Raw genomic sequence first — 72,089 nt, 5'->3', positions numbered from 1 at the left:
GGACCTTTGAACCAGGATTACTCTCTCACAGAGACTGAACACTGAGGTCCTGACAGGCCGTGAAGACGGATCTGTTAATAATCACACGTGCACATTTATGAAGCTTTTCCACAGTGCTGAACCATATGCTCTTCTTATGACATTCTTGTGTTGTCCCATAGGAAGGAAAAATGAAAAAATGAGTATATCACAGTTGTTCCTCATGATCATGTTTTTACCAAAAACCATTTCTGACCATATTCTTGGATTTCAATGCAAATCAAGGAACAGGAGAATGGTTCTGAAAATGGATGATCACCTTTAACTTGTCAATATGCCGTGGCCTGAACAGCACACCACTGTGTTTCTCATTAATATGTTCAGTGGAATATTATGGTCTGGTGTTGACAGGGCCTGTCCTGGGGGCATTAATATGGCCAGCACATCCATCTTGCCCTGTTACTAATCAGTAACAGATCACTAGAGCAGGATCTATTGATTACTGCTGACACATTTTTCTAATCAACTCATTAATCAGATCTAAAGTGTAGAAGCCTGCATACTCTGATCAGTTTGAGGCCTTCAAGTATTTTCAATTGGCCATGACTACAAAATTATAATTGATACATTTGAATAAAAAATCTGATTATTTTATTGTGCAAAGTAATATATGTATTTTTATGAATTTGTGTTTCCATATAATTTCTCAAAACATCCTTTAAAAAGACACATTTAGACATTGAAGAAATAGTATGAAAGTTTTTATTTGTATTATTTTATTTCATTGAACATTGAAAATCAGTTAAAAAAGCAGCTTAACAAAGAATTTTGCTAGGCGTTTCTGAAGGAACAGGTCTCAGTGTGTTTTATTGGTAGTTGTGTTTGCCCATTAGAGTGAATGTGTGTGTCAAAAGTGCATGTGAGTGTGTTGTGAGTGTGTGTGAGTGTGTGTGCTTCAGTTAAGCTCTGAGAAAAGCCTTCTGGATGAGGATGTTTCAGGTGTTGGTACTCTAGGAAGAAGGGAGGGTGAGATGGTGTAAAAAAGGGTTGGTTTACGGCTTGCTCATAGCCTTTTGGATGGCTGCGATGATACCATCGAAGTGAGGCTTCACCTCCTTGCCCAACTCTTCCATCTTCTTCCTCAGTTCTCCAGATTTGACGCTCTGGCGGAACTCCTGGGCTCCCTTCTCCATCTGCTCCCTGTAATCCTGGATGTAGGGCTCCAGCAGTGTCTTCAAGGCCTGGATGTGCTCTGCCACCTTCTCACGCACAGCCTCCAAGATGGGCATCAGCTTGGACTTGGTCTCCTCCCAGTTGACTTCGATCTTCGCCCTCAAGCTCTTGACCAGAGGCTCCAGCTTGGTCTTCATCTCCTCCATGAACTTTTGCTGCTTGGACAGGTAGTCCTCCATGAAAGGCTTCAGCTCGTCTCTGTACTCCTCGAAGTGCTTCTGCAGCACCTGCCTCAGCTCCTCACGCATGGGCTCGATCTTCTTGCGGAGCTCCTCCACGTCCTTGGCCAGCTTCTCGCGTGTGTCTTTAGTGGCCTCCAGCACCTGGCCACCAACAGGGCCAATGGCTTGGAAGCCACCCTGAAGGTAGCCATGGAGGTTGTCCACAGACTGGCCCAGGAACTCCCTAAACACGACGAGGATTCAGGTTAGCTGTCACTGGAATAGTTGACATTATTCTGCACCTTCTTAAGATGCAATGTGGCGAATTACTTCAACTTAAAGCATGAAATCAAAATGTGACTCTAAAGCCATTTCTAGTCCAATAAAAGAACTGTGTTTGAGCTGATCCCTGATACAGACACTCTATAAAGACCTGTATGTGTTGTCTTTGTGCTTTCTTACTTGTAGTCTGCGAACTCGGTGCCGTCGAGGTGAGTGAGGGTCTTGTGTGCGGACTGCTTCATCTGATCAGCGTACAACTGGAGCGCAGACTTCACATGGTCCAGCTGCGATGGTGCTTCGTCCTGAAGGAAGCGGGCCTGGCATCCTGAGCAAACCACACAGATTCAGAGTCAGTCTGCAGCGAGGTATTCAGTCAGAGTTTGACTGTTAACTACAGTTTAACCTGAATACAGCAGCAAAACAATTATAAAAAAAACCATTTTCACTTCTTAGTCACTATTGTTCTCTGGTTTCGCAGTCAAAAAATATCTAAACATCCTTTTTATCGTTTAAATTTAAAGCTAAATTGTGAGATATCAGAAAATGTCATTTAAGTTTATTTCTTACCCCAGGCATAAACTAGCAAGAGCCTCTTAAAACCAGAATAAATACTAGAAGGTTTAGGAACTAGATATGTACATGTATTCTTTGAAAACAAGACTTAATATCTCATAAACAAAAAAGACTCAACAAAATGTATCTTGGTTTACATTTTAAACTGGAAAACAAGGCAGAAATGCTGATTAAGCAATGGATGTTTGGAGTGAAGGTCTTTATGTACCTGCCAGCAAAACAGCGAGGGCAAGGACTACGAACCTCATCATGGATCTGGGTCAGAGAGAACAAACAATCATTCAGATGTTGTTAATCACAATCAACACAAAGGGCATTTGTACTCAGAGGGAAAGCTGACACTGGGATAGTTGACCCTCCAGCACATGTTAGCCTATTAGACTAGACTCTAACTCATCCCAGATTAGACAGAGTTACAGAGGCTTCAGAAGCAGATTAGCTCTCAGCCACGGCACAATCTCTAATCGCTGGATTAACCTGGTCAGATTGGTGTGGACCTGGAGAACGCAGCAGACGTCAGTCAGGAAGCTGAGGAGCTCATCAGTAAGGGCTCATCATTAGTCTACAAATCAAAATGATTACTTTTGGTACTTTGAACAATAAGGATAAACTACCAAAATTTAGAACGCAGATCGCTGTTCCATGTATGATTTGATTAAGAATGTTTTTTCTGCTAGCGGTGCGCAGTTGTGTCCAGATGAAGCTCTATCCCGAGTGACGCTGTGAGGTCCGAGGCCGGGCTGCTTACCTGTTACTGTAGCTGGTCTGGGAAGAGACTGAAGGACAGGGCCAGAGACGGCTCTTTTATAGGGCGAGCGAGAGGGAGGGGGCTCGAACCTCAACCCCGCACCTCCTCACCGCAGAGCTCAAAGGTTCCCCGTCGAGGAAGGACACATCAGCGCAGGCATAGTTCACATTTAAACCTGATCAACACCTCATAAACACATCTAAGTCACATCCGCATTTAACATTTCCGTCAGTTACACAAGTCAACAATGTACAGCTGCAGGCTTAAGGAGTTATTGCCATCAAATCTCAACCTTAAATATGACTTTTGTCAATATTGGTTAATTCAGGCTTATTAAATAATGTTTTTGACATGGATAAATCCAGTTTGTTTAAATTTTGTCTCCTGGGGCACATTTTTAGGTGCCCTGACAAAACAGTGTAGTCTTTTCTGTGCGTGTATTTGTTCTTTTACACGCACACACATATATATATATATATATATTTACATATTTATTTATATATATCTTTACAAATGTTCAACTTCAATAGTGAGCATTTGGAAAACCATTCCATCATTATCAAGTCTTTCAATAACAGATTTGACAAATAAGTCTGTGACTTATTCTGGAAACAGCTGCATCTGTGCACCTCATGATTGCTGTGGAATTGGGAGGATGCTGAACTTTGCTACATGATTTAATCGCATTGTTCTTGGAAAATATTACACAAATGTAAATAATGACATTTAGCGAAGCTTAATTATCTGTTTTTGCCCTGACCTTTAACCCCATTACATTCAACCACACAGAACATGCTGAATGTAGCAGGATTGGAGCAAACATGTTTTTAGTTTTTTTTTTTGTACAACACTACCACAGGTAATGCATTATTAATCAGATTATATTTGTTGTTTGGAATAGGTACTGATTGATTCAAATAATTTTTTTATTACAAAAACTAAATGTTAGGGGCACGTGTTGTTACAGCTTTGCTTCGTTTAGTCTGAGGTGTGAAGAGCTGATTACTTGAACATTTATCAGTGAAGTTGTGCATGCATAAAACAGGTTCCTACAAATTACAATTATGTAAAACAGATTAAAAAAATAAAAAAATTAAAACATTGCTGCTTAGGGTTGGAATGCATTTTTGCTGGATTTACTACTGTAAATCAATACATATTCAGAGCTTCAGTGTGTAACACACACACACACACACACACACACACACTTGTTCAGAGCTGAGTCTGTGTCTGGTGAGTGCTCTCACCTCCTGTGGAGATTCTTCTGAGGCCAATAGCTCAGACACACACATGGGACTCACGAGGAGAGAGGAGAACAGGTCATTAACATTTCTTCAGGCACATGCCATCTGTTTGCCTTTGTCTTGTTTTCAGAGAGACAAGATTAAACCCTATAAAATGAAAATCAGAAGAAAAAATCCCAACGGGTTGATGATTTGTGCACATCAGCTGAACTGAGTAGGAGTTTAAGTAAACGAATCAAGCAAACACAGAGTGTAATCTGTTCAGTGGAAAATCAATGTTAGTAGAGTTTTAGCCCTCGTGTGTCTGTGGCTTCTCCTTGTAGGGGTCAGGACTTATTTAACTGTCCTCACTGATAAGGCTCTGTGTGTCGCAATCGTTCCCAGTACACACTGTCTATATGACAAGAGCCTGCCAGCCGCTGGACGGGTCAAGGGTCAGCCAGGGCCCTGCTGCTGGTCGACCAGAGAGAGTGATTCAACTGCATCAGAATAATGGCAGCAAAACAGACGATGGACAGTTTCGTCCCGATGTTACACTAAAATTATGTATATATATACATAATGAAAATTGTAGAGTCACACTAAACAACACATACTAAACAGTATTAGTATGGTGTTCCTAATAATCCTTTAGGTGAGTGTATATATATATATATATATATATATATATATATATATATATATATATATATATATATATATATATATTGTGACACGTAGTCTGAGCTCTCATCAGCGTCACCCTGGAAACAGAGCAGACACACCTGCACCTGGTCATTACGGGCTGAGCGGTCACACCTGCAACCCATCAGAACCGGGCTTTATAAGCAGCGTCGTCGAACACAGAGGTGAGAGATGTCTCCAGAAGACTCAGCTAACAATTCTCTGTGTTTCCCCTCCAGACAGCAGCGTGTGACCGCCAGCCCGCCTCACAGACCTCACAGACCCACACAGCACTGTGCACCACAGGAGGAAGAGAAGGCTGAGCACTGAGCACCGGAAACCCCTCACGTTGGCTATTTTCCCTACATCACCACAATAAAATCCACCTTTCATGGAACTTACCTTGACCCTTGTGTCTTGTGCCCTGTCACACTTGTGGAGAATGCGGGCATTAAGACATTAAGGACATTCAAGAAGTCACCGACCAGGGTCCCACTACTTCACTATCACCGTGTACTTGGTTTATTGACGGACGTTTTTTCCCCAGGTTGTTTTCACGTCGCCTTCCTGTTTCCACAGGTGGCGCTCCTCCCCCAAAGATGGAGGATCTGTTAAAGCACCTCTCTGAGGTGAGCATCCGCCAGCAACATATTATGGAGCACATGGCCTCCTGACAAGGGGAAACGGAACGAGAGCTCGCCGCCCTCCCACCGAAGCTCCTCACCTCCCTGGACGCGCTTGGCTGGCAGGCTGCACCGTCCACGAGGAAACTCCGAAGCGGTCCCCACGGGCGGAAGTGAAGATAAATGGCTGGCCGTTCCTCACCCTCCTCGATTCAGGCAACATGGTCACCCTTGTCCGGCCAACTGTCCTCCCTCCACAGCCAGAACCCAAAGCCAGAATGCCCATCACCTGTGTCCACGGCGATACTAGAGAGGTACCGGCACGGCCTATCATCATTAGTGGCCGGTGGAAGTCGGGATCGTCAAGGATCTGCCTGTACCGGTCCTCCTCGGCAGGGATTGGCCGGGGCTCGACCGCCTCTTCGCCTCCGCGAGCCAGCCTGTCAGCCCCACCGGGAACCGCCCCCCACACCGGACGACCACGAAGCCCCGACGGCATCCCGTGCTGCTGGCCTCGGACAGCCCCAGAGAGGGTGAGTCTGCACCTCATAACACTAACCAGAGTTGTAGTCGAGTCACCAACTGTCGAGTCCGAGTCGAGTCTCGAGTCCCAGTGTTCGAGTCCGAGTCCAAGTTCGAGTCACCAAAGAAGAGTTTGAGTCGAGTCCAAGTCGAGTCCCCATTACCAGAGTTCGAGTCCGAGTCGAGTCTCGAGTCCCGTATTGGAATTTTATTTTAGTTTTTTTAGGAAACAATAGCAACCAACTGAGTTGGTAGGCATTAAAGTCCATTATATGAAGAAAACATCCTGAATTGTTTTCCTTAAAAAACATAATTTAAGAAAAAACACTGTGGATATCCTGGATGGATTTCATTTTTGTGTGAACTAATCCTTTAACACTGTATTACAGAAATACACTAGGCGAAAAAAAAGGAACGTGCATTTTACAGGACACTGTATTTTAAAGATACTTAAAACATAAAAATCAATATGATATGCCGAGTTAAAAACCTTTCAGAGTGCCACAAGTGCACCGCGGGTCATGTGACAAGAAAGAAATCAATCAACCAATCAGCATCATCTTTTCCCGCAAGTACCCGAGCACTTTGGAAAAAAAGTAAAGTGAAAGTAAAGTGAGTGACGTCAGTGATGTTGTCAAGCGAAGAGAGCGAGCGGTAGCAGTGTCTGTGAAGGAAAAAAATAGATCCAGGCCGGTCTTGGGCACGAACCAGGAAAAGTGTAACACCATATATAATAACACCTTACATTTTTAGTCAAAAACAACGTGATGAATGATCAAGTACAATTTAATATATCCTCTAGTCCGAGTCCAAGTACGAGTCATCTGTCCGTGAGTCCAAGTCGAGTCACGAGTCCAGAGAATGGAGTGTCGAGTCGGACTCGAGTCCAAAGAATAGTGACTCGAGTCAGACTCGAGTGTGAGTCCAGAATTCAAGTACTCCATCACTGACACTAACCTCTACTATGACCTCTTCCAGCAGGTAAGGGGGGCTGGGGCTTTTACCCCAGAGCAGCACAAGGACGACCGCCTCAAACACTGCTGGGCCCAAGTGAGGGTCGCCGATGGGAAGGACCTCCAACCGGCACCCCACCCAACACCTCACTTTGTGGTCAAAAATGGCCTGCTGTACTGTGTTGCCCAGCGGAGGGGGAGGAGAAAACTTTATTAGTGGTACCACGGACCAAAACAGTAATGGTGCTGCTACTGGCCCATACCCATCCCATGGCCGGCCACCTGGGTGCCCAAAACACCATCCAACGCATACACTACCGGTTTCATTGGCCGGGCCTGGAGGCCAAGGTGAAGCGTTTTTTTTTGTCAGGCCTGTCCCACCTGCCAACAGACATCTCCACAGACCCCTCCCCCCAGCCCGCTAATTCCGCTGCCCATCATTGAAGTGTCCTTCGAGCAGATCGGAATGGACCTAGTGGGGCCGCTGCCAAAGTCTCCTCGGGGACATGAACACATCCTGGTTATCCTGGACTATGCCACTCGCTACCCTGAGGCCATCCCACTCCGCAAAGCCACAGTGAAAGCCATCGCCCAGGAGCTTTTCCTATTAAGTAGTTGGGTCAGCCTACCATCCCAGATACTGACTGACCAGGGCACCCCCTTCATGTCCCGGGTGATGGCTGACCTCTGCAATCTCCTCCAAATCAAACAGCTCCGCACCACTGTATACAAACCGCAAACGGACGGCTTGGTCAAACGCTTCAACCAGACCCTGAAGCAAATGCTGCGGCAGGTGGCTGCTGAGGACAAGCGCGACTCGGACAAGATGCTGCCCTATGTCCTCTTGGGCATCCGGGAGGTAACCCAGGCATCCACCGGGTTCACCCCTTTTGAGGTCCTTTTTGGCCGACTGCCCCGTGGCCTGCTTGATGTCACCCGAGAAGCCTGGGAACAGCAACCGGCCATCCACCGCTCCACCATTGAGCACGTCCGGGAGATGCAGGAGAGGATTGACAGGGTCATGCCCATCGTCCGAGAGCACCTTGCCAAAGCCCAACAGGCCCAGCAGCAACATTACAACGGTGGACCAGCCACGGGAGTTTCAACCTGGAGACCACATTATGGTCCTAGTCCTCACTGCCGCCTGTAAATTTTTGGCCAACTGGCAGGGACCCTATACCATGATGGAAAGGATCGGCCCGGTCACCTACCGGGTCCAGCAGCCCGGGTGACTCAGAGAGGACCAACTGTACCACGTGAACATTCTGAAGCGCTGGGTCGGGACTGGGCTCCAGCTTGCAGCCCTTGCTCAGCAACCTCCCGTGGCTGTGGACACCTTTCGGCTGCCCAAAAGTCGGAGCTGCAACACCTGGTCAGTCAGTTCACCGATGTGTTCTCTCCCCAGCCAGGGCGGACCCACTTAAACATGATATCCGCACAGCACCCGGCGTGATCGTCTGGCAGCAGCCCTATCTTGCTCCGGAGGCTTGGCACCATGCCATTGAGGAGGAGGTTCAGGAGATGTTGAGGTCAGGAACCATTGAACCATCACACAGCCCTTGGTCCAGCCTCATCGTGATGGTCCCAAAGCCCGACGGCACCTTCCGGTTTTGCAACGACTTTCGCCGCCTGAATGAAGTCTCGGAGTTTGACAGCTACCCAATGCTGCAGGTGGATGAACTCCTGGATCGCCTAGGTTAGATTGACCTCATCAAGGGCTACTGGCAGGTCCTCCTAACGGAGCAGGCCAAGCCAAAGATGGCGTTTTGGACCCCTAGTGGCCACTGGCAATACCGGGTCCTACCCTTCGGCCTGGATGGGGCACCCGCCACCTTCCAGCGGCTTATGGACATCCTCCTGCGGCCCCACCAGGCCTACGCTGCCGCCTACCTAGATGATGTGGTCATACACTCCGAGACTTGGGAGGACCACCTGGAGTGGCTATGGAAGGTGCTGTAAGAACTCCCCAAGGCTGGGCTGACCGCCAACCCCCGTAAGTGTCACCTGGCCCTCACCAAAGCCAAGTACCTCGGCTACCAAGTGGGCCGCGGCCTCATTCGACCCCAGGAGAAGAAGGTGGCGGCGATCCTCTCCGTGCTGCGGCCCACCACCAAAACGCAGGTACGGGCCTTCTTGGGGTTGGCGGGTTACTACCGCTGTTTTATTCCTAACTTCTCCTCCTTAGCCTTTCCCCTGACAGATCTGACCAGGATAGGGCAGCCAGAGAAGGTTTCATGGAACCCGGAAATGGAGAGCGCGTTCCAGCGTGTGAAGGCCGCCCTCACCTCCGAGCCCGTGCTCAGGGCACCCGACTTCAATCGCCCCTTACTGTTGCAAACGGATGCATCCGATACCGGGTTGCGTCCTCTCCCAGGTCCGCGACGGTGAGGAACGCCCGGTCATCTATATAAGCCGGAAGCTGACCTCGGCGGAGCGACTGTATGCGACCGTCGAGAAGGAGGCACTAGCTGTCAAGTTGGCAGTCCTGGAGCTCCGCTACTACCTTCTCGGCCACCAGTTCACCCTGATTATGGACCACGCCCCTCTACAGTGGATGGACAGAGCGAAGGACACCAACGCCAGGGTGACTCAGTGGTTCCTCGCGGTCCAGGACTTACAATTCAATGTACAACACCGAGCGGGGACGGCCAACGCGAAAGCCGATGGTCTCTCATGGATATGGTCAGCTTTCGCAGGTCTGTCAGGTTCCACTCCCCACCCTCCCCCAGTTTCCCCGGTTCTCCACAGGGACAGGACTTTTGACGCGTAGCCTGAGCTCTCATCAGCGTCACCCTGGAAACAGAGCAGACACACCTGCACCTGGTCATTACGGGCTGAGCGGTCACACCTGCAACCCATCAGAACCGGGCTTTATAAGCAGCGTCGTCGAACACAGAGGTGAGAGATGTCTCCAGAAGACTCAGCTAACAATTCTCTGTGTTTCCCCTCCAGACAGCAGCGTGTGACCGCCAGCCCGCCAAAGACATGGACCTCACGGACCCACACAGCACTGCGCACCACAGGAGGAAGAGAAGGCTGAGCACTGAGCACCGGAAACCCCTCACGCTGGCTATTTTCCCTACATCACTACAATAAAATCCACCATTCGGGGAACTTACCTTGACCCTTGTGTCGTGTGCTTCTTCACCCCTTCACAATAAATAAATTAATATATATATATATATATATATATATATATATATATATATATATATATATATATATATATATATGTGTGTGTGTGTATATATATATATATATATATATGTGTGTATATATATACACAATTTATACATGGGGTTGGTTATGTATATAAAACCAACACCAGTCATGCTAGAATACACCGTTTGAGAAGGCACAAGACTAGAGCAGCAGTCCTGTTCTTTATCTGTTCTGAAGTTAATCAGAGGACATCTGGCCTTGCTTTAGAAAACTCAAAATAGTGTAGTGATCGACACATTAAACCAGAACAGATTTAATCGGTCATTGATCAACTACCACAAAAAATCTGCCAACACTGTATTTACATACTACCAAAAAAGAGAAAAAGGAAGATCTTACGCTTGCTTCAACCCACATGATTTCAAGTCATCAATAAATTCTTCCAAAAAGAGTAAAAATTCTCAATAATTGAAATTCATTTGCAAGTGAGCAATGTATTTACAGCCAGTTTTAATATCTAACGTGTTTTGGCGATAGTTTCTCTTTGACAGTACTGCCCTCATCATCATCATCCTCTGAATCTGAAAACAAGTGAATCTCTTGTTTTCAGTGTTTTCATTTGATAAATGTTATATTGATGTAGTTTTAGGACTTTTGTCACTGAAAGTAAAGCACAAATGTTTGTGTTGTTTGTCAATGTGATGGTGATCCTGAGCTGTGTGGAGAGCGATGAAGATGAAATGTGTGTTTCTGTGATCTTTACGAGTGCTCGAACGCTCCTTCTCTCATTTTTCTGTACACTCTTAAACATAAAGCTGCTTCAAGATGCCATAGAAGAACATTTTTGTCTAAATGGTTCCATAAAGAGCCTTTAACACCTGATTATAAAAAGGTAAGAAAGAGATGGTTCTTCTATGGCATCGCTGTGAAGAACATTATGAAGCACCTTTATTTTTCAGAGTGTAAGTAACACTGCACAAATATTAGATATAAAATGGCTACATTTGAGCCAATCGGTCAGTGACATGGCTGGGAACAGCATATTTGCTGTGATATTTCAGACTTTGGGTTGCTGTTTTATCCCTCACAGAAGTTGCAGTTTTTCTGTTATGTGGGTTAAGGTTCACATTTTGATGTCAGTCAGTTTATGGTGTCATCATCACTGTGGAATAGCGTCAAACACACAGGAAAGATGTTATTAAAGGAGTGACACAGCTTGTCTGGAGCAGATGTGTGTCAGGAGCTGCAGTCTGTGTTCACCACAAGAACACACACTTTCAAGCATTGAAGATCCAGATAATCGTGGGTTGAGTGAAGGATGCTCTCTCAGATCTGGGCCGAAACTATGTTGCTGTCTGGGCTCTGTAATGATTGTTCGCTCTCATCTGAAACGTTCAGTATTGCAGGCCTCTATTAGAGGCACATCTGAGCGCTCGCTAAATGCTGTAGAAATGGGGGAATAGTGCTGTTTTTTTTGCTAATAAAAGGTCAAATTACGATCATTACAAAACACTGCTCTTTTACCTCATCCACCCCCAGAAACAGCAGCCGGCGCACGCGGTGAAGCAGGTCAAAGGCCAGAATAAAGAGTTCCTGACAGTTCTGTGCAGCGATAACATGTTCAGTCGTCACAATACATGTGCGGTCAACTCACTAGCCATCATTTACATGATTTGCTGCCTGGTTGCAAATGCATTTGCAAGTTTGAATGAATTTGTTAAAATAAGTGAAATGAAATTAAAGCAAAAACACAATTTCAAGTGTTCCTATCTGTCCAAAGGGATGCATTGATTGTGAGGATCATGTGTTCAAGGCTCTCTGGGGTTACATTTGCTTTCACAAACAGACGCCCACCTGCGCTGATAAAGCTTCGCTGTTTGTCCCGCTGAGATCTCAAAGCTCTGCTGAGTTCATATCAATAAAATAAAAGTAATAATTCTGCTCTTTACTGACGACAGCAGAGAGGATGTGGAGGCTGAAGCCACAAGATCTCAAACCCTGTTTGGACACAAGTCTTCTTGTGTCGTCGCTGTTGAAAACAAACATCCATACACCTTCTAGAGTAACACTTATAAATACAAACATATGCATGAACAAATACACACAGAAATAAGGTAATATATAACTTCTAATACCTCTAGTTATTCCATCTTTATCAATCTTTGAAAAAAGTAATGTCTTTGTTTTAAAAGTGAAGTGACATTCAGCCAAGTATGGTGACCCATACTCAGAATTTGTGCTCTGCATTTAACCCATCCGAAATGCACACACACAGAGCAGTGAACACACACACACACACACTGTGAGCACACACCCGGAGCAGTGTTCATCATTTATGCTGCGGCACCCGGGGAGCAGTTGGGGGTTCGATGCCTTGCTCAAGGGCACCTAAGTCGTGGTATTGAAAGTGGAGAGAGAGCTGTTCATGCACTCCCCCCACACACAATTCCGTCCTGCCCGAGACTAGAACCCACAACCCTTCGATTGGGAGTCCAACCCTCTAACCATTAGGCCACGACTTCCCCCTCTAAAGCTCTAATACAGTTTCATTATTTGAAACAAATATAAATGTCATACTTATAGCTACAATCATTATAACAGTTTTAATATCCTTTTAAATATTAAAATATCCTTTTATAAAAGTTGAAATGAGTACAATAACAACAACGGAACAATATAGTCCATAGTGAATGTGTTTATTCACCCCACAGTCTTCTCCGTTTCACCAATATTACCCAAGAAAATATAAACCATGTGGGAGAAATAGCCTTGTAATAGTGTGGACACGTCACGATCCCAGACACTGAACATCAGAAACGGCTCAGGACACAATCACACACGAGCGTCTCCAGGAGAAATCAGACATCAGTTAGCTGTGTTAACAAAAATATCTCTCTACTGTACTTCATTTCTCCATTAAGAAAATAAGAGGTTTTTTTTACTTTCTAAAATAAGCTTTTGCAGTTTTGTATAGAAACACAAACAAAACCAAAGACATACATTACAGCCAATGCAATTAATAAACGTACAAAATAAAGTTACACATAGTTAAAAAAACTTAAATAAATCCATTGAATCTATCCTATGATATCAAGCAATTCTAAAACAGTCCTGGGGTAGAAACATGCTGGACAACGAGCAGAGCGGTCCAAGGGCCTTCACACAACGAGAGTCAGCTTCAGATTTACACAAGGACATCCAAACATTTCATTAACAGAACAACAGACAGAACAGAGTCAAGCTTCCAAACCGTGCACTGAATAACCTTTCTGAGCTCCTCAAGGAACCTCTCAGTCATCAGTTTCCACTAGAACGAATGTTTAGTGCATTGACAATGTTCCTTTGATTCTGATCAACATGCCTGGGTTATATTTCAACCCAAAACTCTCTCTCTCTCTAGATATAAAGAGTAATATATATTGTTAAACACAATACATATATTTGAAACATTGTAACACACCGTAACCCCATGTTACAGTAAGAGAATCATGATTAACAATAATAACAATTACAATGATCAAAAATAAATAAATAAATACAAAATTAAATCATGTATATGTAATGTCTGTATGCACTGCAGTGAGTTTCAGTATTTATTTATTTGATATTTCCTTCTAATTTGGGATTTGGTTATTCATTATAAAGTAATGTCACAATGCAGAAACAGTTCATGTTTTGTCTTGGGACGGGGTTATGATGATATTTCGGGGTGAAATGTGACCCAGACATGTCTGAGTGGATGTCTTCTGACGGCCGGCTCACTCACTCAGGTGATACCGCGGTGTTTCTCAGATGTTCGAGTGAAGTAAGCAGGTTAATACGCCTCTCTCTGTGTGTGCATCTGCTCCTGGATCTTCTGCAGCATCTCCTGCATCCGCCTCAGCTGCAACGAGAACAGAGCACAGTCAGACACACACCACAGAGCTGATCGATCAATACTGAGCAGCCGCCAGTCTGTGAGCTCCAGAGAAACACAGTCATGTGAGCTAATCATCACCAGTGCATGCTGGGAATCAGTGGTGCTGTTGTGTAATGGACCACACTGATGCTGTCTGTCAATCACCAAACACCAATGCAAACGTGCACGGATTCATGTCAGTGATGCACTAAATATCTATTATTCTTTGTGTTAGACTGAACCTGAATGTCAACACTTCCTGACTAGTATTAATGTAAAAACTAGAGTAGTGCTGCACACAGGGGACTGAATCATGTTTCATATTTCCACTCATGCCACATTATCACATGTCTTCATCTCAAGACATTTATCAGGTTTTCATCTCGATCATGTTCTGTTTCGTGTGATACGCTATTATGGTAGCTCCACAAACCTGGAGCGATTCAAAGCTAAATCTTCAGACTGAGCCGTCCCCAGTGCTTGTGTGTGAGTCAGATCATCAATCACTGGGGTTTAGAAGACTTTAATCACAGACTGATTCCACTGCAAGAAATCCATGACACGTAACCACCTCAAAGAAAAGCCTTCATGCATTTCTTTATTTTTTTATTTTATTCTACAGTATCTGTATCATCATTTTAAAACAACTTGAATCTACTAATCTTACCAAAATATATACACAGTACCATGAGTAAGTGAACGCTCCATTCTTGAAACAAGTACAAAGTCTTCCAGGTTGTAAGATGTTCAAGACTTTTATTCAGTTTTTCTCCAGTGTTTGATAAGTATGTTATATTGTTGTAAATCCTGTCTTATTCTGCTTCATTTCTTTATTTTGATTGTACAGTACTATAGTTCAACATCTGTTGATCTTAAACTTGCCTAAACTTGAATGGGAACGTAAAGAGAACACTTTATTGTATTTTTATTATGTGCTTAATTCTCATTAAAAGTTAATATATATATATATATAATGTGTATTCTGGAGACATCTTCGTCAGACTGAGCCAGTCTGGGATGCAGGGTTAAAGTGCATCATGCCAGAGATGTGCAGGCGTTGGCGACTCTAATAAACACAGGACACACACTCACACACACACACACACACAGCATGTGCTCTACTCTACTGCCTGAGCACCGTGTGCTCCTACAGGGGGCGCCAGAGACCTGAGGATTGACCTGGGGTCACGTGTTTAAACACAGTGAGGGGCGCTATGAGCCGTGCTAGGAGTGTTTGGTGTGGGGCTCGGCGCTGGGGGGGGCTCTGACGGAGGATCCACACACGGCTCTGGCTCCGGATGCTGCTCGTGAGGGTGCGTTTGCTCATGTGGCTCTGGGCAGGGACAGTGCCGTACCTCCTCGTCTTTCTCACGGATCAGCTTCTCCGTCTCGGTGTCGGTGGCGCCGGGCACCATGGGAATGGGGAAGTCTGTGCCGCTCTCCCTGGTCAGTTTGCTGCTCGGAGCAAAACAGCACATGCATGCACGAACGGTCAGTTTCACCAGCATGAGAACTGCTCGCGCAAACTGCAGCGCCAAAAGCATTGTACAGACATGAGCTGCATAATGATGCTTCATAAGCCATACAGCAGAAAAGACCATGTTCGTTACAGCTGACTATTAGCAATACATAAAATAAACATAATATGACAAGTAATAGTTGTGTGTGAGTATATATTCAGTTCCTAATGTGTTTTAGTGGCATGATATTAAGTTGTGCTGTGCAGTCTGCAGGTAAGTGAGTACAGTGGAGAGGAAGTGAGGTGGCGTGTTTCATCAAAACGAACACTGCGTGTGACTGAAGCGTGATGAAGCGAACACTGAAGTGAATGTGATGTGTGACTGAAGTGTGTTTCATCAAACCGAACACTGCTGTGTGTCTGAAGCGTGATGAAGCGAACACTGAAGTGAATGTGATGTGTGACTGAAGTGTGTTTCATCAAACCGAACACTGCGTGTGACTGAAGCGTGATGAAGCGGCGGGACGGGGGTACGTACTTGCGGTTGCGCTCCTTCACCACCATGCGGGTCATGCTCTGGATGCAGTGTGCTCTGTAGTTCTCGTAGTGTGTTTCCCGGGTCACGTCCTTCAGATCCTGCATGTGTGTCCGGACCAACATGTTCCTCAGCTTCACGAAGTCACAGTGCGCTGGGTTCTCCACTGTCCAACACACACACAGTTCACATCCAGTCTGCTAATGACCATCAAACATGATGATATCTTCATGTGGTCTTGTATATGTGAAGGGTTCAGTGTAAAGGCAGCCCCTGTGTGTGTGTGTTTGACTGGTTTTGCAGATGGTGAGACATGTTTTTGAGGTGTGTTTGTTGTCAGGATCATACCTTCCACTATTCCCCAGGGGTACAGACGTCCTCGAACCCTCTTGCCCTTGGCTTCCACGACTGTGTTACTGCCGATCACAGCGAAGGGAATGCTGTCCTGAGGGACGACAAGCATCTCAACACTAACCACACTTACCAAACTACAAATCTTTTCAATATACTGCAATATATAGTATTCATGGACCATGTACAGCTATAAACTGAAAAAAGAAAAAAGCAATGAAGAGAAAACAAGAAATAGTTAATGCTGGGTTTACACATATCATCTCATTTTATTATTTGCTTAGTTACACATTTGATCAATGTGTGTGTGATATCTGTGTTGGAACATGTGACGGTGACCTGGAGCACAAAACCAGTCATAAGTGATGATGTTGTGTCTATAGATCATCTGAAGCTGAATAAATCATCTCTTCAGTGATGTGTGGTTTGTGAGGAGGACAATATCTGATTTGAACTATTTGAAAATCTGGAATCTGAGGGAGCAAATATAATATTTTTTTATATATATTTACGGTACAAAATATCTTCATGAAACAAAGTCTTTACTTAATATCCCAAGGATTTTTGTCATAAAATTAGAAATGTATAATCATGACAACTGTATTGTTGTGTATTTCCACAGATCCACCTGTGCTGCTGAAGACTGCTTCTGTGCTGCAGGACACATGTAAGAAGAGAAATCTGAAACTGACCTTGAGCTCTTGGTCTTGCTGTTTGAAGTCCTCATCCTCGTCTGAATCACAGTCTGGAAACTGGTAGATCTTTATCCCGTACTGTTCGATCTCCTCCCGGATCTGAAGGGTTTGAGACGGACGTCAGTTCAGCGATAGACACACGGGACAGATCTGGACAGCTTGAGCACTTGCCTTGATTTTCTTTCTCTTGACCTCTGTTGGGGTCAGTGTGTCAGCTTTAGCTAGTACAGGAACAATGTTGACCTTCTCATGAAGAGCCTTCATGAACTCCACATCCAGAGGCCTTAACCTGACACCAACACACAGGAATCATCTCAAACAGAGCACACTAGACACGTGTCAAGACAAACTGAAAGACGGCTTGAAAAATACACTCCTAAAGTTAAAACATTTGTGTATTGAATTTTCAACAGAGATTTGGAGTTGACATAAAAACAACAACAACTCGGCTTGGCTTCCTGTCACTCTTCAGACAGCAGTGACGTCACATGACCACCAGAGGGCACAGGTGCACCATGGGAGCTGGCGTCCCAGCACTGACACATGTGACTGGAATAAGACAGGGACGCTTTTTTATTCTTTGTCCAGTCAAAACTCAAAGCTGTGACTCTGTATGAGCTGTAGGGTATGGAAGTAATATTTCAGACACACATCAAGCTCTCGAGTTTGCTCTCCAAGTACACAGAACATGTAAAAGATACTGCAGGAACAAACACATGGAGCAAATATAAGGGGTATGAAAGTGATGTGACGTGTGGCTAAGAATGGTAACCCATCAAAGTGCACACACACTACTGATATGACGAATGCACACATGTCCTCTGGAGTGAGGCCCACAGCAGGATCAGATCTGATCTCGTACCCGTGACCGAAGGGAGAGATGAAGTACAGGCAGCAGTGCACGCGGTTATCCTGGATGTTCTTGCGGTTCAGGCCGCTCTCGTCTCTGAAGTACTGCTCAAACTGCTGGTCGATGTAGTCTGCCACCGACTTCCAGCTGAACACACAAACACACAGATCAGAAACAGTAAGACATTGCATCAGCTGTGAAGCATCTCATGATTCAAGCTAGTATTTGTGCTGTACTGCCTAATTACCATTCAGTGTTATTGACAGCGTCCCCGAATCCTGGTGTGTCCACGATAGTGAGCTTCAGCTTGACGCCCTTCTCCTCGATGTCCACCGTGTGTTTGGTGATCTCCACCGTCTGCGTGATCCTCTCTGCCAGCACAACACAGCCGTCAGGAACAGAAAGATGAATATTCACAGCACACACAGTGTTTGAGCAGACAGCGGTCACCTTCTGCGTTCAGCAGCTTCCTGTCTTTATAGAGATCTGTCAGGAACAGACTGTTGACCAGGGTGGACTTCCCCAAACCTGACTCTCCTGTGAGGAACAGAAACTCATCATCATCAACACCAGGAACAGTTCACATAATTCAGTTTCAGCAATTGTGGAAAGTCTGGGAAATGCTGGTTCACTAAATGATTTTTGGCCGGACTATATCTTTATTATAAAACTATAAAATATATATAACTATAAAAGCTTTCACGTTGTTTGTTTTGAAGTTCTGTTGGTGTTTAAATTACCTGCCACCATTAAAGTGAAGTCAAAGCCCTTCTTCACAGATTTGCGGTGAACCTGGTTTGGCAAAGTCGCAAATCCCACATACTCCTTGTCCTGATCCTATCAAGAGAGCACAAGAGAGAGAATACAAAAGTTAAAGACTATTAAATGATCACCAATCACATATTTCAAAAGAAATGTAAAAAAATGATTTGAAATAGTGAAACGTCCATCTTCATTTTGTAGGCATATCTCTTATTATCCCGGGCCAGTAGCATAAACTTAGCCTCTAGGTTACGACAGTGACTTAAGAACTAGTCTGACCAACTAGCAGTTTACCAAATCAATCCAATCAAAGATTGGCCAGTCTTGAAGAAAGATATCAGATTAAACAAGACTTTAAAAACTAGTCTAAACCTTCATGCTGACACACACATTCTGAGAGTTTCTGTCCCGGAGACAAACCAGAGATGAAGAAGGGAAGCTGAGGCTGGAGGGTCATAAACCCCCAAAATAGCTTTATGCCTTTAATTATCATCTTTTACAAACTATAGACCACCAACAGGATCCAATAAAATAAAAAAACACCTTCATTAAAATGGAAGTGACACATGAAAAACGTTTTTTTCAGATTGAGAACATAACTACAAAAAGTAACCGTTCTTAGACAAAATGATTTTTTTACTGCATGCTCCTTCAAGCGCTGTTTATTTCTTACCAACGTTTCAGCCACACAAGAAGCCTTTGTCAAGGTCTGATTCCTTACAAAACACACAACATAAGGGTAATCACACACAGGTGAGAGTAATCAGCGATTCTGAAACTCTTACGTATTTAGATATTTTGTTTTGTTAATGTAGTGAATTATTTGTATTTACTTGTAGTGATGTAAATGTTTTATTAATATATAATATACAGTAATATTACTGTTTTAGACTTAAGAGTTTAGGATGAAGAATTTACAATACTTCATTAGTTAATTATTGGAGGGTGACCCAGATGTCATATCTCTCACAGTGATGGGACGGGGGCTGATATCGCAGTACTCTGCTAATGAAGGATTATCATTAATGGTGCTGCTAGAAACCGACCAAAGTATGACCCTGGTATTCCAAGTGCTTCATTCCCACATGGTACTATAGTACTTTTTGGTTAGTCTTTCTCATGGTTGTTTGGAGTGATATTTTGGGTGTTTGCGCACCGACTCTCTGATGGAAACCAAACCCTTGCTTTCCCAGCATGCTTTACCTCAGTTGATTCATATGGGTCGAAGCGACCCCAGGGGCTTTTAGGCCTGGACGGGCTGATGGGAGACGGCAGGCTAAAGTCCACATGACCCCGCGGAGCCCCGTATCTGGACTCGTGCTCTAACTCTCCTGGGCCCCTGGGGGCCGCCGCGGGCCTCAGGAAGGTGGGTGTTCCCGGGGTGTGGGGTCTGCTGTGACCCTCACCCTCACTATCGGCCTTATGATACCCGTGATGGGTGACCGGGTGATGTCCCATGATGTGCTCCAGCTCCGAGTCCTCCGAGTCTTCCTTAGGGAAGTGCTGAGGTCAGGAGGGGTTAGGACAAGTTTGGGGTCGGGCCAGAACACACGGGCAGGTGTGAGAGTGGTTTAATATGGAAAGATTAAGGTCATGGAGAAGAGAAGCAGAAAGAGAATAGACCATTTAGTGGTTAGATACAAAAACACTGTGCATGCCCTTACAAAAGATTACCATGGTCAATACCTATTTACTACAGTAGCATCCCAGTGAAACAGTTTGCCAGTCATTAAGGTTACCCTGGTAAAGGTCTGACAAGGCTTTATGAGTCCAAGAAAAGCACATTAGTAGTAAAAGGAGTGTTCCTGAGGAAGCACACATCTACATCACTGCTGTTAGTGACCACACGGGGCGAGTGACATCACACACAGGTGACACTGATTACTGTATTCATAATAACGACGTGATCCATGCTCTGGATGAGGTGGGGATTCCAGTCTCACACTCAGACGACAGTCTATCCACAGCACACTGGACTGGACGTCTACAGAAACACTCATTTGTAACTGCACTGCTGTCATTAAACTCTTCCAATGGCTTCTGTTCAGAGAAGGCCATGACAGGACACATGTATTAAACAGCATGAGCAGCCCCTGTGTCCCAGAGAACAGATCTAAAGGGTGCATGTGATAGTCGGGCAATGTGACACTCTCTTCTACAGCACTCGGGTTTCCACTGCTCTGAACCTGTGAATTCATGTTTGAGGTGCAGACATGGACCTGACCCTGGAAAAGACATTTTATAATGATGGTCATGTGGTCAATCTGTTGCCACAAGCTGGAGGAGGCCATCCATCCCTTCTCCAAACCGCCTGTCCTCTGTTGGGTCGCAGGGATGCTGGAGCTCCCAGTGTCTCGAGCCAAACACTGGTCAGTGTTTTCCGTTCTGTCAAACTGATTAGTGCCATTGAACAGTTGGTTCAAGGCCACATCTTAAATGAAATTAGCTGATCAAGAACTTTTTAAAGTCAACATGAAATGCATTTGCAACCCATTTGACTTATGTAATGAAACATATTTCTGAAAGCAACAAGATATTTAACAAGAAAACAATGCGAGCCAGAGTTTGAAAAGTCAATGTGATACTTTCAGAGTATGAGTTTTCCATGGATTGTGGGGGATTATTGCTCTCCTGAAACACCACCATCACAAACACAAATATAGCATTATTTGCTATCATATTAATGTCAATAGCTTAATTTGACTTAATGTGCACTGAGAAACATCTAAGGGTGATCAGTGGGGCAGCATCATGAGAGGTCAGAGGTCAAGCGGACTGAGGGGGGCATCAGTACCTTTTCCACTTCATGCACCCTGGGCTCAGGCGACGCTGGCATCGAGTCCTGCTCATCTGACGCCGAGTCGTCTTCACGGTCACTGTCCTCCATGACCACTGGGGCTACTGTACACTCTGCCATCTCCAACCACACAAGAGGAGGAGCACGGTGGGACGGAGCGTTTCAAGGGGCAGTGTGTTTAAGAGTGGGGATAACGTTTGTTGGAAAGGATGACGAGAGGATGAGAGAAAATGAAAAAGATGAAATGATTAAATTAAACGCAATGAATTAAAGCAAGAGGTCCTGATGCAGCTGATGGACTTAAAAGCAGAAGATGCTGGTGTGCAACAGAGCTGCTCACTGGAAGTCCTCTCCAACATCAGCTATAGAAGAACGCTCGAGGTATTTCAATAGGCTGTACGGACTAAACATGCTAATATATCTAAAGTAGACATAGACAGAGTAAAAAACAAGTCAAAATCCACCACAAGATGCCAGAGCTTCTTAGTGTTGGAACAGTCTTTGCCAACACACATCTGGCTAAATGTTTTTTGTCAGTATAAAGTAAAAATCTACAGCCTGTCAAATGTTTAAAATTTATACTCAACTCAAAGGAAACCTGCTAACCTCAAGCTACATGCTAGCATGAACCGCTCACCCCTTACGAAAATTAACCATGGTTTTACTACAAATAAAACCAAAAAAACCATAGTTACTGTAGTTAAACCATGGTAACCACAAATTAACCATGGTTTTGCTATATTAACCATAGTTTAACCATGGTATTTGTAGTAAATCTGTGGTTTTATAAATGGCAGTCAATACGCCAAAAAACCATGGGTTACTACAGTTTTACTATAATAAAACCATGGTTATTTTTCGTAAGGGACGCAGTGCCAGTGTTAGAGCACACAGCTTGATTTACAGCCAAAACTAACTCGATTTTTACACTTTACACAAAGAAAGATGCCTAAACATAAATATGTTGTTGCAGACCCAGTGTGTTTTAGTGATTACTGTGCTACACACAAGTATTGGTAAAACATTTTTTGTTATAGACACTGACCACCACAGTCTGGTCACTTTATTTTCTAATTAAAGAGGTAGGACTATCATCATAAACCCAGTGGGCTGGATAGAAATGGTCATGAGTTACCATTAATATAGCACATCTAGTGATACATAATTATAATGCTAAAACAACATCAACAGTGACGCTTGACTTGACCTGCAGCACTAATTAATAGTTCCAGTGATTAGGTGACCCCCTGTGTGCTGCAGAGATCAATGTTGGATATCCGTCACCATGGGCTTCACTGGCCTATTTCTGCTCACGCTCAATACAGCGCTAGCACAGCCTCCAGAGCAGCGGTGCCAGATACTGTGATAGAGCAAAGCATTATTCCAGCTCATCTCACTGGACATATTAGTGAGATGTTATGGATGTGCTGAAAGTCAGGATCACAGCACAGCATTTTACATCATGTACCGCAATACACCTTAACATAGTTATTTTTAGATTGTTAATAAATACAAATAAAAAACATTAGTTAATTACTGTTACAGCCACACACACACACACACACACTGAAAACACAGCTAAATTCTGTATTAATGAAGGAAGTTGTGATGTTGCTAATCAACTGTAAGAACTAAACTCTTCTGCGTGTTATGATAATAAATGCCACCTAATGGAAAGCTTCTTTAGGATGTGTCTCACTCTCTGTTTTCAGAATAAGGAAGTAGTTTTGGCCACTGATATATATACCAGAAGCATATACATCAGCACCATCCTCTGACACAATGAATCTGTTCTCTGATTGGTCCTGTGGACGTTAGGCCTAATAAAACATACATATCAAAAATAAAACCATACGAATGAGGAATAGTAATCTCTGGCGCACATATTCCAGATTCATTTCAGCATGCAAGCAGATTCTCACCTGAAACGCCTCTAGCAGGATGAAACAATCTAAACTTCTTTCCTTGTTGAAGCCAGCTCTTCATTCCCTTTCCCCGCTCAGGACCCAGCGGTCGACTCAACGGCTCTGGCTTTTATAGCACGACGTCCAGGACACAGTGCCCTTCACTGCATCGAGCTGCCCCACTGCCCCAGGGCACCAATCACAGCCCATCGACACCAGCCCGGATACAGCTGCACTTACCTCTTCACCAGATCTAGAGGAAGAACAGCCACGAGCCACTGCTACCAGCACACGGCCGTCAGCTCCAGGAGCGTGGTGGTGCATTAGGACCGGTCAGTTCATAGGCCTCTGCTGATCAATGCAATGCTTTCCACTTTACAGTGCATGATGGGAGTTTGTTTGTGTGCCCCTCACAAACTGCTGATTTTTGAGAATGTCAATAATGAGCTTTAAATTCAGAGTCAGGTTCTTTGGTTCTGAGCAGCACCACAGTCAATCACAGGGATTGAAGACCTGCTCCAAACTCTGGACAGGACCAGTCTGTACCAATCACATTTCCCCTACACCGTGTAAGGTGTGTGAGTCCTGTTTACAGTGTGTGTGTGAGCTGCTGTCTCCCACCTACGTGACAATCAATGAAGATGCACTGTGATACTGAAGAATCTAGTTTCTTAGGACTGGGTGATAAAACAATATTATATTATATCAGGCTGGGCCCACATCTCTCACAGCCCCGCACAGTCAACACTGGTGCTCCCCAAGGTTGTGTGCTGTCCCCCTTGTTATTCTCACTGTACACCAACGACTGCACCTCTGGAGGCCCTTCTGTCAAAACCATCAAATATGCGGACGACAACACCATAATAGGCCTCATCTCCAACAATGACGAGTCATCCTACGGCAAAGAGGTCAGTCTCCTGGTGTCCTGGTGTGCAGTCAGTAACTTGGAGCTTAACATCAACAAAACAGTTGAGTGGATTTCCGCAAAAAGCCCCCGACTCATCTTCCTTTGGTCATCAATAACTCATCTGTGTCTGTGGTAGAGCACTTCAAGTTCCTGGGCACAACCATCACTAACACACTCAAATGGGACAATAACATCTCCCGACTAGTGAAGAAAGGCCAGCAGCGCCTGTTCTTCCTCCGCTGCCCGACTCAGTCCCCCCATCATGGTACAATTCTACAGAGCTGTCATTGAGAGTGTGCTAACATCCTCCCTCACGGTCTGGTTTGCTTCTGCGTCAGCCCGCGCAAAGGCCAGGCTACACAGAGTCATCCGGGCAGCAGAGCGGATCATCGGCTGCCCCCTGACCCCCATTATGGACCTGTACAGCTCCAGGTCCATTAACAGAGCTGTGAAGATTGCGGCTGACCCCTCTCATCCTGACAATAGTCTGTTTAATCTTCTCCCCTCTGGAAAGCGGTATAGGGCCTTTTTGCCCAAAACATCACGCCACCGCCACAGTTTTTTCCCCCAAGCAATAGGCCTCCTAAATGATTCTTAAATCTTGGAATTCATGGCACTTTATTTATTATTTAATCACTTTTTACATTCATATTAACGTATTGCTTATAATGTCTCTATTTGTCCTTGTATTGTGTTTTTGTAACTGTTAAAAACTTTTTTTTTTCTCGCTTTTACTGTGTTGCCTGCATGGAGAAGACCAAATCAAATTCCTAGTATCTGTATACATGGCGAAATAAAGTTGAATTGAATTGAATTGAATTTATATTGAGTCACACTAAAAATGTATTTCAATTAGAATGAAAAAGCTCCGGACATGTTTCCTCAATATGTATTAATCTAACAGCAGAATGAAATGTGACAGCAGCAGGGCAGTGTTTGTCACTAACAGTGTCTCTGTGTGAATGAAGGACACACTCTCATCTGATTCCAGCACCTGTCTCAATACATGAGCTGCTCTGAGAGTCATTCACTTTCAGAAAAACTACCGAAAAACACACACTGAGACTGGAAGTAATACTGAAAGACCCTCAGACAGCCTGTGCAAATAGAAGTCAGATTAACTTGAAGAAATTATGACAGAAATATATTACCTTTCTATACCAACATGTAATTCTCAAGTATTAATAATAATAATAATAATAATAATGATAATAATAATTTTAAGGAATATCATACAACCAAGGTACATATAACACATATAACATAAATGTAAACAGCACTGTTCTGCAGCATCTTATTTGACAAAAAAAAAAATCTGCTTATATTGTAATATTTATGTACTATACACTTTTTGCCGCACATAAAGTATTTTACATTTGGGTTTTTTTTTTTGTTGTTTTGTTTTTTTCTTAATAATTGTGCCAAATAAAAATCTGACTTGATGTTAAATTACCTTGGAAGTAGTATTAGGCATCTAATCAGCATAGGTGGGAGGAAAGTTTCTAAAACGTCCATCTAGTGCCACATTAATCATGATTGATAGTATTAAGTTTAATTTGTGGATAAAAGTATTCCAGCTAGATCCAGCTAGTGGTATTTGATTGATTCAGTCAAACCTGCTTTTACATATGCACATTGAAGAGCACTGAGTTAAGACAAGTGAGGGGCAATGGTAAATGAGTTCATTTCTAGGATGTTTGTGAAATATTCCTTAATCCATCATTACTACTGAGCCCAGTTTTCAGCTCATGGTGGGAATGTGTCTGCCGTATCAGGGTGAGAGGGCACAGCTGGCACGAGGTAAACTCAAGTGTGTGATTAGACTCGGTATTAAAGTCTTAACAGATCTCAATCAGAGCTAAGAAAGATTAATGAATTTCAGAGCATGTCCCAGATATCCACCCGCTCCACCTTCAGAACTCTATAAGAAACAAAAGATTCAGCCGAGATACTTCTGGGTTTGTAGAAGAATCAGAGTATCTTCCATCAGTTCATTATTATTCTTTTAATAATTAGACCCTGAAAAATAAGAAAACAAGATTTATGTTTGATTTTTCATTTGTACGTTCAGGGCTCTCTGCTTGAGTGTGCTCTGATTGGTCAACCTTCAGTTCTTTTGCAGTGCTGCACATCAGAGTAACAGTCCTTCGCTGCTACATTAGTAGGACTGCACAAGAAATTGCATGTGATATTTAATGTGCATCTTGTCAGAAAAGCTGGTTCTGTAATTAGCAGTAAATCTCCATCACGTGCGTGCCTTCACATGGAGCAGCATTAACTACACAGCGCCATTGTTTCCTGACAAGATGTGCAAAACCATGATCATATGTTGTGCAGCTTGTCAGTGAACAATGGCTCTGTGTAGTTAATGCTGCTCCATGTGCAACCGGCTTTACTGACATGAAGCACATTAAATATTGCATGTGATTTACTCTTAATGTGTTTATTGCAACTATATTTCATCACTTTCTCATCAAGCAACCAGACTAATAACAAACAGCAGTACTGGAGCAGAGCCCAGACAGGGCTTACTTCTGTGCAGGTCCACTGAAGTGTTGAAACACGCAGTGATATTCTACTGGATGTGGTGATGTAAAGTCAGCTGAAACAGGAAGATGGGGCGGGACATGTCCAACAACCCCACCCTGTTTTAAATAGCCAATAACACTTTGATAATTGATGGCTTGGGCAGAGCCTTTGAGCACAGTAGGCTGTCATGTTTGAGACATGCTCTTCACAAACTATTTTTTATTTCCTCTTTCCATATTGTGAATAATAAATGTGTATCATTTTAATTATCTTACTCCTCTCCTCATCAGGTTACACTGGCTACCAGTAGCTGCTCGCATCAAATTCAAGGGACTGATGCTTGCCTACAAGACGACCACTGGCACTGCACCAACTTACCTAAAACTCACTGGTTAAATCTTATGAGCCCTCCAGAAGTTTGCACTCTGCAAGTGAACAACGCCTTGTGGTGCCATCCCAAAGAAGTTCAAAATCACTCTCAAGGACCTTTTCCTGGACTGTGCCCAGCTGGGGAATGACCTCCCAATCTTAATTCTTTACTCATTTTCAAGAAACATCTAAAGACTCATCTTTTTCGCCTGCACTTAACCAACTAATACTACTGTAGCACTTGACTTGTCTCTCCTATTCTTGAGAAGAAGAAAATAAACACATCGCTATGTGTTCTGTACTAGACTAACTGAGACTTGTCATGGCACTTGTATACTGTTGTTGTTCTCTTGTTGATCTGACTGCTTCTGTTCTTCTCATCTGTAAATTGCTTTGGATAAAATGTCTGCTAAGTGATTAAATGTAAATCTTAACATATAAGCTAGCTGGTGAGAGTCTAAAGAGGAACTTTGACAGTGAAAACAGGCCATCCAAAGATCATTCGACAAAGAACTCATTCAACATAACTAGTTTTGTGTGTGTTTTATCTGCAATGAAGCTGTCGCTGTTTGCAAAGAATATAATGTTAGACAGCTCAACAAAGCTTTTCAAATTTAAAGCTCACAATCTCATCTCAAAATAAAATATAGCTGCAAAATTTATTGTACTTTTATTTTGAAATGAATAAAGATGAAGCGAGTAAGATTGTGAGTAAGTGTTGCTGTCATGACAGATCTATTTCAGAACCAGCCGTGATCAAAATAATACTGGGCCAGGTATCATTGCTGGCGGGTCAGTTTTGGCCTGTGGTCGATCTGTTGCTGACCACTGGTTAAAGGTGTTGCATGAACTAGTCTAGAGTCACATGATGTGCCAGTGCTGCACTTACCAACCACTGAAAATATGGAACAGGAGACAAACAGCGCCTTTTATGCATGCTATAATTGAGAGGTTTGAATGTCTCACACACTCACACTGAGTATTACAGACATAACCTAGATTCAAATGAAAAGATAGTTTCTGAGATGCAAACTCTTCTTTTATCAGTAGTTGAATAAGAGCACACGCAGTTGAACTGCACAGACATTAGAAGGAGATGAGCCACAGATCAGCCAGACTACACCATAGCTGTGGGACAGAGGACAGCGTATTCACTAGGAAGTCTGGAAGATAAAGAGGTGCCAAGCCATCTAAGGACTTCCAAACAAAAGGTCATACTTTAGAGTTTACAATAATTTACCATTCCAACATGTTCACTGTTACACTGGTCAAAAGTCAAGAAGCAGTGTTCAAGACCATTTGGATTTCTGCAATGAAAATAACTGACTTATTCAGACTTATTCAGTTCACAAACATTCATGATTAACATATTTGCTTGTCAAACTTGGGCAGAACTAAATATGAGCCATGTTTGTCCCCAGATGGTTTAATACAGTGCACCAAATTAGCAAGGTTAAGATCAACAATGCCTTTAGAAACGGAGGACCTGAAAACAATAACTTCAGTCTTGTCCTCATGAAAATTTCAAGAGACCCCAGATCTAATATCATGCAGGCAGGCACGGATTCTAACCCTTTCTTGTCATGCTTCACGAAGACAAATAAACTGAAGTATCCATAGACTATAGCACTAGACTGCAGAATGTAGCCATCAAGTTCAGATTATCCCAGTAAAGTCCAGGAAGTCTTTGATATTAGAGTGCAGAGCTTTCAGTCTGTGAGCAAAGAAAGCAGGTCATCAGAGCGCTTGTCTGTCAGGTCACTGTGGTCAGATCTGCTCAATCACGCGTGAAGAGAGAAGAGAACAGATCTCAGTGCCACACAACCAGCACAGACACTCTTACCACAGAAAGACTGGTCAACAGAGCCAAAGACAAACCACAGCCGGACAGATTCAAGTCTGAAACTGAGATTATTCATTCGATGAAGAGAATTACATGAATATCAGCCAGTCTCTGTCAAATACTGGTTAGTTCAATGGTTTCTAATCTGAATGGCTGAAGCGGTGAGTTCACACAGTCTGATGTGAGCTGTAGTTCAGCTCCGGATCACTGGTGTCTGCACACACAGCATCTCTCTTCAGTGTTTGCTCAAGCTGCTGTTCTCACGCTTTGGAACGATCACATATATCTTGTACATGTAGTTGACCTCCTAAAGAATGTTTCCTAAATCTCAGCCGATGTCTCAACTAATAGTGTGAGGTCCACCTGAACTGTTGAGCCTCAGAAAACATCGTCTAGATGAACCTCTACCTGCTGGGTGTGTCAGGTGCTTCACTGCTGACGGACTGTGTGTGTGTGTGTGTGTGTGTGTGTGTGTGTGTCTGCGGTGAGCTGCAGGAGTGAGTGTGTGTGACAGCAGCAGCTGAGTGTGTGTCAATGGAGCTGTTGTGTGAATCAGCACAGCAGAGCTCTTTGTGTGTGTGTGTGTGTGTGAAATGTATTCATGACATACATTTAAACGAATTTTTATTATTCTTTAAAGGTCCCGTTATTCACGTTTTTTTGAAGCTTTGATTGTGTTGACAGTGTGCAATATAACGTGTTCATGTTTCGCGTGTAAAAAACACAGTATTTTTCACACAATTCACCTATCTGTATACCGCTGTTTTCACTGTCATAAAAACGGGCTGATGACTTCCTTCTTCTATGAAGCCCCTCCTTCAAAAATACGTAACGAGTTCGGATTGTCAGCGGTTCCTGTATTGTGATTCGACAGCAGCTGAGCGCACGCTACCCTCCGGGTTAGGGGAGTAGTTTTGAGAAGCAAGTGTGCAGGAGATGTATTTACAATCACAGGAGCGTTTTTACTGATGAGATGCGCATGAAAATCACATTCTTTTTTTTTGCACAGCCCTCACATCTAGTTAACAAAGTTGAACAGCATTGCCCTTTGTGTAATAAGTTACAGAAACTGTTAAACGCACCAACTTAAATAATTAAATACACTTACCGGTTGTGGTCCATAAACAACGCCTTCTCCAGACAAAGAGGGAACTGCTCCATCTTTCAAGAATAATCTTTGTGTGAATCCGGCATTAAACTGATTGAGATTGAGGAAGCTGTCCTCAGCAAAATGTGCTGCACATAGTTTTACATCTGGATTATCATTTTCGGGAACCGAGACATAAATTAAACATAAATTGTAACCATTAATCTCCAAGTACAGCGTTCCTGGGAAGCCCAATCAAAGATTATTGGACTCCAAGAGGAAAATAACAGCGTTTCAACGACATGGCGACAAACACAAACACAGCTCTTCCTTCTCCGTCGGAGCGCAACAAGACCACGCCCCCTTTTTGTGAATTCCTGTGGGCGGAGCTTAGTCAAAAAACAGTTTTAGTGACGTCATTACTGCAGGAACTAGAGGGCTGTAGTCCAAACGGGTCGATTTTTGTAGGCGAATTCTGTTAAATAAAATATCTTGCTTGGCATTGAACTTTGAGCTTTAGAATTTTACAGATATTATTTATACTCTAACAACAACATTACACACTAACTAAAGTTTAAAACATGGGATCACGAAGAAGGGGACCTTTAAATATCAGGATAATATTATATTAACCATCAAAATTTAGCAATTTATCCGTGGATCATTACTGAAACAACATTCAGTTAATTCTGAATATTACACAGAAGCAGATCAGTTTCCTTCATCCAAGTCTGATGAAATCACAGCAAAACATCCTCAGAGCTTGACTACATCATCTGCTGATTTCTGTGGCTGTAGTTTAGACTCGTCTCTCCAACATCCACAAATTCAAAACAATATGCAGAGTGCTGACATACCTCGAAATCACTGTGTACTTCAGAGTTTGCTGCCATTGTTACTGATGGAGAGCAGACGGTCAGTGTGTGGAGAGAGAGAGAGAGAGAGAGAGAGAGAGAGAGAGAAGGACAGAGAGAGAGAGAGAGATCGTCACATGACCACTGATTCTCTGTAGATCACTACAGCTCATTTGCATAGTCACGCCCCCATCACACACTGTCAGTCATATATATATATAACAGACTCATCCAGGACATCTCAGATTATCTATCAAATACAGATATAAGTGTTCCATTCATCTCTGCTCCCTCAGTAGTGCTGCTGGATCTGTCTCTCTCTCACTCTTCAAGAGGAATGTTGTCCTGCTACAAGCTTCAGTCAACATCTGTCCAGCGGCTTTAAAACACACACTCCCTGATCTGCAACGCCTGAACACACTCACACACACACACACGCACACACACACACACACGCACACACACACACACACACACACGCATACGTGCACACACACACACACACACACACACCACACACACACACACACACACACACACACACACACACCACACACACCACACACACACACACACGCACGCACGCACACACACGCACACACACACGCACACACACACACACCACACACACACACGCACACACGCGCACACACACACATGCTCCCTGATCTGCAAAGCCTGAACACACACACACACACACACACACCCACACACACACTCACACACACACACACACACACACCACACATACACACACACACACACATGCATACGCACACACACACACATGCTCCCTGATCTGCAAAGCCTGAACACACACACACACACACACCCACACACACACTCACACACACACACACACCACACATACACACACACATGCATACGCGCACACACACACATGCTCCCTGATCTGCAAAGCCTGAACACACTCTCACACACACACACACACACACACACACACACACACACACACGTTTGTTTCTGTGTAAAGTGTGTTCATCCCATAGGTGTAATGGTTTTTATTCTGTACAAACTGTATATTCTATGGTCCTTCACCAACCCTACCCCTAACCCTAACCCTCACAGGAAACTTTGTGCATTTTTACTTTCTCAAAAAAACTCATTCTGTATGATTATGATACATTTGTATAAATACAGATTACTGTATTGTTTTGGGTGAGAAATGTGCCACACACCCCACACTGCACTGCACTGTTCACAGCCTTTCAGAAGTGTGTGAAGTTACTGTCTGCAGCCTCTGAGCGCAGTACCACACACAGCCTGGTGCCACCGCTGAACACACACACAGAGACACACACACACACACTCACACACACACACACACACACACACACACTCCAACATCTCAGGTCTGCAGAGACTCTCCTCACACCGAGCAGATCTGCTGAACACTGACACATTCTGGGACGTGTTCTGCGTCCCTTCAAGAGTCGGTAACAGCTGATAATCTCAGAGCATTAGTGTTCAGTTCTCATCATGGCTGAAGATGCATTGTTCATCAGTCTACTTACATAGAGACGACTGTACTGAACCAGCGCTAATCTGGAGCGTAACATTAGACAAGCCTAGATATTCATTTAACCATCACTTGAATATTTCCCACTGATGTGATGGTTAATAACTACACATCTGATCAATCATATAGTGTAACAGAACAGAGCTATCGTCAGTCCAGTGTCCACAAACACACCATACTGCTATCTAAAACGAGCTGATATCATAGACACGCTTCATTTATTTAGGAATGGTTTGGACTTTACAGTTTTTTTACAATTGCTATGCCATTTTTTCCAATACTTTTAACAATTTTCCTAAACTCTTAACGCAGTTAGCACAACATCCATCTGTATAGGCTCAACAATTAATGCATTTCTAGTTGCTTTGACACAAGTTAATACATGTTTGGAAAGCTTGAACTTCTTTTACACACAAGCTCAACCAAAAAGACTTGGGCCAGAGGTAGAAGAGAAGTATATGTGATCACATGCAGTCCCAGACTGGTCTGACACCCTTTTAAGAATGATGTTCATATTCATTGCTCCTTACTCCACTTTCCTCCACCTCACTGAGGAGTTATTCTCAACCTGGAGATGGAAGGATTTGACCAAATGCTCCTCCTGTTCCTCCACAGCTGATCACTGCCAAAAAGTTACCTTTCCAGAGAAGAAGATATCAGGAGAACATGTGGCCGAATGCACAAGTTCAGGCAGATTAGAAGATTACTTTTTTATTTATGTTTTATTCTTCTGTGGCTTTTTCTGTTTGTATAATATAAAGTTGTTGTTTATCTAGTAGTAATGTCCAGTTGCAAATAAAGCCTTTAATCCAGTAATTCTGTCTCGGTCTTCTTTTTTAATTAACCATACATTCTATAAAGCTACTCTCAAATGGGTCATTCATTTTTTGAAACAAAAGAAACAAAATGCATGCATTTATCAAACCCAATGAAACAAAAATGTTGCTTTAAAAAAGAACAATTGCTAAACAGCTGATGATCAATTCAATATAGTAATGTGTGCTAGATCTGACACAGTTCCTGTAATTCTGCCTGACGTTACTGTTTTCAGGACACTATGCTGGAAATGAACCGTTTTGCCAATTGTGTGTTAAGAGTTTATAAAAACTGTTAGGAGAACTGAAAACATTGTCAAAGTTTCACCATTTTGGAAAGTAGCTATTGACTTTCTCTGTTCTGAGGCAGACATACACGTCCTCTGTCAAAATTGGTGAAAATATTTCAAGGAAACTATATTAAATTAAACTCATTCTGCCACATGCCACAATATATCAGATCATTTTAATGTATATTTTCCAAAATGAAAAACAGCGAGCAGAGAATGCTGAACATTAATTGTTAGATTTAAGTTGTTTAATTATTACACATATTTTTGTATGCTAATTCTGAATAAATCAGTATGCATTATTTGATCTATAGCATAATGTATATGAATTCATTCATTTAGTTTATTATTGAAAGTCATTATGCTTACTAGTACTACAAAGAATTATATATCCCTTAAACGGATATTAGTTTTGTAATGGTGTGTAAGGATGTCCTGGTCTCGGGTCTGAATCAGATCACTTACTAAAGGAGCAGCATATCTCTGCTCAATAAATCATTGATGAAACGCCAGAGACTGGAACGAACTGTGTTTCAGGAACAGTGATGCTCAACTAATCTCTTCATTAGATTACATGGCTTCCTCACGAAGCAAACACAAGAAACATATCAAAGTGTGCTCAGAACTTCCCACAGAGAGCACATGTTATGGTCATTGTCTGGCTGTTTCCCACACACCTAGTTCGTTCTTAACTGGAGACTGTGCTCTCAAGGACTGCCTGGCGCTGCCAAAGTACCTTTCCCAGACTTCCTGTCACATTCAATTAGAGTCTTTATCTCCAATCCTTCTGAGTTCCTGCTCCAGCTCGATGCAGCCTGGGCGAGATCAGCTGATGAAGCACTTCCCACAGCGGGAGAAAGGCCAGACGAGGTGCGGAGAGATGTGCGGCTGCCCCCCTGCTAGTGGCTCAAAGAAACACGCTGGAGTGACCATTTACAGATCAGAATAACAGCGCTGACTCTTACTGCTTAGTTTTGTGGAAATCCAAGACTTCATTTCCGCGAAGGAAATCAGCAGACAAGCTATGCTTCAGGCCGTTGTACAGTTATGCCAACTTAAGCTCACAGAAATACCAGCCAGTTAAAGAGATAGTTCACCCAGAAATACTCATGCTGTCATCATTTACTCAACCTCATGTCTGTCCAAATGCATCTGATTCTTTTCGTCTGTGTAACACAGAAGGAGGTCAGCAGCTCTGGGTCAATTCTTTACACAGCTCTTGTTTTATTGTGGATTTAGGATCCTGACGACTCGCAGTCATTGGCAGAAGTACAGCCAGCAGGGTCACATCAAACCAGCAGTGGACCTTCAGAACAACAGACCAAAATCAATCGCATGTGAACAATCCCGCACTTTTGCACATGCTAATGAGCCTTATTCAGACGAATACTCATTCTCGCTGCCAGCAGCCATGACTCTCCAGAGGGATTACACTGTCTATTGACTTTCAGTGGACCTCGAGTCAAAGAAATACTGAATGGCACAATTACTTCTCCCACAAAGAATAATGATTCATGCTCTTAAATGGTTCTTATGTAAAGTTTTCTGTGCCAAAACGGCGAGGGGTGGAGACCGACTTCACCTGAGATACAAACAATAGTTGTAGACATAACAGCAGAGGAATGTGGAAGGTCGTGCCCTGCTGTTGGATTTGCTTTCTGCTTTGTGAAAGAGCTTTAGTCGCTATCAGGGTGGCCTCGTTCCAGTGCATGGGTTCATTGCCAACAGAATGACCTGACATAACACATAAAAGTGTGCGATGGATCAAAAGAACAGTCAAGTTTATTACCTCACCATTCCTAATGGCACAGGTGTACGGATGTTCAAATAGATTTAGTGATATGTCATGTTTTCAGAAACGTGGCAACATTGCATTTGTAGTGTACAGACTGATGCATCTCTAACCATGAGTCCTGTCCTCTTGACTTGATTGCAAATAAATGCACAGACACTCTTTAACTGAACAGAGATGACATCACTGAAGTCAATGATGAACTGCCTTTAACTATCATTCTGCATTATTGAGACTGTTTAAAGTGCTATATAAATAAAGCTGACTTGACACATGCGAGGTGTCCATACTTGAAGAAAACACCTCAAATGTGCATTTAACTTCAGAAGGTAAATTATGTTGGAAAAAGTGTGTTGCTCTCTGGAATGGGATGTGGTTGTGATCTTGTTGATATTGTGTCCTCTATCGCAACACCCATCCCTACAGTGTATCCTCTGAACGATTATCCAGTTATGCCATTAGAGCCCCCCTCTGCCAAACGACAGCCAGACACTCCCCATCAACATCTAGAGTCTCCAGAGCTCAACCCCTTCTCAAGCACCCCTGCTTTAGCTAAAGAGTGTATAAATCAGGGGTATCCGGTCCTGCTCCTAGAGGGCCATCTTCAAGCAGAGTTTAGCTTCTGCGCTACTTAAACACACCTGAACCAGTTAGTCAAGGATTCAGGATCACTACAGACGTCCAGGGAGCTGTGCCGAAATGAAATGGTTGCTGCTTACAAGCCCCTCTGACTCCATGCATGAGACTGAGACTTTACGATGACTATAGAAATGAAGATGAGAGCTACAACAGTTATTTGGGATTCAGAAGCTCATCAGTTCTGCTGCACGTGTCTGTGAAAGTATGCCAAACATTATTTCCATTTTTACTGAGAAACCAGGACAAGACTACAGGGAGAACAGACGGGGAAACAGAGGTATTACAATGAAATCTGCCGGAGAACACTTCACATGAATCTTTTTCTAAAAATACTCAAACACACACACATGCATACAACAGTCTGAATATATAACTGAGCAACATGCCCGAGCCCCATAAGAGAAAATATAACCGCAATTTCCTGTAGCAGGAAGACATGGACTGTTTTAATAAGATCATTAGACTCTCCCTGAGGATGTGATTTAACAATCGGAGACAACCGCCTGTCCTCTTCCGCTGTCCAATCACTGAAACCATCAGCCTTCCAGGAAAAGTTCACCTCCAAATGAGAAGTGCATTTACCCTCACGTCAGTCAAAACCCTTTCTGAAGAGAGTCCAGGATGCAGCGGCTGTTAACACAACCAAAGCAGTCCAGGTGGAGTGCAGCACACAGTTCTTGTGTGAGGAACACAAGCTTTTCACCAAATCCGTTCTCCTTCAAATCTTACTATGGCCCTCAAAGCTCATCTCTGCACATATTCAGTGTGATGAAGCTGAAACACCAGATGCAACACGTCAGAAATGAGTCAGCAGAAGCACAAAAGAAATGCTGAGGTCAGAAGGGAAGGTTGACTTGAACTGAATGAAGTGCGTAAGGCATTACACGGGACGTCCAGCCAGATCCATCAAACTCTGAAACTAATCAGATAGAGTAGTCTTCAATAAACCAGAGAGAGCATGTGTCTCTCCTCGGTTCATTCATTTACACTGGCTAGCTACAGCTGCTGGCATAAAGAAACCCTAAAAACCTATTACTAAACCTATTCTATTTCTATTCGATCCACTCGTTTTCTTTCTGATGTATAACTGAATCAAACTAACCAGGACTTGTAACACGTTGCTCTTTTGTTGCTTCTATTGTCCTCATTTGTAGTAACTTTGGATAAAAACCTCTGTTAATTAATTAATGTTGCAGGACAGATACAACATGAAGGTGCGTAAATGATGTCAGAATTGTTATTTTTCAGAACTATACCTTACACAAATCTGATTAATGATATATCATGTGTGCGCCTAGCAAAGCAATGTGAAAGCCTTGCCCAAACAACACTAAAATAAATGCAGAAGGCAGAGGTTCAGTATGAATAAAAGCGCTAGATGAGGGATGATGTAAGCGTCTGTGTGTGTGGCTGAAGCTGAGAGAGATGAGCACTCAGATCAAACTGATAACACAAGATCTGTTTCTCTGGAGGATCTGACTGCACATCCTCATCTGATCTCAGCAAACATCTCAAACCAGGAGCTTCGTACAAATCTGCTCAAACAATTAAGAATAAAGTCGTTCTTTTGTGAGTCTCTGGGTATATGAATACATGCGGTCAAATACTTGTGTGTTTTGTTCACTTCAGGCTTTGAATCTCACTGCATTCAGGGGTTTTGTGTGTAATGCTTTGTTAAAAGTTGTTTGCAATCTCTCTCTAAAATAGATGAGTGTCATTGTGCTTTAATACTCTGTCATAACACAACATATATTTGTATTAAGAGTTTAAATTCAATACAGAGAACTCTACTATATAGATACACTGTGCATTTACACTTTGGAGGATGTCTTGCCTTATAAAGCCAAAACTAAGTGACTGACGATGTATGTTTTTATGATTTATTAAACAGAGCACTAACATTCATCCAGCCACTACACTTTGCTCTGGACAGACAGGAGTATGTAGGTTTTGGATTGACTTTGCTTTATTATAAACACATGGTCCAAAAAATAATATATATAATAATAACATGTAACTCTGGGCAGTGAGCCATGCACGGCTATGACACGACTATCATCTCCAAACAGCCAGTGCTTCTTCAGCAGCTCCACATGGTATAACACGACACAGAGCGCTGTCTTCAGCTCATGTCTGCGGTTAACACTGGGTTTGTGTCTCACTGATCAGACCCTCAGGTTAGGGACAGTGTACATTCATCTTCTGCTGATTTCAGCAGCTGTCGATCATCACCCATGAGACCTGATAAATCACTGGTGTCTGTACATGGTTGGTGGACGTGGCACTTTCTCAAGTCTTTGTGCACATGAACATTAGAGAATACAGAGCACATTCAGCATCACAGCAGTCTGGAGTCTAATATTTATATAGAATATTTCGGTTAACAGTAGATCTGTTTAAAGATACACTGTTGGATGTGTATTTATATAGCACTTTTCACAATAAATATGATATTTGGTTTTAGTCTTTAGTAGACTGAAACATTAACATTGATACTTACTTACTAACTTTATACTTTATTGTCAGACTGTGTCTGAAATTTTTCTTGCGTAACAGTATTTATGTTTACAACAACATTCTACATTGACATTCACTCTAGCAGTACAATTATACATTTCATACAACATTTATTCATCTGCAACACCGTCCCAATGCTCTTGATCTCTGATTAGGTGTTTTTGTTCAGTGCAAGGATTGCCTGGTGCACAGAAGAATTTTTCAGCTTCACTTTCTTAAATTTGGGAACTCTATACCTCCGTTGTGACGGTAATAATTCAAAGTCTTCATGCAGTATATGCATAGGATTAGAGGCTATACTGTTAGCCAGCCTAAGCATGTTCTTATAATAGGATGAATCATAAAGCTTCTCAAGCGGCTGACCTACTATCTTTGAACAGATTTTTAATTGATTAAAAACCTTGTTTTTTAGCGCAACAGATAAACTTTTATACCAAATAGAGTTGCAGTATTGCAGTAAGCTCATTATCACAGACCTATAGAACAACAAAAGAATCTGCCTTCTTACTCCAAATGAACTAAGACGGTCAAGAAAATGGATTCTCTGCTTTGTTTTTTTACATATCAATGTGATCTTTGCAGGATACATTTTACATGGTTAATGAAATGAGCTAAATAAATAACTAATAAATGACTATTATGAGCTAGAATGTTATAGTTCTTTAATCCCATTTTTCACAGAGCCCAGTCTCACCTGCTGCAGATTGTTGAGTTGGGAAATCTCTCAAAGATCTGACATTTAAAGACTTGAGTCATGAGTTCTGTCAGTGAACATTAGATGGTGAGTCCATGCATCTCTTGTGCTTCATCTTTGCTTATTAAAGTCACAATCAAAATCAAAATTGATCTCATATGCATGATATCTAATACATAATGTAACTACCTGACAAATGCAGGCAGTTTTCACTACTGAATGAATAAAATCAAGACCTCAGCCTGTTGTTCTCATTGAACATCCTCATTCTTTTAGGAAATATCATTTCATTTTATACTCATTATACTCAAACACATTTGACCACATCAATTCTTCAGATTTCATCCAAAAGCATCTCAACATCACCGCATCAGCTGAGAAAGAGCCACGCCGCGACACTAACCGCCATCACAGTCTCAGAACCAGCAGACCAGCATCACAGCGACCGGACTGACGCATCAGATCCCTAAACGTGCACGCAACACTCCTCAGACGTCTGGGTTTCCCCACAGCAGCTGACAGATGCACGGATCTACTTACCATCCCACAGAAGACTGATACACTCGCTTGGCTCAGCACAAGACCAATGAAGCCTCACACACACACGCACACGCACGCCGCAGCGGTGTGAGAGACCAAACGTGGCCAGCACAATAGAGTTCAGGAAATACCAGCAGGAGAAGCAGATAAACGGAGGATATGGAAGCAGCCAAAAAAGATGAAGGGAGGCTCTCCAGCGGGAAAAACACCAAGAGAAACCGACTCCGCTTTTTACAATAAATACAGTACAAACAAAAAGTGAAATGCTCTTCCTTTCATCTGATGCACACAGAACTTCTTCTCAGACCTTATAAACAATAAATTAAATAACACTCGTACTCTTTGTGCCACTGTTGAGAGACTGACAAACCCCCCAAGTCAGATTCCCAGTGAAATGCTCTCAGACAGAAAATGCAATGAGTTTGCTTCCTTCTTTTCCGAGAAGATCATCACTATCAGGAAGGAGATTAACACATCCTCAAGTAATGCAGAGGTCAGACAGATTCGGCCACAATATCAAAAAGATACTATGTCTATTTTTGAAACAATTGATAGCAAAATTCTGGAAGACATAGTGCAGCACCTAAAATCATCAACCTGTTGTCTTGACACACTTCCCACATCTTTTTTCATAAGTGTGCTTAACTGCTTAGAAGCAGATCTTTTAGAAGTGGTGAATGCCTCACTTCTTTCTGGGACATTTCCAAACTCCTTAAAAACTGCAGGTGTTAAACTCCTCCTGAAAAAGAGCAATCTTGATAACAACATTTTGAGCAATTTTAGACCAATATCTAATTTTCCTTTTATAAGCAAAATTATAGGAAAGGTAGTTTTTAATCAGATGAACAAATACTTAAACTCAAATGGATACCTGGACAATTTTCAATCTGGTTTCCGACCGCATCACAGCACAGAGACAGCACTCATTAAGATAATAAATGATATTCGCTTAAATTGTGACTCTGGCAAAATATCGGTGCTGGTATTGCTAAATCTCAGTGCTGCGTTTGACACTGTCGATCATAACACACTACTAGAGAGACTGGAAAACTGGGTCGGGCTTTCTGGGATGGTCCTCAAATGGTTCAGATCATACTTAGAAGGGAGAGGCTATTATGTGAGTATAGGAGAGCATAAGTCTAAGTGGACGTCCATGACATGCGGAGTCCCACAAGGCTCAATTCTCGCACCGCTCTTGTTTAGCCTGTATATGCTTCCACTAAGTTTAATAATGAAAAAGAACCAAATTGTCCATACCCAGATTTAACTAGCCTTATCTCCAAATGACTACAGCCCCATTGACTCCCTCTGCCAATGTATTGATGAAATTAATAGTTGGATGTGCCAGAACTTTCTTCAGTTAAACAAGGGAAAAAAAATTAAGTTATTGCATTTTTCAAGGTGCATCCCTGGACTCTAGGGGCCAAACAACAAAAAATCAAGTCAGGAATCTTGGTGTGATTCTGGAGACAGACCTTAGTTTCAGTAGTCATGTCAAAGCAGTAACTAAATCAGCATACTATCGTTTAAAAAACATTGCAAGAATTATATGGTTTGTTTCCAGTCAAGACTTGGAGAAACTTGTTCATGCCTTTATCACCAGCAGGGTGGACTATTGTAATGGGCTCCTCACTGGCCTTCCCAAAAAGACCATTAGACAGCTGCAGCTCATCCAGAACGCTGCTGCCAGGATTCTGACTAGAACCAGAAGATCTGAGCATATCACACCAGTCCTCAGGTCCTTACACTGGCTTCCAGTTACATTTAGGATTGATTTTTAAAGTACTTTTACTCCTATATAAGTCACTAAATGACCTAGGACCGAAATATATTGCAGATATGTTCACTGAATATAAGCCTAACAGAGCACTCAGATCATTAGGATAAAGTCAGTTAGAAATACCAAGGGTTCACACAAAACAAGGGGAGTCCTCCTTTAGTTACTATGTTGCCCGCAGTTGGAATCAGCTTCCAGAAGAGATCAGATGTGCTAAAACACTAGTCACATTTAAATCTAGACTCAAAACCCATCTGTTAAGCTGTGCATTTATTAAATGAGCGCAATGTCCAAACTGATTGCAATGTATTTTACTGTATTTTATGTAAAATCATTTTCTATTGTTATTGTTATTGTTTTTTTAATAATTTCCAAAGTTTTAAAATTTCTTGTTTTATTTTTGTTATTATTTGTCTTCATGATTTTTTTACTTTCTTTTATCTGAAGCACTTTGAATTACCATTCTGTACAAAATGTGCTATATAAATAAACTTGCCTTGCCTCGACTAAAGAGAAAGTGCTTTAAAAACAGGATGCCAGGCTACATTCATGTGCAGAGGTTTACATCTGATCCTGCTTTATAACCATTTAACACTTTACCTCAATCAAATCCAGTAATGATGCATACACGCAGACTGAACTCCAATCACAGCAATCCAGATGTGGAATCACAGTCTACAGGCTGCAGTCGACAAATAATATACAAATAACGCTAACTTGTTTTATGAACACATCGGTCTTTATTTTTTTCAAACAAACAGAAAATTGGGACAGGGCATATTGAAAGGCTTGTCTTTTTTTATTGACTTAATAAACAAAATGCCACTAAACTCAGCTGGTCTTTAATACTCATATTCAATCTCCAAACACACAACAAACGGTCAGAGTCATTCATGTAAAAAGTACACACTTACAAATTGTAGCAACTGCAGGAAGCTCTTTTCTTGGGAATGGCCTTGACTAAACTATGTTTATCATTGTCAAATGCAATAGACATGATGCCAATCAGAGATCAGTGTCTTTATATGGAAAGAGCATTTAAAAGGACATTTGAGCACCAACAGGGCTTTAACCTTCTGTAGGGCCAACCACTGAGTGACATTTCACTACCAGCTGCTTCACATGGCTGCCTAATTACAGGTTAAGAGGCTTCATCCAAGTTCATTAGCTCATAGAACACATCTAAACCCTGATTTCCAGAATTACTGAAAACATGAGGGATTTGTGTAGAAAACTCACAGTTAATCTCCGGAGTCAAATCAACTCTGCTTAGAGTGCATATCAGAGGTGGGTAGTAATGAGTTACATTTATTTCGTTACATTTACTTTACTTAGTAAATTTTTTGGTAACTAATACTTTTGGAGTATATAGTATTTAAACGGTGTTACTTTTACTTAAAGAAAATTTTTTGTGAAAAAACTTGTGGTTGACGCTCCTCTCGATACTTAATCTTAATGCAATAAAAGTTATAAATTCCAAACCCACTGTCTACTTTTCTCTGGGCAATGCGCGATGGCCATTCACGAATGATTCATTCTTTTGAGTCAATTCTGTTCAAAGGCTTGATCAAATCAGTTGGCAAACCAGTGAATTGGTTCGTGAATCAGTTTGAATGATTCCTTCAGTTTCCTGCCGCACGCATCGAGTCGTCTGGAGTGTTTCTCAATCAGAGTTTTAACAGAAACTTTAAGAACATCAAGAGCGTTGAAGACATGACTCTGGATCTACAGTCAGTTGAAACCAAACCTGCAAAAACTATTGTTTTTTAGCGATGAAGATCATTTTTATTAGATTAACACTGTGTCTGCTGTCTACGGTTCAACAGATATAGATAGGTTAAATTCGATTACAGTATACAATACCACTTTGACATTAGTTTGTTGTACAGGTGCGTGTAACATTAAATACAATGTATAATTTTTTACATAAAATAAGCTGTCACAGAGTATGAAATAAATAACCTCCAAACCCATTAGCTCTGTTCCAGAAGGAATGCCTTTGTCTAGACGCAATTAATATTGAAATTTCCACAATATTTATGCTTGCAGATTTGTTTACATTTTGTGAAACAGACGGAAGAAGATCCATCAGTGCATTTGGTTCGTTATGTTCAGATGTGCGGTTATGTGAGGAGTTTTCACTCTTCTCTGTGTCAGAAGTATTTATACATATATAATACTTTAAAATAGAATTTATTTCAGTGATGCATATCCAAATTTTCATCAGCTGTTACTCCAGTTTTCAGATTCATAATCTTTCAAAAATAATTCTAATATATTTATTTATTACCAGTGCTGGAAACAATTTATTTATTTATTTATTTTTTTTGCTTAGTATTTTTTGGAACCGGGGACATTTTGTTTAGAATTCTTTGATGAATAAAAAGAACATTATTGATAGTAAATTGATAGTAAATGATTTCTGAAGGATTATGTGACACTGAAGACTGGTGTAAAGGCTGATGAATATATATATATATATATATATATATATATATATTCACACACACACACACACACACATAACGTTATCTATATATCTAAATAAAAATAGACTATATATATTCAGTATATGACCCAAAGTAACTAACTACTTTTTTTATCTGATACTTTTTTACTCTTACTCAAGTAAATATTCAGACTAGTACTTTAACTTTTACTTGAGTACAGTTTTTGGGTTCTCTACCCACCTGCATATTGTGCATATTGTCCCAATCAAAAGAGAGTTAAAATAACACTGAAGCAGTGCTGAAGTTAATGAGCTAATTAAACGATTAATTAAGTGCTGATTGGGCAGTAATGATGAACAGCAGCTGTTAACAATCAGAATTACCTAATGAAAGAGAAACACTGAGAAGGGTCTGGCTGCAGACTTGCACTTGCACTCTCAGACTTGCACTCCCAGACACTTGTGCTTCCGCTAGCAACGTCACTTGCAGTCTTTATTATTATTATTTTTTTTTCTATTTATTGATAACTTTTTGTTTGAATCTTTCAACATTTTACAACAGTAGCCAGGTGGTGAAGACAAGAAAAAAGAAACTAAATTACAATGTCACTTGCGTTTGTGTTTATTCACCACCACAGCTTCTTGTCTCCATTGGCAACAAGCACGATTTGTGTCGATTGCAAGTGTTGCAGGCAGAGCCGTGCAGGTATCAGAGAGTGCAAGTAGCGATTGCAAGTGACATTGTAATTTAGTTTATTTTTTTCTTGTCTTCGCCAGCTGGCTACTGTTATAAAATGTTGGGAAATTTAAACAAAACGTAAAAAAAAAAAAAATAATAATAAAAAATAAAGACTGCAAGTGACGTCACTAACGGAAGTGCAAGTGTCTGAGAGTGCAAGTCTGAGAATGCAAGTGCAAGTCTGCAGCCAGACCCTCTTGGAAACACTAGAACTACACCTGACTGTATCTACAGCCTTGGACGAAATCAACTGAAGATAAAACAAAACAAAAAAACAAAATGCCAACATACTTGTGGTCAATGTTTGCTTTAGGTAGTCTCTTGACCCTTTTAATAAATTGAAATAATTTGTTTCTAAGCAATTGCAATATTGTTTCGTAGCTAATGCTTGTGCAATACTGAATCAAACATTGAAGTAGAAAGCTGAGTTTTCACTGTCTGTCTATAACTCATGACAAATGAACATCACTAAGTGGTCTGTCTCTTTGGTTTACTGTCTGACAATCAGCTGTTAGTCCCACTAAACAATTGTTATAATGCTTCAATATTGAAATACAAAAGAAAACTGTATCAGCTCAGGCTTTTAGATATGAACACTTATCATATGACCCTCAACGGTGGTGACAATAACTTTTCATACTGCAGTGCATGATGGGAGTTTTTACTATGATGTTACCCAGCATTCATTGCAGCATGAAGCATTTTGTTGATTGTCACAATTGTTGAGTTACATTTGCTGGTTCTTAAAGTGTCTGTGTGTGTGTGTAAATGATACTGGACTTTATATAAGTATTATATTTAAAATTCATGCACTATAACTATTAGAGCAACGCTTTGGATACTGTAGCTTTGCAAGATTGATTATGCAAAAGCTACACATATAATTGAAAAACATTATTTTGACTGTAATCAGATCAGCTCATGATGATTATCTGATCTTTCTGCTTTACAACAGCTCATGCATTTTTACAGAGAGAGATCTAACGCAGGAGTCAAGTGTCAAGAGCACAACTAAACCAAACACTGATCTCCATGATGGTGACATCATTTTAACCAATAAAACACCAACATCTGATCCTCTGTAATTCTCAATAACAGCAGGTGCTCATTACTCATGCAAAATCTTCATTTAATTAGTCTCTTAATTATATCATTATCTTTAATTATTTGAGGACCTGGGATATTACTTCAAGACTTGCTTATGACTTGAATGTCCCACCTCTGGGCTGAAGTCAGTTGTAGTTCTTGCGTTTGTCTTTGCTTCAATGATTCTGCTCGTTAACAGAAGCTATTCATCACGAATGCTCAATCAGCACTTAATTATCTCATGAACTTTAAGAACTTTTGACCGTAGTGTTATTTTTATCTCTGTAGATTGGGACAATATGCACTCTTGAGCCGAGATGATATAACGCTGGAAATTTTGCTGTATAGGTTTTGCCAGACAGTTTCTATGAGGTTGCAGGGGTGTTGTGGTCTTTGCTAGGGAGCATTGGCTGGTTTCCATGTTAGTTCTTACTACAGTGTTGAATACTTGGGCTTTGAGTCTTTGAAAATCCCAAATAATCCTGCAAGAGCAACAGAAACAGTTCTGCTCGCCTCAGCTGCCTTCTGTGTTTCAGCACTCATTCCAGGGCTCGACCTGTATGTGCACCTATAGTACAATCACACATTTAATTGAGGAGCTGTACACTAAAATGACAACATTTCAGAAGGGAAACAATTTTAGATGAGTTGAGATGAACACTAGTAATTTACAAGCACTATTTTACTTCTTACCGGGCAGCTCTTTTGTTTTTCCACTTGCGCTGAGAATATTAATCATGCAGAACTACACATCAGCGGTAGCATATTTATTTTTTCAATTTGAGTTGTATGTATTTATTTCACACAAAAGAAATGAGGACCTTCTTTGGGTGAAATAAAGGTAAAATCCCGCACATTGATTTTCACTACAATCAGCTGAGGGAGCAGAGCTGATGTGAGACTGCTAACGCATGAGAGATTACAGGAGGAAGTGATGTCAGATAGATGGTGTGAAGGTCTCTTCTGAACACTGGGAAGTGGGAAGATGAGGTGAGCAGAAGTGAGAGTAAACGGGATAAAAACAGCCGTTGGAGGAAATAAGAGCCCTTCTTCATGACAGACCTCAGTCCCGGACACCTTCATGAGGAGCTAGACCTGATCCATCAACCAACCAATCAACTGTCATCACATCTTCATCTGAGTGAACGTCTGCACATTCATAGAGAATGGCCTGGAGAAGAGAGAAATCATTGTCTTTGTCTGAATTAAATATCAGTCTAGGAAAATGAATTGAGATTCAAACATTCACACAAGAGACGGATTTGAACAGCACACTGTTAAATGCATCAGCAGCAGAAAATAAAATGACTGGAATTCACCACATCACAGGAGAATGTATTTCATGGCCACTTGGAAAGGCTGAACTTTTCGAGGTGACCTCTGTCTGAATTCTCAGGCTGACTCTAAAAATAAGCCAGAAATCTCCCAAGATGCAATGCCTCACTCTGACCTGTCTAGTTCAAAAGAAAACAATACTGTTTCTTCTCAATCGGTCCCATTATTTCTGCAAGCAGTCCATGCATTCAGGACCAGGTTTGGGCTCTGGATCGGCCACTCTCGGTTTCTTCCAAACACATCCAGTGATCCAGTGAAATATGAAGCACTTCTACCTGAGAACTTCAAATAAATATTTCCCCTTCCTTTCCTTTTAACTAAGGTCCCAAAGCGTTGCATGAAATCCAGAGCCAATTCAATCACTTCTGTGACATTATGAGTCAAACAATGTGAAGAGAATCTAGGCTTTGTTTCTTAGGTGCAAAGTTTGACAGCAGAACAGAGTCAGTTTGCCGTCCCTGGATTGTAGGAGCTTCGCTCACCTCCTGAAACACACGTTTGAAGAGGCTTCTTGATTGGTACATCAAGGCTAAAGATCAGTCTACCCACCAGAGGTCTCCACTTATCCCAGAGCTTTGTTACTATTGCCATAACCTTGAAGTTAACCAACATGAAATTACTATTCTAGCTATTAGCAATATTTTAGAAAGGCTTCAAACACAAAGCATTTTTTATTGTGCAAAATAACAAAAGGAATTAGAAAAAATGTACACTTGTATGGTTTAATATAACACAAATTATGTCTCTTGCTGAAATATGTAGCAGAAACCCATGAAAGAGTTACGTTATTTAAACAAATCCACAATATTTTGTACATATTTTGGACTATGGGGGGGGGGGGGGGGTGCATTACTTGGATGATGTGAAATGGTTGCACTCGGTGAGCTACTACTACCTGTTGCTATTTTTAATCGCAACACAACTGCTACAAATAAAATACTACTACAATGCCCCATTGTGTGGCTTTTGGTTGTAATTTTCAAAGGCCAACAAGAGAAGCGATGTAAGTCTTCACTGCTTTCCTAGCGATGAGAAGAGGAAGAACGATGCCTGAGGATGAATACAAATTCATAAAGACCTGTGTCTTTGTGCTCTCCACTTTATCCCTGATGCCTTTGAGGCTTTTAGTAGATCACAGCTACTGAAAGAGCTTACAAACAACAGTGACAAGAAGCGCCAGATCCCGTCCTGGCAGGATGACATGATTTACATTATATTAAAAATTACAAGTCTAAATACCCGGGGTTCCCTTTAAATAAAAGCATTTCTACCTGCAGAAATGTGTGTGTGCTTCCAGTGGTGCATCTGAGCCTCACTTGAGCAAACAAATCATTTCATTCAGGACACACACATACACACCAGTCTATCAATGCACAATACAGAAATATAACTGAAAAGAGAAACTCATTCTGATATTAATTCAGAGAGAGAGAGATTCACTTGATAAGGTCATTAACTATAATTGTTACCAAGAGTAACAGAACAGGCAATGAATTCATCTGAACCTCAAAATCATGATCCTCCATATCTGAAACACACTCTACACCCTGACATGCTGAAGTCATTCACTGTAACTGAAAACTCACCAACTGAAAAATAATGAATGGAAAGAGAAGACCAAAAATAAAAACTCAAAAATGTTAATTCAAAATGTTTTGGCTGCAACACGATGCTAATCAGCTAACGATGATCAAACACAAAAGCCCAGAGGGAATAAATACTGAATCGGTTCCTCACTTCAGCAGATGAAGGCTGATCTCGCGGCTCGTCTGACGGCTCCAGCATCATATGTCTGTCCCTGTGTGCTGCAGAGAGCTCAATAACTCTACTACACTCAGCTCAGATTTCAGAGCTTTCCTGCTGGTTACTGCTCACTCTACTCCAGCGGAGACAAGCTGATGTTTGTAAAGTAGCCTGTTAGCATGCAGTGCCACCCTCAGGATCAAACCTCACCCAACCAAATGATGACATCATCACGCCTGATAACACATTCCCAAACACACACTGGGGCTTCAGTGCTTGCAGCGTAGCATGGATTCAGAAAATGAGTTTGTGAGCCTTTGCCAGGGTGCTGTTTCTAAAGTCCTCTGAAAGTTAGGGAGGAGTGTTCTGGTGGTGTCCAGTGCGTCGCTAGGTGCTCGCTGGAGTGTTTCCGGTGGTTTCCAGGACGTCGCTAGGTGCTCGCTGGAGTGTTCCGTGGTTTCCAGTGCGTCGCTAGGTGCTCGCTGGAGTGTTTCCGGTGGTTTCCAGGGCGTCGCTAGGTGCTCGCTGGAGTGTTCCGTGGTTTCCAGTGCGTCGCTAGGTGCTCGCTGGAGTGTTCCGGTGGTTTCCAGGGCGTCGCTAGGTGCTCGCTGGAGTGTTCCGTTGGTTACTAGGGCGTCGCTAGGCGCTCGCTGGAGTGTTCCGTGGTTTCCAGGGCGTCGCTAGGTGCTCTCTGGATTGTTCCGCTAGGGCTCCTTTAATTAGAAGTATATCTCCAGCATGTGTGTTCAGATCAGGGTTGCCAGGATTTCACAACAAATCCTGCCCAGTTGCTTCTCAAAACTAGTCTAAAACTAATCGCGATTCCAGGAGGTTCCCAGATGAAAATAAACGCTTCCCGAGGTTAAAATATACTTTTTTTTTTTGTTTTTTTTTGGCATGGATGTCTTGGTAAAATTCGCATTTTAGGGGCTAAATATCACCTTATTGGTATTGGGGTTGTTTCAAACCGCGGACATGAAAAACAATCGCATACTTCAGGTGGAGTATGAAGTATGGAGGTGGAGCGGCAGTTACTACACAGAGCCGTAGTCTACCGACAACTAACACAAAATTGCTTTCAAAATCAACAAAGAATCGCCACCGATTTTAAAATCGATTTTGTGTAGATTGTCAGTGAATTACAGCTCGGTGTAGTAAATGCCAAACAGTGTTTCCAAGTCTGCGATTGTTTTTCATGTCCGTGGGTCGAAGCAACCCCAATACCAATAACGTGATATTTAGCCCCTAAAATGCAACTTTACCAAGGCACCGATGCCATTAAACTTAAATTTTAATCCCGGAAAGCAATTTTTTATCGGGGAACCTCCTGGAAACGCGATTGGGCTAGTTTTGGAGTAGTTTTCAGAAGCAACTGGGCAGGATTTGTTGTGAAAATCTGGCAACCCTGATCTGAACGCACGTGCTGGAGATATACTACTAATCACAGGAGCCCCTTTACTGATGAGATGAACATGAAAATCGCATTCGATTTTTTGCACAGCTGGTTTCCAGAGCGTCGCTAGGTGCTCGCTGGAGTGTTCCTGTAGTTTCTAGGGCGTCACTAGGTGCTCGTTGGAGTGTTCCGGTTGTACTAGGGCATCGCTTTGTGCTTGCTGGAGTGTTCCGGTGGTTTCTAAGGCATCGCTAGGTGCTCGCTGGAGTGTTCCGCTGGTTTCTAAGGCATCGCTAGGTGCTCGCTGGAGTGTTCCGCTGGTTTCTAGGGCGTCGCTAGGTGCTTGCTGGAGTGTTCTGGGTGGTTTCTAGGGCATCGCTAGGTGCTTGCTGGAGTGTTCTGGGTGGTTTCTAGGGCGTCGCTAGGTGCTCGCTGGAGTGTTCCGGTGGTTTCCAGGGCGTCGCTAGGTGCTCGCTGGAGTGTTCCGGTGGTTTCCAGGGCGTCGCTAGGTGCTCGCTGGAGTATTCCGGTGGTTTCTAGGGTGTTGCTAGGTGCTCACTGGAGTGTTCTGAGTAGTTAGGCTCTGGACTGTGATTTTTTTTCCTACCCATGTGATTATTATTAGTATTTTACACCACAGAAATGAGTGTCTTTGATCAGTACTTTAACTTCACTCCACATGACAGTAGAGGAATTATTACAGACAAACCCAAGTAAACTTCAAACCATCAGATTAATCTATGCAGAAGTACAGATAAAACCATTTATGTGACATGAAGCATCATCTCTGAAGTATATCAGGGGAATATCTGTGGCAATGATAAACATGTGTTTAGTGTGGGTTACCGAGATAAGAATGTCAATACTAATGAATTAGTGGGTCAAAAAGAGTCAAGAGCATCTGTGGTCTGCAGACAGCTGCTCTAATGGACTGTCTCCTCTGCTCAGACTCTCAATGAGATTGTCGCTCAGTTTACACACTTTGTTTCTCAGTTGGTCCAATACAGTCTCATCAAACAGAGTCGGTTCATGTATCTGGACGTCTGTCAGGTGACTGAGCCTTGTCTGGATAGCTGTAAGGAAATGTTTGATTCAGAAGTTTGTGAGGCTTATATCCTGACAGGACGTTCACCAGTTCTTTATATCTTCGGTCATTACAGGTCAAGGCCTGCATTAACTTCATATTCTTTGTGATCTACACAATAAAAAAAGTGTTTCTCTTCTAAACTGTATTTGCTTTCTTTTAAATGTCATTCTCTAAAATATGCAGCTGACTATATTAAATTATGCAGGCATATATATTTGCCAACACAACATAAAACCATTTCTACCATATGGTGGGGACGGAATTGTGCTTTGAGAAGGCAGGCAAACCTCCGGAACCGTCTCAGTTTAACAGAGATCTGTATTTAGGCATTGTCCAGTGACTGCAGGAGTGAATCTACAGGTCCTGAATGTTTAACACAAGCTGAGATGACTGACAGTAAGCTTTCAGCATACGTGTGTGTGTGTGTGTGTGTTTGTTTGTTTGGTGCAAGAAGGGAAGGACACACATATTAAACTCTTTAATGGCTGAATGAAAAACACATGTTGGGTCTCTCACACACATTTCGGTCATATCTTTACCTCATTCATTTATCTTGGATGCTTAGAGTTATGCTTATAAAGATGAAATAGCAGGAGATAATACCAGTACATCATTCATGAAATACTCTGCTGTTAGATTCAGTGTTTAAACCAAACTTTACTTTCAACAACAAACAAAAAAATCAGACAGCCTGAACTACAGTGCATGGGTATGATGATGGTTTTTGTGCTCCTGGTCACTGTACTGTATGGAAAAGAGCAGCATGAGCTTAAAGCAAACCTCTGCTTCATCTCAGAATGTGAAGAGTGTGAATAAACAACTGACTGGAGCGGTTGTAGTTAGGAAGTGAATATCTAGATGTTGTGAACATCCAAACAGATGTGAAGGTAATGTGAGTCAGCCAGAAGAAACACACTAAAGTGTCATGAATGTCTTTGTTAAACATCACATCAGTGTGGCTCCACATTCCACACACAGGTCCTTAGTTTTATCTCCCTGCTGTTGAGGACCTGTATTACAGTGATGTGAGCCCAGGCTCTGTGTTTGTGTCGGTTCAGTCTAGCAGCAGCGGTTAACTGTGGTAAATCACTGTATAACACCGAGCACACTGCAGCAGCTCTCAGTGTGTGTGTGTGTCGCCAGTGTCTTCCAGGGCTGGGGTGTAGAATCCTGTTCAGAAGCGGCAGGGATCCAGGCCTGTCGTCCAGTGTTACATCCAGCACATTTACTGCTTCCTGTCACTGCCGGCACATCTGGAGGCGTTTAGGGCACAGCTTGCAGCTCCACACCCTGTCTGTCACCTCCACCAGTCCAGTGTTATTCCAACAACACAATCAGTTATTTACTGAAAGAGCAGATCAGCTACAACCAGTTTTAGCTTTTGGTACTAAAGAGTGAAGAACCTGTCAAACTAGTCAAGCCAGATGTAGCAATAAACATATCTAACAGCAGTATGATGCCAAACTGAAGTCCAGTTTTCAACTTAAACATCAAGAATAAAGAAGTAAACCTTTAAAAGAATGACATGACTTCTGATTTATTCAGCACACTGTAACTCAAAGAGCTAACGGAGCTGATTGTGGGTTAAAGTCTCACTCCGTACTGCACAAGCAGCATGTGGCTGACGGCAGCCAATCACATTAACATGACATAATAAAAAGATGAAAAAGTGTCATGGAGCGATGCGTGTCTGATAGAAGAGGTCAGGATGGCTCCAGTGCACTGGATAAACTGTATACAGAACATCTGCATTCTGCAGAACAGTAGATCAGCAATATGCGGTTATGAAAATTCTCTTTATCACAGCATATCATCATTTGTATGACAAGCATTTCTCAAATGAGACATTTGAAACTCATTTTGTCTGATCGGTGACTTTCAAACCACATGCCAACAGCGCTTGGTTGCTGCCAGATCTCCTGGGCTCACACAGGGCCATGAGAACCAGGCTGGGGTGTATTTATAGAAAAGCCTCTGAAAGGCAAGCGTCTTTGGGTGTTCACAGGCATTCCAGAGTCATTCCAGACCACAAGACCCGGAATGAGCCAGAGAAACGACAGACGGGAGGATGGAGCCGTTCTGTGCGGCTGGAACAGGAAGTGAGTTCATCTGTGCAGAGACACTCTCATGCATGTGCACGAAATAATAAGTTTTCATTATTATTATGCTGCAATATGTTAATAGTTCACATATTAAGCTGTAATATCTTAGAAAACAAAATGAAAGATAATAATTTTTTATGTATTGTTTAAAATGTAATACAAATTAAAATAAAGCAAAGACAAGAGTTACTGATGTTACCGAGTGACATGGACAGCTGTGAAAAAAGGTTGTGGTTGTTTTGCATTGTGTCCAAAATGTGAGGAAGAGTGTTGAAGAAGGACCATAAATAACATCGTTCTGTCTACCCCTCATTGATCTCAGCTACAACAAAGTTCTTGTTCAGCAGTTTCACTTGAATTTTAAGTTTCAAACTTTTCATGAACAGAAAGCTAGAGTTCACCAGCTCTGTAATAAGCTCGGTAATTAGAAAGTACTATTGTAATAGCCACAGATGTTACTCGCAACATAAGTTACATACTCAGATCCAAGTAACTAGTAAAAAGTAACATTAACTACTTTTCCAGATCAGTAACGCCAGAACTGTTTTCTCCTGCACTAACAGCTCTCCTGTCCTCATGTGAGAGAATCAGGAGTGAGTTCAGAGGCCGTATGTGTGCTGTAGATAAAGACTAAAACATAAAATAAAATCAAATAATGAATAATAAAAACTTATTGCTTATGAGTAGGGTTGGAAACCGAGAACTGGTTCTTATTAAGATCTGGTTCTGTTTTTGAAAAGAGCCAGAACCGTGAGCAATTTTGAAGTTTCGATTCCGAAAACGGTTGTGGTGCCTTGAGCCGGTGTTCTGATGATTAACCTAAAGGTGTAAAGTGTTTACTACACTACAATCCTTCATGCTCACTGAGGTCACAAAATTGTCAAAGAACCCAAACAAATCACCAATCACCATTATGGAGTCTTCAAAACAATCACAGCAGTAAAACACTAGTTCCAGACTTTATCATGTGAACTCACAGTAAAACAAGAGCAGTAAACGACTGATGTTTGCATCATTCTGCTGTTCATTCACAGTCATTTGTAAAAAATGACCCAGCATGCATTGATTTCACAGCATATTTCAAACTACAGTAATTTATTGTAAATTAATACTCTTTAATCCTGTAAATTCCTGGCGATTGTTTTTATCAGTTGAGTGTAGGAGTGTAGTGAAAGTCTTGAGGAGGGTGGAGAGATTCCACGAGGCTGACGTCATCAATCATAAAGACTGCTCTATAGACGCTTTTGTTGTGAGATATTTAAAGCCGTGGCTTTACTGGGCGCACAGGTTAGAGAGGTTCTGGGAGGAACCGCTGGGTGTTTCCAACACACCCGCTCAACTGAGAACACTTAAAGACCGAGAAACACAGACTGTAAGAGTCTGCGAGTCAACGTGCCAGTTAAAGGCCTAATGAAGCCCAAATATAGGCAGGAACTGCAGGCATCAAAGACACACTCACGCGGTTGTACAGTAGGCACATATCTGCGGTCAGAAGGCGTCTGCACATCTAAAACTGGATGGGATGACATCACAACCTCAGAGTTGGCTTCACTGCAGTTCTGGGCCTTTTTCTGTGTTTACTGCACTAGAAGCACCACAGAGAGATCTCCACCACACCCAAAACGATCACCAGCATCCATCGTGGAGAGAGAAGAGCACATACTAGACTGCGGATGCTACAAATAGCATGTTATTGTAGAGCGGTTTGTCATCGGTTCTATAGTGGGTTGTGATTCCAGCCAGGGGATTGAAAACAAAAACTCCTGTCAGTCTTTCAGACACCCTCAGAACAGGCCGAATCCACAACACACACTTTCACCGTCCTTTGTTTTCCATCAGCAATGCTAGTGAAAACATGATTTGAAGACAACCTACACCAGAGCTTCATCAGTAGACACTTAACACAAATGAAAAGCCCTGATGTATTCATCCTCATGTCGATGTGATGCTCAGTTCTATTCCTCAGAACCTAAATGAACTGGGGCGGACTCAAAAATGGGATCTTTTGGGTCTGTTCCTCACACAAAGCTATTGTATGGATCATGTTTATGGTATTTTTATGCTGGCTGACGTTTTATGAGGGTAACATTGTTACATAACATGGAGTGAACAAAACAACTTTCAATCTTCCATCTTTGCTTTACTAATGGAGCGGAAAATACAAATGAGGAAACAATATTATTTCAAGCAAAGACCAACGACAGCATTGGAACAAAAGATCAGAAAACTGTTTAATAGTTTCACTGTTTGTCCTACTGTTCCTCTTTGAGAAGAAGCCTGCTGGGAGTTTCAGAAGATCTCAATAGTTTCCCAAAGTGTGTGTCCATCACAAGTCAAATGAGGATCTCAAAATGAGCTCAAACGTTCATCTCTTCCATGACCAGATGATCTGAGCTGCTCTACACAGCAGAGTCAGGTCTAGCTCAGTCATGTCTAGGATAGCAGTACTTGTGTTTTAGGAGAAACATCTGACGCATTAAAACCACCGGCATGAACACGTGTAAAATAAACGAGATGCTCTTGACACCAACACACTGTTTGTCCTCAGATCAACACAATCAAACACAGCTGCAGAGCCATGTGTCCGTCAGTCCCCAGAGCATGCTGGGAAACAGAAGGAGTCTGCACTCATCATGACAGGTACTGAACTGGGGTTAATGTGAGAGCTAACAGCGAGGTTTGTCTGTCCGGCTCATCATCACTGCACCTACCCTTCATCAGGCAGCATTCCTCAGAACCCCACCGGACAAGAAAAACTGGGTTTGGTGAAACCAGTGACCAAACCCTCTCTTGAGCAACAGCAGGAATGAGAAACTGCTCAGGGATTATTCACAGCAGGAGAACTCCTCTCTCATCATAAGAATGGCCTGATAGTGGGAGATACTGCAGCAATAGATGGATAACCTTTAACCTCTGCCAGACCTCATCCCATAATGCACTTATTTTCATTTACTGTATTTATTTGGGGGACTGCAGCTGGACACCACTCACTGAATGAAGCAAGCAGAAGAAAAGGTCCTGTGACAACACATCTCTACAGAGGTCCTTCATCACGCGTAAGGCAGTCACACTATCTTAAACAGTCTGCAGTTTGAAGTAGAGTATGAGCAGTCCTGTGTGCTCCTACACACCGCACTTAGAGATCTAAAGCACATGTGAACACTGGCTTACCTCATCCTCTGATCAACGGGACAGTTTGGATCCCACAGCACGACCAACCCAGAGAGAAAGAGAGAAGAGAACAAGATCAACACACTTCAAAACATATTAGAAATAATGCAAATGTGATGTCAAAACAGGACACAATGAGACTGAGATTCATAATGAAGTACACAGAATGACCGGAGCACTGTCTGGACTGCTGTGGTGTGATGTTGGACATGAAAACAGCAGCAGATCCCGAGTTTCCGCTCCGCAGGTAGTGTCCTAAAGTGCTTTACGCTGTTAAACCCTCGTACGGAGAACACATGCTCTTCTGGAGCTCACAGACAGCCCTTCACACTGCTTCAGAAAAGACCCATGCCAGAGTTTTACATCATTGAGGAACTTTAATCAAACAAGAAAAGGAGAAAAGCATCTGTAAAAAGCACAGACACCTTACAGCTCACATTACACTTTTGAAATGTAGCACATTATTAAACAGCCCTGACAATACAATGACTGGCTAATAATAGGCTTAATATAATCTTAATCCACAGTAAGATCATGCAGTTACCTTAGCTTATTCTCTCTTGCATTAGTACACTGTACACAGTGCATGTGCTGTAAAATACAGTGTAAAAAGTGTCAGTACACTTGGCCTAGAGCAGCGGTTTCAAACTCCGTTCCAGCCCTGCTCCAACACACACACACACACACATCGTGTAGTTTTGACATGAACCTAAAGGACCTGATTAGCTGGATCAGGTGTGTTTAATTGGGGTTGAATGAAGCTCTGCAGGTCTCCAGCGCTCCAGGAACTGAGTTTGACAGCCCTGCTCTAGAGAGTTTCTCTCTAAACGTAATTCTGTATATTTCTGTGAATATGTTCCTGCTCTCGTAGCTGTGTGTGTATGAATCCAGAGTCACTCATCGACGTCACTGCTGCTGCCAGATCAAACCTGGGCCTGTACCATGATGATAGCTGAACAAATTCAGAGTTACAGGATTAGTTTTGAGATGACAGAAACCAAACCTCTCCAGTCCGGCTCTGTTGGTACCATGATGCTGTTCATCAACTTTCTTGGTCAACTCATAACACATGAATATGTGACATCACAGGTGAACAGCCAATCATGGCCTTGCAACACAAAGAAAGTTTGATTTACTTATCGCGAGAGACCAGCCAGATTCAAAACTAAATGTTAAAGGTTTTTCTAAAGGTTAAGAGAATGAAGAATATGACACATTTAAACATTGTATGAAATATGAAGGACAAATAAAAAAAAAAGATCTTGCTCTATCAGTGCAGTGACACGTGAAACTCGTTAACTTAGTTTATACATCTGAAAATATATAGTGATAGACTCGAAGGTCATATAAGGTCAGATTTTGTATTTTTTTAATAGTACAATCTTTTGATACTACAGCTTATATCTGTATCTTATCTGTATACATTAATATTTATGTATTATGATTTATAATAACTGTTAAAGTAAAATTGCTTGTGTGTAAAAGATAATTTTTTTCTATAAGCATTAGTGACCTTTAATTTGGAGCAAGATAAACTGGAGTGACTGTGTCAGACATGTGTCACTTCTCTCACATCTGATTGGTCCAGCTTCAGTTTGAGATCTCTGACCCAGAACATAACCTGACCTGGAGCAGGTTAACCCTGGAGTGTAAGTTACTATTGCAATAAACGCTGCTAAAGTCCAAGCCACTTACTGTGGTACCTAAAACCCAGGATTGGTGCAAACTAACCTGAAACTTACCTAGCTAGCCAGCTAATCTATCTTATGGTACAGGCCCCAGAGCTCTCGCACCCGTTTAACACATTCCTCTATTTCTGCAGTTCAGCTGACATAAATCTAAGCAGAGATGTGTTTTCCGAGCACTAGCCCAGGAATGCTAGCCGCGAGCTCCTCTAAGTGATCTGGCATCTGACCGCAGACTGCAGCTCTCACAACTGTTGATTCAGCTGGACGTCCCCTGTCCACGAGGGGAATCAGCGCTCCTGCAGGCTTGTGTGTGGCTCATTCTTATCAGGTTTAGTGGATCTTCTAGATGGGTGTCCTGGTGCTGTGTTGAGGGTTTGACTGCTATGAACAGCACTGGACCTGATGACTGTGTTCAGAAGCGAAGAGTAGCGTGCTGCAATACTCTCTCATCTCTGTTCAATTAGTATGTAAAATACTGTACACCTTATTCAATCAGAGAAACATTCAAACAGCAGTACAATGGCACTGCATTGTGGGATACAGCATCGCACATTCAGCTGTATAGTAGTAGCTCATTCACACGTTACTCATGGAGTAATGTAGTATCAGTAGTAAGATGTGAACAATCTGTTCTGATCAGACACTACAGTGTGTGTTGTTCTCGCAGGAGCAGCGTGGGGCTTCATCAGAGGCATGGATCCTGCTGGACAGCAGCGGGACTGCAGATGGTCAACAGTCTGTGTGCTTCCTTCTTCCACTCTTCTCTCCACAGGATCGTGACGTAAACACTGCTGGTGCACGCTCTTCTCCAGCATCGGATCATCCAGTGCCTCTGAAACCTGCTTCCTTTACACTGTGATTCCTCTGTGCAACACGGATGGAAGATGATCACAGATCCAGCTAGAGAGTGCACACACCTGTCAGGGACCGAGCACACTCACTGTCCTGCTGTACTAAACTCTGTTAAGAGAGCACAGTGAGCGTCGATGCTCCCTGCTTTAACGGTGCACTGCGGGAGCTTTTAGGGAGCAATCACTGCAGCACACGGGAAGCATACTGGAACTCAAATGGCCCTTAAAACCCACCCAATTCCTTCTCAAAACTAGTCCAGAACTAGCACAATTGTGTTTCGAGGGGGTTCCCACATTAAATCTCATCCTGGGGGTCAATATTTTTTTATTTTTTTTTGGCAGGGCTCCCGGGTAAAATTAACATATCATGTTTAATATGGCGTTATTGGTTGCTTTAACCCACGGACATGAAAAACAACCCTCGGCTGCAGTTTTAAAGTAGCCTAGTTTCGCAGGAAAACAGCGGACTTGGCCACACTGATTAGAATGAGCCGTAGTTTCTGAAGCGTGCAGTCACTGAACGCAGGACAGAGAAAAGGGCAGAGCACTGAAAGCACAATGAAAGAACAAGTGTTGATAGCTCATACTTGTGCTTCACTCAGCACTGCACACACTCTCGACCAATCAGAGCGCTGCAGACATCACCAGCGCACATTATTTCATAACATCAGCTTTTCTGAATATGGGTGTCATCAATACTTGTGGCATGTAGTAACTGTTTGATCAAAATAACCAGAATATGATTAATTGCCTTGCCTAGCAATTAAAAGGTGACATACTACAGTGTTCTGGCTGGTTGCTATGGTGTTGCCAAGCAGCTGTGAAATGCTGGCTGGTTGCTAGGTGGTAGCTAGGATGTTACCAGTGCATAGATGATTAGGACTGTTACAATCAGCACTTGAGAGGGAAAACAATACATGATGATCTCTGAATAACACAATGTCACAGTGAAGCAAACAGAGGCTGCAGTGAAACAGTGTGTCTCTCTGTAAGATTGAGTCTCTCGTGACAGCATGAACCAATCTCTGAACTGAAGATGTGAGCTGTGTGACAATGCGATACTTCACGCTTCACGCAGCAGAAAGCGTTCTTGCCCTGGTCTCAGTCTGTTCGGGTGGCTCAGTGAAGTGCCCTCAGCAGTGAGCAGCGCAGTTCGGCTCCTGCGCAGGGATCACACACACTTAACAGAGAGAGTAATCACTTACCGTGGCTGAAGAGCACAGTCCTGAAGCGGTTGTTGACAGTCGAGTTTTCCATCGTTATATCCTAAATGTCCTCTCGTCTCCCTAAACGCTTCTCTCTGACAAATACAGCGCCTCCTGAGCAAACAGACAGTTGTGTTGATGCAGTGAACGTCTGACTGACTGACCGCTTCCTCACTTCACTGAGCGCTTTAAATGCAGCTCCACGCCGCCGTGACGTCACGCACTGCCTCCCGGATGACGTCACGCGCCCCATCAAAACAATCGCACATGGACGAGACAAAGCTTTATTTAGTATTCATAAATGAAAATATGGAGGAAATAAGACTTTGTTTTTTTATTTTAAGAGCACAAATTTAGCAATACCTAAATACAAAATTGGGGCTGAAAAATAAGAAAGCTGCAAAATGCGTTTCAATCTATTTCGCATTTTTGTTTAACATTTAAATGAGCCACTGATTATGTATATGTATTTTATTGTCTTTATTTTTTCTTTACTTTTTGTACCCCCTGACTGCTGTTGTAATTCCTAAAAGTCAAATAAAAAATAAATAAAAAACATGGACTAGACAAAACGCATCTATGTTTCCAAGAAAATTTCTTTTAATCCTAAAATTAAAAAAGCAAAACTAATATTTAACAATTATCTTCATAGATATCTATTCTTACTGGGAATAATGATTTAAATAATAGCAGAAGGTCTGTCTCGTTTTATATAGGCCTACCCTTTTTATTTGTTTATTATAATACATGTAAACAAATTATTATTATTATTATTATTATTATTATTATTATTTTTTTATTTTTTTTATTTTTTTTGGAATAACAAACCAGATTTACTATTTCAAAGTAAATTGGGTTAAGAATTGTGAATTTACCACATTCTATTTGGTAGTTTATTCCACACAATATCTATAAAAATCTAGGAGGTCTTAGATTTTCTTTAACTTAGGGTAAGGGTTAGGGTTAGTTTTCCCCTTCTAAGCTCCCCTTTACACTTTCTAAATTCCATGAACAGGCACTTTTGACATGGAAACTTAGGGTTAGGTTAGTGTTTACAGTTGCTTTCAGTGCTCTGCCCTTTTCTCTGTCCTGCGTTCAGTGACTGCACGCTTCAGAAACTAGGCTCATGTTTTGTTAAAAATTTCTCCCGACATAAAGTGAAGCTATGGAACAAGGAGGCTATTTTAGTTGTACATTTTTCTTGAATTGGCATGAAAAAGGTATTAACTATCTTTGTGATGTTTTAGATCCTGCAGTGAGTGTTTACTCTAACTGTTATTTCATGTTGAAATACAATTTCCTTGTTGTTCATGAGGAATTTCTCTCAATTGTTAATGCTATACCAAATGGTCTTGTTCACTCAATGAAATGTCATCTATCGTTGAAGTGATTGTAAAAAGAGAGCAGGATTTTTTGGTTGATGACAGGTGTATTTGTGACCCAAAATGTAATAATACAATTATAAGAAATGTGTTTAAGTCAAGGAAAAGAGTTCATCCGAGGGGAATTGTTTTTGGAATTCTTTAATAGATAAGATTAACTGGAAAAAAAGCATTGCTCTGACCTTATAAATTCTGTCCCTAACAAAGTAAAATAATTATATTTAAAGATTTTGCATAATATCTACCCCAATAATGAGATTACACCAACATTTGGTAATCCTCATTTGAGTTGTAATTTCTGTCATTTCAGTATTGAGTCTATTGATTATCTTTATTTCAAATGCTCCCTTATTAAGGAATTTTGGTTATTTGTTGACATTGATTTAACTACTGTATGTGTGGTATATATTGTTATTTTTGTCACTGTAAACATAACATAGAATATAAGAAAAAAAAGTTATTCATAGTTTTTTGACACATGTAGTATATATATATATATATATATATATATATATATATATATATATATATATATATATATATATATATATATATATATATACATAATATATATATATGTTATGTTATATAGACAAGTAAATAGTAATAACTGAACAAATGACCATGATATCATTATTAATTGTATGGTATTGTTCAAATGTGTTAGAAATATTAAAAAAGTACTCATATACACAATTAAATCATTTCAGTTTTATGTCAAAAACCAACAAACAGCGAATAAAATGAGTAGCAAAAGTTTTATGATGGGGAATTAATTGTCTAGAATTGCCAAGAAATCCAAAAAAAAAAAAAAAAAAAAACAGATTAATAACGCTGTACCTCATGCTCCTGTGGGATGCTATAGAAGAAGAAGACTAATGGACACAATAGGTGCCTACCGTAACTGATAACTGGTAGTTGTTTTTTCTCTTCCCTTCATTGTTACAGACTTTTAGTTTGTCTCTTATTAGTTTTCTTTTCCTTTTTTCTAGTTTGCGCCCTTCATTAGCTGTTGATGATTATAGGATGAGTTATCTTGTGTTTCATTAATTAACCTGGTCTGTAGCGGTGCTGTAGGTGCCGTGTTAGTAAATTAACCTGGTCTGTAGCGGTGCTGTAAGTGCCGTGTTGGTAAATTAACCTGGTCTGTAGCGGTGCTGTTGGTGCCGTGTTAGTAAATTAACCTGGTCTGTAGCGGTGCTGTAGGCGCCGTGTTGGTAAATTAACTTGGTCTGTAGCGGTGCTGTAAGTGCCGTGTTGGTAAATTAACCTGGTCTGTAGCAGTGCTGTAGGTGCCGTGTTAGTAAATTAACCTGGTCTTTAGCGGTGCTGTAGGTGCCGTGTTAGTAAATTAACTTGGTCTGTAGCGGTGCTGTAGGCGCCGTGTTGGTAAATTAACCTGGTCTGTAGCAGTGCTGTAGGCGCTATGTTGGTAAATTAAACTGGTCTGTAGCGGTGCTGTAGGCGCCGTGTTGGTAAATTAACCTGGTCTGTAGCGGTGCTGTAGGCGCCGTGTTGGTGAATTAACCTGGTCTGTAGCGGTGCTTTAGGTGCTGTGTGGTTAAAATAAACTGGTCTGTAGCGGTGCTGTAGGCGCCGTGTTGGTAAATTAACCTGGTCTGTAGTGGTGCTGTAGGCGCCGTGTTGATAAATTAACCTGGTCTGTAGCGGTGATGTAGGCGCCGTGTTGGTAAATTAACCTGGTCTGTAGCGGTGCTGTAGGCGCCGTGTTGGTAAATTAACCTGGTCTGTAGCGGTGCTGTAGGCGCCGTGTTGGTGAATTAACCTGGTCTGTAGCGGTGCTTTAGGTGCTGTGTGGTTAAAATAAACTGGTCTGTAGCGGTGCTGTAGGCGCCGTGTTGGTAAATTAACCTGGTCTGTAGCGGTGCTGTAGGCGCTATGTTGGTAAATTAACCTGGTCTGTAGCGGTGATGTAGGCGCCGTGTTGGTAAATTAACCTGGTCTGTAGCGGTGCTGTAGGCGCCGTGTTGGTAAATTAACCTGGTCTGTAGCGGTGCTGTAGGCGCCGTGTTGGTAAATTAACCTGGTCTGTAGCGGTGCTGTAGGTGCCGTGTTGGTAAATTAACCTGGTCTGTAGCGGTGCTGTAGGCGCCGTGTTGGTAAATTAACCTGGTCTGTAGCGGTGCTGTAGGCGCCGTGTTGGTAAATTAACCTGGTCTGTAGCGGTGCTGTCGGTGCTGTATTGGTAAATTAACCTGGTCTGTAGCGGTACTGTAGGCGCCGTGTTGGTAAATTAACCTGGTCTGTAGCGGTGCTGTAGGCGCCGTGTTGGTAAATTAACCTGGTCTGTAGCGGTGATGTAGGCGCTGTGTTGGTAAATTAACCTGGTCTGTAGCGGTGCTGTAGGCGCCTTGTTGGTAAATTAACCTGGTCTGTAGCTGTGCTGTAGGTGCCGTGTGGGTAAATTAACCTGGTCTGTAGCGGTGCTGTAGGCGCCGTTTTGGTAAATTAACGTGGATTGTAGCGGTGCTGTAGGCGCCGTGTTGGTAAATTAACCTGGTCTGTAGCGGCGGTGCTGTAGGCGCCGTGTGGGTAAATTAACCTGGTCTGTAGCGGTGCTGTAGGCGCCATGTTGGTAAATTAACCTGGTTTGTAGTGGTGCTGTAGGCGCTGTGTTGGTAAATTAACCTGGTCTGTAGCGGTGCTTTAGGTGCTGTGTGGTTAAAATAAACTGGTCTGTAGCGGTGCTGTAGGTGCCGTGTTGGTAAATTAACCTGGTCTGTACGTGTTGGTAAATTAACCTGGACTGTAGCAGTGCTGTAGGCACCATGTTGGTAAATTAACCTGGTCTATAGCGTTGCTGTAGGCGTCGTGTTGGTAAATTAACCTGGTCTGTAGCGGTTCTGTAAGCGCTGTGTTGGTAAATTAACCTGGTCTGTAGCGGTGCTGTAGGTGCCGTGTTGGTAAATTAACCTGGTCTGTAGCGGTGCTGTAGGCGCTGTGTTGGTAAATTAACCTGGTCTGTACGTGTTGGTAAATTAACCTGGTCTGTAGCGGTGCTGTAAGCGCTGTGTTGGTAAATTAACCTGGTCTGTACGTGTTGGTAAATTAACCTGGTCTGTAGCGGTGCTGTAAGCGCTGTGTTGGTAAATTAACCTGGTCTGTAGCATTGCTGTAGGCAACATGTTGGTAAATTAACCTGGTCTGTAGCGGTGCAGTAGGTGCCGTGTTGGTAAATTAACCTGGTCTGTACGTGTTGGTAAATTAACCTGGACTGTAGCAGTGCTGTAGGCACCATGTTGGTAAATTAACCTGGTCTATAGCTTTGCTGTAGGCGTTGTGTTGGTAAATTAACCTGGTCTGTAGCGGTTCTGTAAGCGCTGTGTTGGTAAATTAATCTGGTCTGTAGGGGTGCTGTAGGCGCTGTGTTGGTAAATTAACCTGGTCTGTAGCGGTGCTGTAGGCGCTGTGTTGGTAAATTAACCTGGTCTGTACGTGTTGGTAAATTAACCTGGTCTGTAGCGGTGCTGTAAGCGCTGTGTTGGTAAATTAACCTGGTCTGTAGCATTGCTGTAGGCAACATGTTGGCAAATTAACCTGGTCTGTAGCGGTGCTGTAGGTGCCGTGTTGGTAAATTAACCTGGTCTGTAGCGGTGCTGTAAGCACCATGTTGGTAAATTAACCTGGTATGTAGCGGTGCTGTAGGCACCATGTTGGTAAATTAACCTGGTCTGTAGCGGTGCTGTAAGCGCTGTGTTGGTAAATTAAACTGGTCTGTAGCGGTGCTGTAAGCGCTGTGTTGGTAAATTAACCTGGTCTGTAGCGGTGCTGTAGGCACCGTGTTGGTAAATTAACCTGGTCTGTACGTGTTGGTAAATTAACCTGGTCTGTACGTGTTGGTAAATTAACCTGGTCTGTAGCGGTGCTGTAAGCGCTGTGTTGGTAAATTAACCTGGTCTGTAGCATTGCTGTAGGCAACATGTTGGTAAATTAACCTGGTCTGTAGCGGTGCTGTAGGTGCCGTGTTGGTAAATTAACCTGGTCTGTAGCGGTGCTGTAAGCGCTGTGTTGGTAAATTAACCTGGTCTGTAGCGGTGCTGTAGGCACCGTGTTGGTAAATTAACCTGGTCTGTACGTGTTGGTAAATTAACCTGGTCTGTAGCGGTGCTGTAAGCACCGTGTTGGTAAATTAACCTGGTATGTAGCGGTGCTGTAGGCACCATGTTGGTAAATTAACCTGGTCTGTAGCGGTGCTGTAGGTGCCGTGTTGGTAAATTAACCTTGTCTGTAGCGGTGCTGTAAGCGCTGTGTTGGTAAATTAAACTGGTCTGTAGCGGTGCTGTAAGCGCTGTGTTGGTAAATTAACCTGGTCTGTAGCGGTGCTGTAAGCGCTGTGTTGGTAAATTAACCTGGTCTGTAGCTGTGCTGTAGGTTCCGTGTTGTTAAATTAACCTGGTCTGTAGCGGTGCTGTAGGCACCGTGTTGGTAAATTAACCTGGTGTGTAGCAGTGCTGTAGGCACCGTGTTGGTAAATTAACCTGGTCTGTAGCGGTGCTGTAGGTGCCGTGTTGGTAAATTAACCTGGTCTGTAGCGGTGCTTTAGGTGCCGTGTGGGTAAATTAACCTGGTCTGTAGCAGTGCTGTAAGCGCTGTGTTGGTAAATTAAACTGGTCTGTAGCGGTGCTGTAGGCACCATGTTGGTAAATTAACCTGGTCTTAAGCAGTGATGTAGGTGCTGTGTTGGTAAATTAACCTGGTCTGTAGCGGTGCTGTAGGCGCCGTGTTGGTAAATTAACCTGGTCTGTAGCGGTGCTGTAGGCACCATGTTGGTAAATTAACCTGGTCTGTAGCGGTGCTGTAGGCACCATGTTGGTAAATTAACCTGGTCTGTAGCGGTGCTGTAGGCACCATGTTGGTAAATTAACCTGGTCTGTAGCGGTGCTGTAGGCACCATGTTGGTAAATTAACCTGGTCTGTAGCGGTGCTGTAGGCACCATGTTGGTAAATTAACCTGGTCTGTAGCAGTGCTCTAGGTGCTGTGTTGGTAAATTAACCTGGTCTGTAGCGGTGCTGTAGGCGCTGTGTTGGTAAATTAACCTGGTCTGTACGTGTTGGTAAATTAACCTGGTCTGTAGCGGTGCTGTGTTGGTAAATTAACCTGGTCTGTAGCGGTGCTGTAGGCACCATGTTGGTAAATTAACCTGGTCTGTAGCAGTGCTGTAGGCGCCGTGTTGGTAAATTAACCTGCTCTGTAGCGGTGCTGTCGGTGCTGTATTGGTAAATTAACCTGGTCTGTAGCGGTGCTGTAGGCGCCGTGTTGGTAAATTAACCTGGTCTGTAGCGGTGCTGTAGGTGCTGTGTTGGTAAATTAACCTGGTCTGTAGCGGTGCTGTAGGTGCCGTATTGGTAAATTAACCTGGTCTGTAGCGGTGCTGTAGGCGCTGCGTTGGTAAATTAACCTGGTCTGTAGTGGTGTTGTAGGCACTATGTTGGTAAATTAACCTGGTCTGTAGTGGTGTTGTAGGCACTATGTTGGTAAATTAACCTGGTCTGTAGTGGTGTTGTAGGCACTATGTTGGTAAATTAACCTGGTCTGTAGCGGTGCTGTAGGTGCCGTGTTGGTAAATTAACCTGGTCTGTAGCGGTGCTGTAGGTGCCGTGTTGGTAAATTAACCTGGTCTGTAGTGGTGTTGTAGGCACTATGTTGGTAAATTAACCTGGTCTGTAGCGGTGCTGTAGGTGCTGTGTTGGTAAATTAACCTGGTCTGTAGTGGTGCTGTAGGTGCCGTGTTGGTAAATTAACCTGGTCTGTACGTGTTGGTAAATTAACCTGGTCTGTAGTAGTGCTGCCTTCTGGCAGTTTTCCTTTTGGATTATTATTAAAGACTGATCGTTGTATGCTATGTGTGACACCTACAGACCATTAGTGCTCGGCCCAATTTAGTCTTTTACAACCGTTCTGTTTTTGCCAATGTACAGTAAATGTGAGACTGTAAATGACCTGTATTGTCTGTCGGTCTCTGATATATGTATTATATATTGAACTGTCATTGTTTTCATGTCATGATTATGAGTCATCAGCTAAATATGCATGAAGAGAGGACACTGAACACAGCAGCAATGAGGAGTCGACAGACAGCAGTGGAACATCAGGAGCGTACTTTATTCTGTCCTGAATTACAGTCGCCTCCATTCACGGCCAGTACGTTTAAAGTGCAGAGTCATTTCACAGCTTCAGTAAAAACATTAAATTACAGGAAACCATAAACCTAAAATATCAAACTGAACAATGGAAACGTGGAGAATATAAATATCAAGAGAACAAAAGGAAGCCTCATTGAAACAGGTAAGTGATGACGACACAAACTCATCCAGCTCCAAACACATGACGAGTCGTTGGCAAGGCTAGCGTAAAACAAAGGCACAGCGATGTGGAGAGGTAAAAGCATCACTCCAGAAGGAAAAGCTGCAGCATTCTGTCACCAGATCAAGCTCTGGATTCCTCAGCACTTTCTCATTGATGCGTATGAGTTTGACAGATATGAACGATGACATGACAGCAGCAGGAGCCTGGGTTGGACTCCAGTGTTTAAGTGCTCTGTCTGTGTGTAGGCCAGAAGGTCCAGACACACATGGGAATGATGGAGGTGCTACAGGACTCTCAGTACGGCCCTGGCCCTGGCCCCGAGCAGCAGATCACACTCACACAACTCCTTTATACAGCACTGCTTTGGCTCACAGGATACAGGATTTCTGGTCAATTTTTGGTTACAGGAACTATGGACTCTAATTCTCTAAAATGGCTTTCATAGTAATATGGCTTTTTGTTAATGGCAGTAATGATGTTATTGATTTCTGATATGATCAACAGGGCTTCAAGTCAACATTAAAGGAAAATTAAGCCTATTTATTGTCTTGATAAACCAAGCCAGACTTGATAACAGTTTTTCTGTCTGGTTGACATCAGCTTGTCTAGGACAGGATACAGATTCATCTCACAACAGCCAAATATCTATATAGAATCGGTCAAACTGGTACTGATAGTGAACGCAGTCATTTAATTGTAACTGTATATTAGTAAGTGCACTGTGATCAGATGTTGTTTCTGTCTGTGACACATCTGCTGCTCAGGACCAGAGGATCTATCAGAGACCGCATTCATACAATAACCAAACAGCTCAAGTTCTGAGTGAACCAGAGAAACAAAGGCAGCCGCTTTCACACATAGTGCAAATCAAATCATTTCAACATTTTAGAAAAGAGAAAATAGTGGTTCTATTCAAAAAGAGAGAAGAAAAGGCTGTGTTTTTACTTTTTTCCGTCTGTACAAGTGCTTTCCTGGTGAATCCTCCTTCATGTTTTCACAATAACATCTGTTGATCTTTACGAGAACAGCTGGATCAGTAGTGGAGGACGTGACAGTGACACATGCAGCGTGACGGCAGGAGAGACATCGAGAGAAGCCTTTCTGTCAAGTATTTACATCAGCAGTGTTGTGTAAAGCTGAGGCTCCCCTGGGGAGTCTCACACACACACACACACACACACACACACACACGGGCTCTGGGCGAGCTGATTCGCACTCGTTCAGTCGTGAGGATCCACCCTGAGACAGACCGTCCCACAAGAGGGTCTAACATCAGCGTGTGCAACAGTACCGAGCGCTTCGATTGGCTGAGATCAGCACACGGGACAGGAAATCCTGTCCACTCAGCACAATTTAAACCATTAGATAATAACGAGTCCACAACATCATTCACCCCGAAATCTAAAGAAACAAATTAGAAACTTGATTTTGCACAAGAACATGAAGCCTGTGAAGATCTTTGATTTTCTTTTAAATCACCATAAAATACATTCATTACAGCAAATACTAACGTGATGCAAATTTACTTAACAATTTTAAATAACAAATCATTATAAAAAAAAATAGGCTTCATTGTTTTCTGCAAAACACATATATACATATATTTTGGATTTGGGGTTAGAAGACAGTATTAAGTTAAGAGTTGACGTGTATGATGTTTTATGTGTTGGACACGCACATCATTTTCCTGATCTTCTCGTGAGGACTGGACTTGCAAATTACAGCAAACATCCAGATGAAAGTACGCCAATGTGCAATCACTATACAAAATAATGTCTGCACATATACAATATGTCAAACATTTACTGTGTGTGTACTGTAACTCTGTTTACACTGCGGGGAGTGTAGCTAAGAGGACACTGAGGATGTGTGAGTCTGGTGCGTTCATATCTCATCAGCAGATCAAGCCAAACATCAGTCAGAACATCAGAGCTTCATCACAGAAGTGGTGTGGACGAGAGCTGAACGCACCATCAGTACCGTATGAAGAACATCACACTGTAAGCCACAGCAGACATGCATGAGTGTGTCAGACTCAAACATCTGTCCAGATGTGTTAGGTTGTGAGGCTGGATTTGCAGAAGCGTGGTGTGTTGGGTCGTCCTGTGGTGGACCTGCTCCTCCGTCTGCAGCGTTCGGCTCTGATCTCTGCTCTCACTCGGGCTGCTCTGGGTGCGTGTGAAGCCCGTTCTTGCTGCTCGAGTGTTTCTGCCAGAAGTCTTGATGAAGGACTTCCAGCTCGGACATCAGATGAAGCCCCATCTCCATGTGCATCTTCAGGTTCTCCAGCCACGACTCCAGCTTAGCAAACGCAGGCCTGAGCAGAGAGCACACACATCTCTAACTAACAGCACAGTTTCACAATGTCATTATTCTCTATAACTATATTGTTATTTATAGACTGTTTATGGGGCTGAGGATTATACAGATTCAGTTGGTGCAATTACTAATAGAATCTCATGCAGAATGTAGTTATATGAGCTAAAAATTCAAGAAATGAGCACACAATATGACCCTCTTACATTAGTTTAGAGTGCTGCTTTTCAAAAATATTAGCTATAAAGTCACAGAAGAGCTGTTGAGGATCTCTGATTAACACACTGTGTGATTCCTTACAATATGAATCCATGGTCTTTAACCAATCAAGTGAGTCATGATTCAGTGATTCAGTCACATGCTCCATTTCTGAATCAGTTTGAATGAATCATTTGAATGAATCATTAAGTGACTCGCTGCCACCTATTGGCAGTTTTATTTTGAAATTGAGATGATCTTTTCATTTTTTTTTTTTTACAATTTCATATTTCTATATGTTTTTTAAATACCCTATTGATATAGATTTGTTATCATTATTTATGCACTGCTGAATCAGATTTTTTCTCAAGCCACCTTTTTATAATTTAATCTATTCATTGCTTTCCCATTTAACACAACAATCTGAAATGATCTTTTGACAGTAATTTCTAAGTATTTGGTTTATTAATCAGCACAGTATGTAGTAAAACAGACCAAAAATGTGAATCACTTGACCGCCCTAATAGTTTATGTTCTGTGTAAATATGATGGTCATTACTAACCGTTTCTCAGCGTCCAGATCGCAGCAGAGCGCAGCCATGGGGAAGAAAGCTGGTGGGCATTCAGGTGGACAGTGATCGTCCAAAAACTCTTTCACGTTCAGCCCGAAATCCATGGCACGGGGCAAGCAGTCGGGATCAGCGTTGACTCGCCCTATGATCTGATTCAGAGAGGAGACGGAGTCAGCTTTCTCTAAACCACACACTGAAGCACACTGAAGCTGTAACCACACTCACCTCACACAGCATGATGCCGAATGAGAAGATGTCCACCTTCTCATCGTAGCTCTTCCCTGAGGAGCAGACGCAGAAACACAAACATCAGACTCATGGTCTACCCTATCACCAACTCAAAAAAGAGGACGCTACAGTTACGTTGTTGAATGTACTTCCTAAACACTTGGAGGGTAAAGACTTTTATTCACGGATTTTTCTTCTGCTTTTAACACAATCCAACCCCATGTGCTAATTCATAAGCCTTTAGAACAGTTTACATTGAGTAACAATATTGTGGGCTGGATTCTGGATTTATTAACTAATCAGACACTAATTCTATTGACAGGACCATGATGATATTTTACTGAATCACTCTTATCCTTTTCTCTGGTGTCTTGGTCTGGAAACGTGTCTGTAAGGAACACGAATTCACCGAGTCAGGTTGTTAGATATAATAAGCCTTTGGGTACAAGTAAAGTGAATATAACCTGAAGCTGAGAGTCTGCTTTGACATTTGAGCATTGTCTCGTGTCTGCATGTGGAGACCTACATGTTCAGGTTCAGCAGATGGAATAAATACAGTTCTCAAAAACTTGGCTCTTTTAATAAATCCTCTCTAAAATTAGATTTTTCTTTTGTAAGAACATTATGGT

The 72,089-nt window shown here is 42.2% G+C and overlaps 4 protein-coding genes across 8 annotated transcripts in view; all 4 read right to left on the bottom strand.

The window, feature by feature from the left end:
* The window catches only part of LOC113058251 (T-box transcription factor TBX1-A), an 11,690-nt gene extending 11,070 nt beyond the window's left edge, over window positions 1-620 (bottom strand). Inside the window, exon 1 of the mRNA XM_026226005.1 lies at window positions 1-620. This exon is cut by the window's left edge and continues 335 nt beyond it. The gene's annotated coding sequence lies outside the window, so the exon portion shown is untranslated.
* A 111-nt stretch (window positions 621-731) lies between these two features.
* Window positions 732-3,130, bottom strand: LOC113058252 (apolipoprotein A-I-2-like). 2 transcript variants are annotated; one of them, XM_026226006.1, is made up of 4 exons: window positions 2,977-3,130; window positions 2,437-2,483; window positions 1,836-1,980; window positions 732-1,617 (listed from the first exon to the last, which is right to left on the bottom strand). In XM_026226006.1, the coding sequence occupies exons 2-4, from the start codon at window positions 2,477-2,479 to the stop codon at window positions 1,032-1,034; spliced, it is 774 nt and encodes a 257-aa protein (XP_026081791.1). In that variant the 5' UTR covers window positions 2,480-2,483; window positions 2,977-3,130; the 3' UTR covers window positions 732-1,031. The 2 variants fall into 2 exon arrangements, with proteins under 2 accessions (XP_026081791.1, XP_026081792.1); XM_026226007.1 differs by lacking the exon at window positions 2,977-3,130 and adding an exon at window positions 2,706-2,785.
* Window positions 3,131-12,818: 9,688 nt separating this feature from the next.
* Window positions 12,819-60,636, bottom strand: LOC113058250 (septin-5). The gene is made up of 14 exons (XM_026226004.1): window positions 60,437-60,636; window positions 56,693-56,700; window positions 21,488-21,610; window positions 19,897-20,196; window positions 18,672-18,768; window positions 18,382-18,468; window positions 18,179-18,302; window positions 17,944-18,078; window positions 17,253-17,370; window positions 17,079-17,180; window positions 16,384-16,480; window positions 16,039-16,201; window positions 15,397-15,496; window positions 12,819-14,026 (listed from the first exon to the last, which is right to left on the bottom strand). The coding sequence occupies exons 1-14, from the start codon at window positions 60,486-60,488 to the stop codon at window positions 13,958-13,960; spliced, it is 1,575 nt and encodes a 524-aa protein (XP_026081789.1). The 5' UTR covers window positions 60,489-60,636; the 3' UTR covers window positions 12,819-13,957.
* Window positions 60,637-67,921: 7,285 nt separating this feature from the next.
* The window catches only part of LOC113058249 (LIM domain kinase 1-like), a 41,236-nt gene continuing 37,068 nt past the window's right edge, over window positions 67,922-72,089 (bottom strand). For all 4 annotated transcript variants that reach the window (XM_026226001.1, XM_026226002.1, XM_026226000.1 and 1 more), the window contains 3 exons: window positions 71,458-71,513; window positions 71,224-71,381; window positions 67,922-70,463 (listed from right to left, as the gene is read on the bottom strand). In XM_026226001.1, coding sequence (XP_026081786.1) covers window positions 70,301-70,463; window positions 71,224-71,381; window positions 71,458-71,513 — 377 coding nt within the window. In that variant the 3' untranslated portion in view covers window positions 67,922-70,300. The remainder of the gene's footprint in view (window positions 70,464-71,223; window positions 71,382-71,457; window positions 71,514-72,089) is intronic.

The sequence above is a fragment of the Carassius auratus genome, chromosome 40 (genome assembly GCF_003368295.1).
Source record: "Carassius auratus strain Wakin chromosome 40, ASM336829v1, whole genome shotgun sequence".
In the NCBI taxonomy this organism is placed as follows: Eukaryota; Metazoa; Chordata; class Actinopteri; order Cypriniformes; family Cyprinidae; genus Carassius; species Carassius auratus.
This window is presented reverse-complemented; position numbering and strand designations above follow the sequence as displayed.

Bases quoted from the DNA above. Each gene is read 5' to 3' on its own strand.
- LOC113058252 (XM_026226006.1), bottom strand. From the start codon at position 2,479: ATGATGAGGTTCGTAGTCCTTGCCCTCGCTGTTTTGCTGGCAG. The intron at 1,981-2,436 runs GTACATAAAGAC...TGGTTTGCTCAG, and splicing joins CCTCGCTGTTTTGCTGGCAG to GATGCCAGGCCCGCTTCCTT. The intron at 1,618-1,835 runs GTAAGAAAGCAC...CGTCGTGTTTAG, and splicing joins ACCGAGTTCGCAGACTACAA to GGAGTTCCTGGGCCAGTCTG.
- LOC113058250 (XM_026226004.1), bottom strand. From the start codon at position 60,488: ATGGAAAACTCGACTGTCAACAACCGCTTCAGGACTGTGCTCTTCAGC. The intron at 18,769-19,896 runs GTAAAGCATGCT...CTCTCTTGATAG, and splicing joins ACCCATATGAATCAACTGAG to GATCAGGACAAGGAGTATGT. The intron at 18,469-18,671 runs GTAATTTAAACA...TGTTCCTCACAG, and splicing joins CTTCACTTTAATGGTGGCAG to GAGAGTCAGGTTTGGGGAAG.